Below are 57,834 nucleotides of genomic sequence, written 5' to 3'. Positions count from 1 at the left end.
AATGGCCTCAACTGCGATGGAGACAGGTGTGGTTCAGTGACGAGTCCCGATTTCTGCTCCGACGTCATGATGGAAGATGTCGCGTGTATAGGCGTCGTGGTGAACGTTATGCGGCAAACTGCGTGCAGGAAGTGGACAGATTCGGCGGGGGTAGTGTCATGGTGTGGGCAGCCATCTCACACACTGGCAGAACTGACCTGGTCCACGTGCAGGGCAACCTGAATGCACAGGACTACATTGACCAGATCCTCCGGCCACACATCGTTCCAGTTATGGCCAACGCCAACGCAGTGTTCCAACATGACAACGCCAGGCCTCACACAGCACGTCTCACAACGGCTTTCCTACAGAACAACAACATTAATGTCCTTCCTTGGCCATCGACATCACCGGATTTGAACCCAATTGAGCATCTATGGGACGAGTTGGACCGACGCCTCCGACAGCGACAACCACAGCCCCAGACCCTGTCCGAGCTGGCAGCAGCCTTGCAGGCCGAGTGGGCCACCATCCCCCGGGACGTCATCCGTACTCTGGTTGCTTCAATGGGCAGGCGGTGCCAGGCAGTTGTCAACACACGCGGAGGCCACACCCGGTATTGACTCCAGATGACCTTGACCTTGGTGGTGTGTCCTATCACTTACTCACAATGGACTAGAGTGAATTGTGAACAATCCTGCAACATTTGGTAATTATCGGACTCACCATTCAATAATTAATTCAATTCTCCAAATGTTACGACAATGTGGTTTTGCGTTTCTTCTTTTGAAGAGTATATATTTCCGTATATCCGACATATTTCTGGTCATCCTGGTGTTCATGAAATGACTTTTTCATATTTTTAAAAACGCACGTACGTCTAAGAAGTAACGGCTATGGAGACGAGTTCTATTTCTGTATTTCAAAGTCATAGAATGTCATTCTATTGTAACTTTATCCAAATGTGATACAACTTTGTAGATTAATCAAACTTAGTGTCCATTTTCACGGATTGAAACTAGGATATGCGACTTTAAGGTACTCACAGTATCATCAAAATTTTTTGACGTCTGCCAAACTGACTACAGCACAGTGTCTTGATCTTCTTTAGACATTAGAACAACCAAGGATGTATGAATGAATGAATGAAAGAACAAACGAATGAACGAATGAATGAATGAATTAATGAATGTCTAACGATATCCCAGCACAAAACAATCGGTTATTGGGTGTCAAATAAAGGAACCTGATGATCAACATCAATTTAAAAGTTCAAAATAATTAATAAAAATAGTGTAGACAGCTATGAAAGGACTTTATGAAAGACAAAGTATATAAAAAGACAAAAAATAAACGCTGTGGTCAGACTATGAAAACAGTGGTACACAAACCGATATTGCACCTAATTATCAACATAAAACGAAAAACATATTTGAAAATATTATCACAGATGCTTATAGAACTAAATCTTAACGTTTTTAAGAGATAACGAATATGTGCTGTATTCGCCACTCTCAAGGAAATCCGCGAACATATTGCCACTCCTGCACCACGATGAGGAACAGCAAACGTAGGGGGCAACCAGAAATACAGCAGACGTACAGCAATGAATATTGTAAGCAAAAAAACAACAAACAAAAACAACAACAAAAAAACCCAACAACAAAAAACCCAACAAAAAAAACACCTGTAATTTTTAACCTGAGTTAGCGTATAATGTTTGTAGATGGCCATGCACCTTCAAATGACGGGTCGCAGTTCACTTGTTTCTCGGTGGTGGAGTACATCGATAACAACAGTGATAACTCACAGTTCAAATATCAACAGACGCTTACGGGAATGTTTTACAGTCTTCATCGACAACATCGTACTAGTAGTACGGAAATAACTAAACGGCGGGAAACACCGTCTGGAATGTTTTTTTCTTTCTTTAAAATATTTAAATATGTCTGCCTATTTATGTGTCTGTCTGTCTATCTGCCTATATAAAGTTTAAAGTTTATTATGTTTAATGACGCCATTAGAGAACATGAATTAATTAATCATCGGCTATTGGATGTCAAACATTTGATACAAATTTTTTACACGAAGTCTTGCAACTTATCGGTTATTGGATGTCAAATAGTTGGTAATTTTGACATATAGTCTAAGAGGAAACCCGCTACATTTTTTTTCCATTAGTAGAAAGGGATCTTTCATATGTACCATCACACAGACATGATAGCACATACCACGGCCTTTGATATACCAGTCGTGGTGCATTGGCTGGAACGAGAAATAGCCCAATGGGTGGCTATTCAATGTCAATCATATGGTAATTCTGACAGGTAGCTTTCAGAAGAAACCCGCTACATTTTTTATTAGCAGCATGGAATGTTTTAAATGCACCTTTCCACGGACAGGAGTCAGGACAGCACATATTACGGCCTTTGGTATGGTTGGGACGGGAAAACACCATTTTGGGTCTCGCAAATTGTTTTTCATAACGTTGTTGGGATTCTAACATTTGGCATCAATTCGCCCGCAGTTCCCAGACCACAACGATAACTAGTTTGGCATCAATTCGCCCGCAGTTCCCAGACCACAGCGATAACTAGTTTGGCATCAATTCGCCCGCAGTTCCCAGACCACAACGATAACTAGTTTGGCATCAATTCGCCCGCAGTTCCCAGACCACAACGATAACTAGTTTGACATCAATTCGCCCGCAGTTCCCAGACCACAACGATAACTAGTTTGCCACCAACTTTGACTTTGACTTGGTTTAACATGCTCATATACCACTGAGGTTTCGAGCATATCTGTCCTGGGTCCCGGGACAGAATTTGCCACCGAGATATTCTTGAAAGGTAATGGACAGATTTTCAGCGGTTTAACAGTGCAGGTGTATTTTAAAAGTCGTAGAATATCCTCGTAATTCTCCATTCTTGAAAAATATCGGGCCTCGTCTCCATTAATTTTCAGGAATAGAGAGTTACTCGGCCATTCCCCGTATAGATACGTAATGCAAGTGAGCGCCAGACTCCACACGAACAGTCCATGCAAGGTTGCCATAAAACATATACTTACACATATAATTATTTATTGGTGGTGTTCTCTTTTCTTTTTTCCTTTTAAAAAGAAATTAAAATTAGGCTTAGTTAGTTACGGCTTAGATATACATGGGACCTGTAAACTACGCAGTCACCCCAGTAGTATTCACACATTTTATTTTTTGCCAAAAAATATACATTTTGTAGGCATACATACATATTTATATATAAAATAATATAATGTGCACACTGCGGGGAATGGTATGTAGCATCGGGTTACAATCGATAAAATTCTATAGTAAACGGGTAATGCATGCATAGCAATAATATACAATAATAACATATGTCATGTATCAATCTTGTCTGTTCTATGCGTGGTAGCAGTTTTCAAATATTTACACAATTTAATTAGCTGTTTTGAATTGTCGCTGGACAGTAGTTGCGTTAATTTAAATGTTGATGGTTTATTGTAATAAAAAGGTTTAATGTATTTATCTCTTATGTTACTGAAGAAAGGACACACTAGAACAAAGTGATATTCGTCTTCTACTACATTCATATTGCACAGACGACAAATTCTATTATTCTTGTCAATATTGTGGTATCTACCCGTTTCTATAAAGAGATTATGGGAAGATAATCTATTTTTACTCAAAATATGTTTGTATTTCAAGTCATTCTATGTTTGAATAGTGATATAAATGTATTGCGATTTTCTACATTTTGATTATACCATATGTGACCAAAACCATTAGTGAGAAGCAGGTCTCTTATTTGACTAACCTAGTTAACAGAACGTGGTTTTCTTATGCACTCGTCATATAGGGTGTTATAACACTCTTTCAAAATACAGTTATCTGTATTCAACAAATTTATCCAATATTTAACCATACGGATGTTCCTACTTATGTACAAAGGTGATCTACCTAATTCAAAATAGACCATCATATTAGTAGTGCTCCTTTTCACGCCTAAAATACGTTTACAGAGTTGTAACTGTAGGATCTCGTGACTATTTGCTTTGTTAAAACCCCAAACTTTACAGCCATAATTTAAAATACTACTAACATATGTATCAAACAGTGATAGTAATGTTTCTGCATTTAAGAAATAGTTACTAGTTTTACCAAATAGAGCAGCCATAGCTTTTCTACCTTGGTTGCATATTACCTTCTGAGCGGTATTAAATTTTCCATTATAATGAAGACAGACCCCAAGATAGTTAAAACTGTCAACAATTTCTAAATCGGTTTCGTGGTATGTCCACCTTTCTTCAGGTTTCACATTTCCACCTTTTCTGAATACTACAATTTTACTTTTATTAATATTTACTTTTATAAACCCGGCTATGTGTATATGTATGTACTGATGCATGGATATTGTATGTATGTGTGTATGTGTGCATGTGTGCATGTATGTATGTATGCATGCATGTATGTATGAATATTTATGTATGTCGGGTTTGACTATTACATACACAGATATTAACGCACTGGCGCAGTAGATAATTAAATACTTTCTGGCGTCAAAAATTGCCCCATGCCGCTGCTGGGACTCGAACCTGTGGCACCGAATCCATAAAAGGATGCTCTTTTTAACTCAACCATATGCATGTGGCTTACAAGCTACGCGGTCGATCCCGCTTACGTGCATGAAACCGTGGACAAACCTGGCACTAGCTAGTATGTATTGTTGTATGCCTGTAGCCAAAAAATTAGTCAAATGGAATTTTTATTAGGCATATTGAAAATGCTTTAGCCAAAATTGTTTAACGCAGTACTGTATAGAGTATTTATATATGAATATGAAAATGCATCTTTTTCAGCTAATTGTGTACAAACTGGAATAAATCTGAATAACAGTATTCCCTAATCAAAAGCAAAGACAGCAATGGGGATAGGGGCAATTAATATATTACACATGTACTTTGATTTTTCAGCGCGCGCGTGTGTATTGTGTGTAGGGGGTGGGGGGTGGGTGGTGTGGTGGTGATGCATTATCTTCAGAGTTCGAAGCCAGTACCCCCTGCGTACTATGAATATCTAATAATATTATAGAATGTATGTTAAGGTTGAGTATTACATACATAGACATTAACGAACTGGCGCAGGGGATAATTGAATGCTTTCTGGCCTCACAAATTGTTCTATGCCTTTGTTAGGACTCGAACCTGTGACACCGAATCACCCGCAACTTGTAGATTTGCCATGATATGTTCTGAGCTACCAAGACATCCATAGAAAGGATGCTCTTTAATTCAACATATGCATGGAGCCTACAATCTACGCGATCGATCCCGCTTACGTGCATGACACAGTGCGAAAACCTGGCACTGGCTAGTATGTATTGATGTATGAATATCTACATATGTATGTATGTATGCATGTATGTATGTATATATGTATGTATATATATATATATATATATGTATGTATGTATGTATGTATGTATGTATGTATGCATGTATGTATGTATGCATGTATGCATGCATGTATACATGTGTGTTTATGTGTATATATTCATGAATGTATGTAGGTAGGTACAGATGGACGGGCGAGATATAAAATTAATATAGATATAAATACACATTTAGATACAGACATAGACCGACATAAAGATAAAGATATACATATGCTGTATCTCGTCTGTGCGATGCTAAACGCGTGGCCACCCTGGCGAGGCCTGCCTCATCAGCAGCGGGTCGGTCGGCTGCCCGGTCGTAAGAGTGGCGGGAAATCTGTGTTTACACCTGCCCACAGGCATTTGAACCCGGTGAACGCCGATCGGCCACTGAGTGCTCGGCTCGCTCTATAGGCGCTGCTTTATCTCGCCCTTACAGCTCGCTCGTCTTCATTGTTGTGCGGCCTGCTATTCTTGTGGTTAGAATTACACAGTTCCTTACTGAATGAAGCTCACAGCCGGGACCGCACTATAAAGGGCCACGCTCCGAATGCATACAACCACAAATGTGTTAATCTCCTCTAACAAGCAAGAGCCGGTGGTTGTAGGTTTTTTGTTGTTGTTGTTAAATAGTGTTTGTGTGCGTGGAGAAAATTCTTCACAGAAGACAAGGGGGGATGAATGTCATCGGACTTCTGGACATCTCAGAGTGGACACTCGTGGTCGCGGTCGTCGTGGTCAGCTATGTCACGTGAGTTTGGTCTTGTCGCTGGTCAAGCGTCAGAGATAGTTAATTACCTGTTGAGTTTACCTGGGCGGTTAATTACAAGTGTCCACTTAGATAACATATATTGATTACGAGTACGGGTACATACAGTCATGATGCAGCTGCTAAGAGGATCTCTCTCTCTCTCTCTCTCTCTCTCTCTCTCTCTCTCTCTCTCTCTCTCTCTCTCTCTCTCTCTCTCTCTTTTGCAGTATCTCTCCATGTTTCAACTTATTATTTTTCTCACTTCGTTCAGTGCATTCTATCATTCTAACGCTGCAGAAATATTCTAAAATACATATTCAAAATACGTTATAAAAATCACTAACAACGTTATATACCTGATATTGAAAAGTTTCATGTGAACTATTTGTAACTAATCAAAACTCTAGTCTTTTATCTTGTTCTTATTTCGCTTAATTAACAGTGACCGTTTTTTTATTTAACAGTAATATTTTTTGTTTGATTAATTAATGTCTTAGGGTGTAGTTCGTTTTTTAAAATATTATTTTCAGTGAGCAAAGTTTAAAAGTATCACTCTGAGATATTTACGGCCGCGTATTTGAGTTTTATTTAATAATGTAATGTGAATCTGAAGCTTTGTATGTAAGAAGCACCATAGAAAACTTTAATATCCATTTAATCAGACTCAATATAATATGTATACATGATGTTTGTGTAGTAATATAGTTTTTAATTAAAAATATATGTGCGTAACATTTGTTTTATTAAGTTGTGCTTTGGGAATATTTAAGGAAAAAATATTCAACTAACGAAAGGCAAACACATTTTTTTTTTTAATTTTCACTGATTTCATGTTGAAAACAGTGAAAATACTTACTTTAAATATTGTGAGCTATCTGTTTATTCAATACGTAATTATATTTGACTAATGTGATGTTATTACGTCATACTAATATCACGTTATTATCTAATGTTTGAATCTAACATTACGTAATTAACTGCCAAAACCTATTTTTGTGTTTTTCAACATACCACAACCTTACCTAGCGGGGGTGCAAGGGTGAGACATTTGCACCGCCAGACAAATACGAAGAAGTGTCTTTTTTATCTACCTGGGGATGGCTTCCTATTTTACTGTCTTGACTCCCCTTGTAGTAACACCCATCTTGATTTAAATTAGGTACGCCCTGCATTATTTTGACTACTTAAGGAGTAGCTTATTTTCGTGTTTATTTTATGTGTTTTGATGCTGTATATTATCTGTATGTCTGTCCGCTTTAACGCACGTTATCGCAGTTGTGTTAAAGATATAAAACAAAGAAGCATTGAAACACGTAGTACCATGTCTTGTTTTGAAAAGGCAACTGATTGCAATTTCTGCAAATCTAAATTTAGTGTGTTTCCACTAATAAGTGTTTTTATCAAATAAGCAACCTAGCTTTAACCTTTACAGTTAATTTTATATATACTTTTAAACTTAATCCAAATATTTTGAAACACTGTACTTGTGTGTTCAAAACGTTAATGGTATTAAATTAATGACATATATAGTATACGTATCGACAGTTAATGATATTAAAACTAATTATTTCTATTAAATGATATTAAAACTAATTATTACATACACGTTGCAGTTTAAGTTTTAATAAATAATTTTTAAAAGATTTCGTTCCCAATTAAGGTTCAGGCACGTCTCTCCCACACGCAATCTCTGGCATGGCCAGTGGTCGAGTATGGGACAGAAACATTACTTATTAATGGGTCAATTTTCAATTATTTATAAAAAATGGTTAGGGAAAATTTTGATGCGTCGTTCAAATAACCTATAGTATTTATATAAAAATATTTTCATTTAATTTAGTGTGACGCTTATTTTTGACTGGGCATTTCCAAAAAGGTAAATAAAACAATAACAATTACACAATTTATATGCCCTTAAAAACAAAGGGATTAAAAGTGAGCAATTCCAGGTGCCCCAAAAGATTAATAACCAAAACGATATACATATCTATTAACGTCATTTTGAGAAAAACAAGTCTTTGCAGAGATCTGAGATTTGAAAATGTACGTAACCCATTCATCGGTTACGCAAAAACAAATTCAGGTAACCCGTTTCCTTTTCACGTAACCCGTTATGTCCACATAAATGATGTCCTTATTTCAATGCGCGAACAACAAATAAGTTTTGCAAAGTTAGATTTGCGCCAGAGATCGTTCTCGCAATTTTCAGGGACCTGGGGCCTAATTCACAAAGGTCTCTTAGGCTCTGGTAGATAACAAAGCATCCTCTTTGCAAGTCTTTTAGCATTGCACTACGAGATCGCAAAGTTGTGAGAGTTTAGTGAATTAGGCCCCTGTTTTGCTGCAACACGACGTTACTTATAAAATCCGGAGCACAGTTTTAACATTCTGTTCAATCCCGGGCATAGATCGCGTTTTGACTTGAAACTTGAAATCTTTATTTCGGTACACTCGGACTGTCACACGACAGCATATATGAGGGATTATTGTATAATGGGTATTTGACAGTGACAAGATGACAAGCGGAATTCTTCGTAGAATATATACAGTCATAATTCAAAATAGCTATACACACGTTTTTAAATAAAGACACATTATGACAAAACGATCGAAAATTATTTTGCCGTATTGTTGAGTTATACTAACATCAGAATATATTTACTTAGTGCTAACGCCAACATCTGGCGCATTTCGTTTGGGAAATGTACGCTTACTTAATTGCATGTTTGGGAAATGTACGCTTACTTAATTACATGTATAATAATTTTATCAAATTTCAGTGGCACTGAAATAATCACCGCCATTGGTTTAAAGTTGCTTTACCACAATGAATATATTCTAGTTTTACATTTACTTGATAAACTATTTCAAATTGATCGATCTTACTCTCAAATTGTTTCCAGTACTATTAAACCGCGCAAGCGTGTATCGAAGTGATTTCCCAGGAATTACGTGAAACGCAAGTACGTCACAGTTTGAATGTGATAGAGAAAATAGCGGAAGCTGACGGGGTCAGGGGGTGGGAATGAATGAATGAATGAATGAATGTTTAACGACACCCCAGCACGAAAAATACATCGGCTATTGGGTGTCAAACTATGGTAAATGCAAAAAAAATTGATGATCAACATCAATATAAAAATTCAACAGTTAAATTAAAACACAGTGTAAAGAACTGTGCAAACATACAAATATCACAGACAGATACTGACTTTTACTCAAAATTTCAATTTTGTGCTGTATTGGCCATTCTCAAAGAGAATGTTACACCCCTGCACCACGGTGAGGTTACAGAACGCGCAGGGGAGGGTCAGGGTTAGATATTCCATGTCGAGCTTCAAACAAATTCCACTTTCATTACAAAAATTAACACGTTTGCCGAATCTGTCATTAACCTTCTCGTCTTAGGACTACTATAGACAGTTTTGGCTGGTCGCACTATCGAACTTTACATACATCTTCTTTTTTTTTGTTCTACAATTAATAAATTTGTATAGATGTAATTTTTGTGTAGGTATAATTAAAAAAGCAGATTTTATATACTTTCCTTATTTATACACATACAACCATTTTATATACTATTTATATGTAGTAATAAAAAATGTAGTAAAAAAACCTTTTTGCGGAAATCAACGTCGATAGTTCACCTTTAAGGTCTTTCAACCACAGCTGTCTAAAACGACAAGTTTAAAGACTTTAAATGTGATATTTGTTTTCAAGCAGCCACAGGGATGCGAATGTCGTCTAACTGGGTTAATAGCGCGGCCAGAAACTCTCAGAAACTCTCTTCAAACTGCGTCTCAGTGAAATCTGTGATCATGGATGTTAAGTTTGTTTTGCTTAACGACACCACTAGAGCACACTGATTAATCAATCATCGCTATTGGATGTCAAACATTTGGTAATTCTGACTCGTAGTCATCAGAGGAAACCCGCTACATATTTCCCAATTCATCAAGGGATCTTTTATATGCACTTTCCCACATACAGGAAAGCAGATACCACGGCTTTTGACCAGTTGTGGTGCACAGATTGGAATAAGAAAAAAAACCCAATCATTTGAATGGATCCACCGATGTGGTTTGATCCTGCGACGCATGCACCTCAAGCGAGCACTCAACCGACAGATGTAAATCCCGCTACGTGATCATGGATGTCTACAGAAACTGGGGTGGCAGGGCCGGGCCTACACTAAACAGCTAGGTGGGGGCTGTAAAAAGAATCATGGAACAGTAATATAGGGTCTTCTCCAAACAAAATGGGCATTTTAAACTGAAAAGGGCAACCGCGTCCAAGTTCACATCCCCAAAATGTCATTAGGTGGAGTTTCCGGATCGCAAGGGAATATGCCAAGATCCGATATTGGCTTTAATGTGCTTATTATTATGCGGTTTCTTTTATACTTATTGACAACTTACTTGCTTTACTGTTAACTGAATGTCACGACTGATATATCAAAGACCGCTATATGTGCTGCCCTGTTTGTGGGAAATTACACATAAAAGATCTTTTGCTGATGACGGAAAAACAATTAGCGGGTTTATTCTAAAACTATGTGCCAGAAATATTAAATGCCTGACATCCATTAGTTGATTACCAATGTGCTCTAGTGGTGTCGTTAAACAGACAATTAATTGCACACTCAGCTGGGATGAGATTTAGCTCAGTCGGTAGAGCGCTCACTCGAGGTGCTTTGATCTTAGAATCTAACCCCTTCGGTGGACCCATTCTGGTCGCACGACTGGTATATCAAATGCTGTGGTATGTGCTATCACGTCTGTGGGAAAGTGCATATTCAAGATCCCTTGCTACTAATTGAAAAATGTAGCGAGTTAGCTTTAAGGCTTCTTGTTAGAATAAATGAATGAATGAAAGTTTAACGACACCCCAGCACGAAAATACATCGGCTATTAGGTGTCAAACTATGGTAATGGAAACAAACAAGGTGATGATCAACATCAACAGAAAAATTCAAGATATAAATAAAAACAGTGTAAAGAACTTTGCAAAAATACAAATACAAATATCACAGATAAGATACTGACTTTTACTCTAAACTTCAATTTGTGCTGTATTGGCCATTCTCAAAGAGAATGTTACACCCCTGCACCACGGTGAGGTTACAGCACGCGCAGGGGCCTTGTTAGAATTACCAAATGTTTGATATACAAAAACCCGATGATTAATTAATTAATCAGTGTGCTCTAGTGGTGTCGTTAAACAAAACAAACTAACTATTTTTTCTTCCTGAATTATATTTTTAGGGTTCTTGACTGTGAGTCAGATTTTCATCATCATAATGAAAAAAACACCCCACACAATCTATTCATTGTTTGCATGCAATGTTCGTATTAAATGTAAAAAAAAATTAACAAAGTAATGAATTTTTCATTTGTAAGTCCATTCTTCGCTAAGCGTTTGAAACTGTAAACTATAGCTAACATAAATTGTTGTCCGCCATTACAGGACTTTTAAAGTGCACCCCCTGGCTTGATAGACAACAATAACGTAACTACATGACACATGCGAAATATGATAACACTAGAACCTATTCCGACAGGTGAGGTCGAACCTCACGTCTGAGACCCTCACCTTGCCTCTATCTACAAGGGCAGTACACTTACAGCGAGACCGGGCCGGTTCACGATTTCTGGCGGTAGCGGGTGCTGGACTGTCATTGATTTGATGCCGAATTCATTGCATGCAGGATCGGGATTTAGCTCAGTCGGTTGAGTGCTCGCTTGAGGTGTTTGCGTCGCAGGATCGAACCACCTCGATGGACCCATTCAACTAATTGTTTTTTTTCTCTCGTTCCAACCAGTGCATCACAAAGACCGTGGTACGTGTTTTCCTATCTGTGGGAAAGTGCATATAAAAGATCCCTGCTGCATTAGGAAAATGTAGCGGGTTTCCTCTGATGACTGTCAGAATTGCCAAATGTTTGACATCCAATAGCCGATGATTAATAAATCAATGTGCTCTAGATGTATCGTTTAACAAAACAAACTTCTTCTTCATTGCATGCAATAGGGATGCTAATTAGAACACGTATAACGTTTGGGCGGGAGGTTGGGAGGGGTGGTGTTGGGGTGGTGTGATGTAGTGTGGTGTGGTATGGTGGGGGTGCACCGCAGAACCTACCATCTGGATCCGCTGCTGTCGAAGTACTACATTGTTGCATCAAATAAAGTGTTGAACATTTTATAAGTGACTCCTTTTTTCGTCTGCACCCGCAGGAACACAGCGTTGTGGTAGATCTGTGGTTTTGTAATCTAGCAAACAGATAGGAAATCAACACATCTACCTCAGGACATTAGCGACGCCTCGCGGTCATTGTTAATAATATCTATTGAAATCGAATAAGGAAATATGAGCATAAGCGGAGGCCTGAGATAAAGACGTGTATAAAAAACGGCTTTAAATCGGCGGAGCGTCGACAGATGACACAAAAAGGATTGCGCACACGGGGGGGAATTATCTAACGAGCATGCAAAATAACATATCTCTCAACCGTAAAGGTTCCAATTCTTATCGTAATATGAAACGAATTTTTAAAGAAAAAAAAACAGAAGAAGAAAGGTCAGTAGCCCGGCCTACTTTTACTTGAGCTGGGTCAAAATTTTCACCAGACTATTTCTGCCTGGTCATCGTGTTGCCGAGTGCGACTAGTCAGGTATGTCTATACCAAATAAAATCCCATAGGCGACCATGTTAACGTTTGTGTTTAAAAACACTATATGCAATATATCAACCAAACTATGACCCATAAATATCAGTACTACAACCCCTACCTCAAAGTATTAACTGCAGAAAATAGTACCTTTCATGGCTCATTTTCGCACAAAATTTGAGTACTTTTTTTTACAGGTACCCCACACATGTTCCAAGCACAAGGCTACTTGACATGGTGGTACTACATCAAATAAAATTGCATACATTTTTAGCCCAGATGAAACTATTTTTTTTTACAACCAACACACTCACATTTATAACCAATCACAGGACTTGTGGTGTTAACTTCTCTATCAAAAGTTCGGTGCACCTCGAACTTCGACCCAGCCGGAAATTAATTGGTATAGTGCTACCGTCAGTGCCGCGATGCTCTCATTTCGCTATCCCGTCGTGATTGAATATTTTAATCGTGTGACCCCAACAAGTCTTCAACAACAGCTATGACGTCATCGGTGGAAGTAAACTGTCTTCTCATAGATCCGTTTTCAGTTTATGAAATAGATAAAGTGTCTATGAGTGCAAGGTCGGGCGGATAAGGAGGGTGGGGAAGCAACTTGAAGCCACATTCAGTTGCTGCTGAAACAGAAACTTGAGATGTGCTAGCTGGCGCATTGTCAGGCATCTATGAGAACACAACGTCTCTCTGTAGGTTTCCGCGGTATTTGCTTTTAATAACTGGTCACAATCTTTTCATCTCATCGGCATTGTAAGTCGCGATGGTCGTGGTGTCTTTCTGAAGGTATTAGCTCATCATTATTCCTAAAGTCTTCCACTTAACTGAAGTCATAACCTTTCCCACAGAAGAAACCCTTTCCTTTCGGATTTCTTTGGAGAAGATGAGTCAGAGCGCTTATATTGCATCGCATCTTTTTTTTTCGTTTTTAGATAATACAAATTATGAAGCAAAATTCAGCTTGCGTAACAATTTTACTGAAGGCTCAGATAGATTGGATGAGGCGCGTGCGTGCGGTCCGATAAAAATAATAATTCGACATACATTAATTTCAATAAGAGCGTCTAGACTGGATGCAAGCGATGCGCGCGTCTACAAAACCCATTCGGCCAGCCACAGTGAAATAATCGTATATGCTGTACATGCCCAAAATGCAAGCCGCAAACGTATCGGACCGCACGCACGCGCCGCATCCAGTCTATACGAGCTGTAAAACACTGTCCAGTCAAAAGAGAAGCTGGAATGTCAAGCCTTGTCAAGCCTAATCAACAGTCAACATTCTAAAGACCCACTACGCTGAAGTTTTATTCATTACGAATTTGACCTAGATTTCAGGATCGGATCCAAGATTTTGTAAAAGGGTTAACAAAATGTGTTCGGGACATGTTCGTTAGAAAAATTTGAAATAAAGATGCTCAGAAACGCATTTTTGGGGCAGTTCTGTTGTATATTATTGATGCGGGAACAAAACAAACGTGGATGATTTATTTAGATATTAAATATTTCTTAGATATTAAAATATACTAGAGGGGTTCTTGAGCCTTCCCTGCAAGAAACACAAACACAATTGCAATAAGTGTCCCGGAAAAAAAGACAGACCCAGGAAGCCATGATTTCCGGTTACAACACTAGATAATAAAACACTACATTTAAATACACTTCCAACCAAACACACACTGCATGGATATTCTGACAAAGAAATACACACACACAACAAGCCTGTGGCCCGATACGTGAATCTGTGACACTCACACACAATGCATGCACTGATTCTGTTCACGGTCACGGGTTCGCAACGCTTGTGGTCCTTCTCGGTAAACAATGATCTTCCAAACAGTCGGACTCGACCTGACCGCCACCTTTGTAATATTGAATACATTGATTCGTTTGTGGCGTAACTCAAACAACTGGATATGTCGGTGAAGCTATGATCCAAATGCCAGATAGATAACATAATACTGCTCTGGTGAACTTGGTATCAAGATGACGAAACTCGAATATAGGCTTCACTAATTTAAGCGAGATTTAGCTCAGTCGTTGAGTTGTCGGCTGAGGTGCTTGCGTCGCAAGATCGAAACGTTTTAGGACACACTAACCGACGCACAGATATGCGGATACAAATCTGAACAATAAAACAGCAATCCAATATCAAAATCGTATCTCTGCCCAAGACAGAATCATAAGAACGTTAGGCAAAATCGTTATTGCTTCCATGTTAATTTTTTCCATTTCATTTCAACTTATTTTCGTGCTTATATCCAATTAAGATTCAAGCACCCTGTCCTGGGCACACACACCTCACCTATCTGGGCTGTCTGTCCAGGACAGTGTGTTAGTTGTTAATTGTTAGTGGTTAGTAAGAGAGAAGAGGGTATAGTGGTCTTCCATGATCCACTACTAGGTGCTCGTCTTTAGGAGGACCGCCACTCCCCTAGGAGCTCCGTAACATGTGTTATCACTCCTGCTCCGCTGTAGGACCGCCACTCCCTAGGAGCTCCGTACCTTGTTTTATCCCTCCTGTTCCGCCGTAGGAGGACTGCCACTTCCTAGGAACTCCGTAACATGTGTTATCCCTCTTGCACCGCTGTAGGAGGACCGCCACTCCCCTAGAAACTCCGTAACATGTGTTATCCCTCCTGCTCCGCTGTAGGACCGCCACTCCCTAGGAGCTCCGTACCTTGTTTTATCCCTCCTGCGCCGCTGTAGGAGGACCGCCACTCCCTAAAAACTCCGTAACATGTGTTATCCCTCTTGCACCGCTGTAGGAGGACCGCCACTCCCTAGGAACTCCGTAACATCTATTATCCCTCCTGCACTGCTGTAGGAGGACCGCCACTCCCTAAAAACTCCGTAACATCTATTATCCCTCCTGCACCGCTGTAGGAGGACCGCCACTCCCTAGGAACTCCGTAACATCTATTATCCCTCCTGCACCGCTGTAGGAGGACCGCCACTCCCCTAGAAACTCCGTAACATGTGTTATCCCTCCTGCACTGCTGTAGGAGGACCGCCACTCCCTAAAAACTCCATAACATCTATTATCCCTCCTGCGCCGCTGTAGGAGGACCGCCACTCCCTAAAAACTCCGTAACATCTATTATCCCTCCTGCGCCGCTGTAGGAGGACCGCCACTCCCTAAAAACTCCGTAACATGTGTTATCCCTCTTGCACCGCTGTAGGAGGACCGCCACTCCCTAGGAACTCCGTAACATCTATTATCCCTCCTGCACTGCTGTAGGAGGACCGCCACTCCCTAAAAACTCCGTAACATCTATTATCCCTCCTGCACCGCTGTAGGAGGACCGCCACTCCCTAGGAACTCCGTAACATGTGTTATCCCTTACACCGCTGTAAGAGGACAGCCACTTCAGTCGTTAATAAACTTGATATTCCCATATAAAAATAAAAACTCTTTACTAAATTTTATAGATTTACCAGAAATAAAGTCATGTCTGTTTAACAATACACCGGGAAATTGTATAATCGCTGACATATCTAAAAATGTCTTAAATTACAGGAGTTATTAGTAACCAGTGAAGATAACACACTTTTCATTCTAAATATATTCTCATTATACAGCGCTCAGTCTAAATACACATCATGCCGCGAAACTCTCCAATAATAACAGTGTATGTTTGTTTCTGTTATTATGTTTTTATTACTTTCCATCTACTTAAGCAATTTAATGGAGGTTTTTCAGCATTGGGAAAAATATAAAGATTTTGATACAACATAAATAGGGAAAAGTCGTCAAAGCGATTATCACACCATCTGGTTACCTGTTTTTATTGATATCAACATTTATAAATACTACACGGAAATGTGCCCACTGATTTGTTATCCGTTGTCAACTGAATTTGATACACATTGTATGTACTTCAGAGTTTTCTTTCATAAACGATTATTATACTTGAAAATTACACACTATATCCTGTTACTGCTTCTACTAAAACAGCGGGTAGGTGGGTGTAGGGTTGGTCAATAATTTCTGTTTGAAAATAACAAACATTTTCAATTTTTATGTACAGTTGATAAAATCATTGATCAAGAAGTAACTAAAACAGCAATTCGTATTGAAGAATGTCGTCTGCTCAATGGAGTATGGAGTTGTATGTTTTCAACAGGTTTAGAGGAAGCTGGGACGTTGCATAGTAATAATTAAGGTGTGTACTGTCGTTAACAAACTTTCACAAACTTACAGGTACATGTCATGGACTCACGGAATGTTCCGTGCTCTTGGAATCAAAGGTCCTACCCCACTTCCGGTCCTCGGGAATTCCTTAGTTCAGCTCAGAATGGTAAGAATGTGTATTATGTATAAATAGTATTCAAAATTTATTATGTGGAAAAACTAATTATCTGCTTCAATTAGTTTTTGGTATATACATTTTTTCCCGATTTTTTAATAACTGTAGCTTAATTGAACTAACTACTTTAACCATTACGTGGGTAATTTATATTTATTTTTTACAAAACACTTTATCACACCGTGAATATATTAGTAATTACATACATATCAATCCACATAAAGCAAGAACAGAAAAAAAATATGTCGCTGTATTTGTTCATATGAAGCAGTTGTCAGCAACTCGAAAAGATATATTTGGACAAAGAAATGTGATGGAATCATTTCGATTCCATCCAGAACTTTTATTGCAGTTTTTACGAGATACTGAATTTTATTCTAAATTTTAATTATATCTATCTGTGATATTTGTATTTTTACACAGTCCTTTACACTGTGTTTTTATTTAACTGTTGAATTTTTATATTGATGTTGATCATCACTTTAGTTTTGCATTAACCATAGTTTGACACCCAATAGCCGATGTATTTTTCGTGCTGGGGTGTCGTTAAACATTCATTCATTCATTCATTCATTGTTCATATGTACCGTAGCCGTTATCACATTATAATGTGGATGTTCTGCATACTGTTCTATGCAAGGTCGTACTTAGTATAAAATAACTGGGCCCAGGGAGAGTAAGGGATAGTAAAAAGGGCGCAATAATATAGGATCTTTTACAGCTATACAAACGGGTATTTGTTTTTACTAAAAGAGCACTTTCAGTTAATGTTTTCTTACGAGAACTGCCTCTGCCTCTCTCAACCTGCTAGATTGGTCCTACTATGTTAAAGTATATTTCCTATATTTATATACACAGGGAATACACGGCGCCGATGTTTACCACATGCAACAATACGGCCACGTTTACGGGTGAGTACACGTAGTTAACAACGTCATATATGTGAAAATATTGCGTGCACTGCAAAAGGAAAACACTTTTAAAAGTCATAATTCAGGTACTATTAAATGCATATCAAATAATGTGACTTATAGTTTTACATTATTTTAAACACATTATTTTAACTATTAGTATTAGTTGACATATAACAATGGTACTATTAATCCATTGTTTCCTATGACCGTTAACATTATTTTATATACTGTTAAAAATAAGTAGGGGATATTCCATTTAAAACATCAATAATTATAAAACGAAATGAGATATAAAACTCAAAATAAGTGCACAATGTGCGTTAATGTTAATGTTTGTTACTGGAACACTAAATCATAACCTTGCTGTCACATTCTTTACGACATAGTGTAACTTTTCAACAATGCGACGTCTCCAACGTCAGGAACGTATCAGGGCTGTAGGCATGCTCCAAGTTGGCACTACCCAGCGAATTGTGGCCCGTAGACTTAATGTGTCACAATCAGTCATTAGCCGATTATGGGCCCGATATCGACAAACCAGAAATGTGGATAATCATCCCCTATCAGGACTGCCAAGAGCCACAAATCCGGTTCAGGACTGCTTCATTAGATTTACACGTTGAAGAATCTAGGTCAGTCAGCCAATCAAATTGCAAGAGAACTCCGTGTTGCAACTGGCGTTACAGTCAGACTATTCGTAACAAACTGCATAGAAGTAACCTCCACGCATGTCGACCCTACGTTATCCCACATTTAAATGCGAGACACATTGCTGTCAGACGTCGTATACACATCGTAGACATTGAGTTAACAGACGTTGGGCTCAGGTAATGTTTTCAGACGAGTCCAGATTCAACTAGACTTCCATGATCGACGACATCGTGTCTGGCGATGTCCCAAATGAACGCTACGCCAACGTTCGTCCTCATGACCGATTTGGAGGAAGGTCCGTTATGGTGTGGGGTGGCATCACCATGACTGCCAGAACTTAGCTGCATATTGTTCATGGGAGGGTCACTGGACAGTACTACCGTGATAACATCCTTGCACCGATCGTTGTGCCCTTCACACGTCACGCTGGACGTCATTTTGTTTTTCAGGACGACAACGCCCGTGCTCACCGGAGTCTACTGGTCACTGCGTATCTGCTTAAACAGAATATCACCACACTACCGTGGCCAGCCCTAAGCCAACTTCGCTGAATTAGGCGCCGCTTTCCAGGAGAAATGGGACAGCATTCCCCCAAATGTTATTGGACGTTAAATCAGGAGCATGCCACGTCGGATTCGTGCGTGCTTGACGAATCGCGGGGGCTTTACCCGTTACTAGTGCAAATATTGAAAACATCACCACCCATGTTGCCTATCTGTGTCTCCTCCGGACCTACATCACTATCCTGGTTATAATCTTTAGTACCAATTCCTTGTCATATGAATGCTTGTGTTTTACCATTTATTAATATTGCAATAAAACTTAATACTGTTTTACATCTCTGTTATATTGTGTTATATTTGAATATCTCCTGCTTATTTTGAACATTATACTCACTAGTATATGTCGTATTTTCTTCAGTAAATTCAGTTAACATAAGTGCGTAGCTCGTTATTACAGAGATAATGTTTGAACTGACGTGAATCGTACACTGTATAAAACATTAATACCTCGTTCTGGTTTGAGGGGACGAGACGTAGCCCAGTGGTACAGCGCTCGCTCGATGCGCGGTCGGTGTGGGATCGATCCCCGTCGGTGGGCCCATTGGGCTATTTCTCGTTCCAGCCAGTGCACCACGACTGGTATATCAAAGGCCGTGGTATATACTACCCTGTATGTGGGATGGTGCATATAAAAGATCCCTTGCTGCTAATCAAAAAGAGTAGCCCATGAAGTGGCGACAGCGGGTTTCCTCTCTCAATATCTAAGTGGTCCTTAACTATATGTCTGATGCCATATAACCGTAAATACAATGTGCTGAGTGCGTTATTAAATAAAACATTTCTTTCTTTTTCTCTTTCTTTCGTTCTGGTTTCAGTTCGTTTGAGACGAGGTTCCCTGTCCTCGTGGTGTCTGACGCTGAACTCCTCAAACACATAATGGTCAAAGATTTCAACAACTTTCCAAACAGAAGGGTGAGTTTCTTACTCCACAAATGTATCATGTGACAGTACGTTGTATTTGATCTGATATGCAGGGGCTCGTTTTACGAAGCGATTTTAGCGCTAAGATCACCCAAAGTGCATAAGGTAGCTATGCGTTTAAGGTGAAGTTAGCGTAAAGATCGATTCATGGAAGTGGGTCCCTGCATATCAGATAACATATAATGTACTCTCACATCACATCCGTAGGAACAATATTTGAAGTAGGAGACGCAAAAGCTAATTATGGCATAATCTACTGCAAAAGTTGTATCTTTGGATGACTTCATATGCTATTGACAATTACAATGTTTTTCAGCTAGTAGTAAAGTAAATGTGTGACCCTCAAGTGGAGAGGGTTTGTTATAACATAATCTAATACATCTGTATTACATGACTGTTATTCTTACTTGATCTTTATGAGCAGTCTAATACGATATTTTATCAGTGTATGGTTAACAGCTGTGTTTACCGTAATTACATCAATTTGATGTTTTGTTGTATATGGTTTTAGAAACTGGTCTAATGATATCGTTTTTACCTGTGTGGATGAATGTCTCTGTTGGCAGGACATGGCGGAGGAGCTGGTCGGTTTCCCCATCAGCAAGTCTCTCATTTTCACCAAGGACGACCACTGGCGGTTCATCCGCAACTTCATCACGCCGGCCTTCAGCGGAGCCAAACTCAAACGAGTGAGTACCTATTGTATAATACATTTCACTAACAATATATAAGTATCTATTGCTATAAATAAAACTTCATCACGCCGGCCGTCAGCGAAGCCAAACTCAAACGAGTCAGCACCTATTGTATAATACATTTCACAAACAATATAGAAGTATTTATTAGTGTAATATTAGTGAAACTTAACCACGCCGACTTCATTGGAGCCAAACTCAAACGAGTTAGTACCTACAATATTTAGAACACATTTCAATGGCAATATATACGCTCGTAAGTATCTTCTAGGAAAACTATGTATAATAGTGTATGACAACGAGTTTCATTATAAGTAACACGTTACATGTATGTTATGTTATACCAAACATGATATATGGCTTGATATCGTAAATGTTAAATACACACATAATTTATTTTTCGTACATGGAATTATATATGTGACTGGTGATAGATTTAACGAACAGATTTTATGGAACGTTATATATAATGCGTGTGTGTCCATTTGTCAATAACTGTGCATGTGTCTGTGCACCTATGTCCGTGTTTGTGTGCGTGTCGGTGACGTGTATCCGTGTCTGTGACGTGTATTCGTGCCTGACATTATTTTTCCATTACCACAGTTTGACACCCAATAGCCGAAGTGTTTTTCGTGCTAGGGTGTCGTTAAACATTCATTCATTCATTTGTATCCGTGCCTGTGACGTGTATCCGTGTCTGTGACGTATATATGTGTCTGTGAGTGTCTCAGTACGTGTCCGTGTGTATGTAATATTGTCCTGTTTTTGTTTACAGATGGTGAGCGTACTGAACGGTGCGAATGACGTCTTACTCAGTCAGCTGACGGCCAAGACCAAAGTCAGTGCGGAGATTGATATAAAAAAGTAGGATTTTAACTCATTACCGTAAAACACTCTGTATAGACTAGTCCGAGTACTCTCCCATTCGAGTGTTAGATGGACATTTTGACAGTTATTATCACTCTCTGTCGTCATATACAACTCTATAATGAAAACGTGGGATTTATGCCTACCACCAAGTAGGTAAAGATTCCCGCTTTAATACAACGTTAATCTTATGTTAGACGTTAAATACCATTACATTTCTTAAACTGTCAATTTCAAATGTTTCACATATTAACCAGTACTGCACACACTAAATAAAGAAACCCGACAACATCACTTTTCAACAATGTTTCGGTTAAATATGTAGCTGTTAATCACCAAGCTTTCTGCCAAACATAACATTTATAGGAACATTCTTGATCACTTGTCCGGAAACTCTTCTTTTTATCACCTGGTAAACAGTCATCAATTTTAGTGTCAATGTTTATTTAACATTAACACTTGTATTTATTGTTCCAGGTACTTTGAACATTTCATAATGGACTTCATCTCACAGGCGGCCTTTGGTATGGAGACCCAGTCCCAACTTGTCCCCAATGACCCGTTCGCTGAGCATGCGCGTCAGGTACTCAACTGTATGACACTGGGGTCACCATTTATCATCATTGCCAGTGAGTAATACTTCATAAGAAATATTTTTGTATTTTATGCAGTAACCATACATCAATCTTTCTGTTCGATATTACAAAAATATATCATATTCAATCTTTCTGAAATATCCTCTACATGTTTAAATATAATTATACCAACCTTGTTTTACAGCATTCTTCCCATTTCTGGTTCCATTAATGTCTCGTCTGGGATTTCACCTGTTTGCTGAAAAGAAAACTAAATTTTTTGTGGACGTTACCAAGGAGATTATTGCCCAGCGGAAGAACGACAAACATGTAAGCAAAAAGTATTGTACATAGAAAGAACATTAAACACGAGATTACAAGGGTGTGGTTGGATACATGAGAGTTTTTAGCACTTGATACTGATAATTTGACGAAAATTGCGTTACGTATATTGTGATATATATTGTGTATATTGTCACGCAGGCTCGCGAACGCACCGACTTCATACAAGTGGCCATCAACGCCGAGGAAGAACATCGACACCAGCGTAACGGCATTGCAGACGGCAGCAGCGGCGGCGGCAAGTATAAACTTAGTGATGGTGGCGGGAAACAACAAAATGGACACACTAAAGGTAGCCATGCTATTTTAAACTCTGCATGAGTATATGACGCATGCTTTATGTTTTTAATCATTCGTTCATGCGCTGTGTTAATAACGTACATATCTATGCATTAACTGGAAATAAAACAGTGAATTGCTTCTAGAATACTAATAATGAAAAGCTTAAAGTAAACAAGTCAAATATAGCGTTACTCATAATCATAGTTCTCTAAAACACAGAAGGAAAATAGAACAATATTGGATAACTAAGGTGCACAGAACCTTTATTTCTTCTGTGTGTGTGTGTTTGTGTGTGTGTGTGAGAGAGAGAGAGAGAGAGAGAGAGAGAGAGAGAGAGAGAGAGAGAGAGAGAGAGAGAGAGAGAGAGAGAGAGAGAGAGAGAAAAAATTGGGATGAGAGGACATACACGTGAAACAATTCGAATCTGCATGTATGTATTTGAGTTAGTTGTTATTTACTTAGTATTTTTAACCATCACTGATTTTGCAGGTTTGACTGACGACGAGATCAACGCCCAGGCTCTGCTGTTCTTCCTGGCTGGGTACGACACGAGCTCCACCACCCTCTCGCTGGTCGTCTACAACCTGGCCACTCACCCGGATGTGCAGGACAAGCTCCTGGCCGAGATCGACGAACTACTTCCGGAAGTGCGTATTAATACAAGCTGACTGTATGCGTTTGTGAATTAAAAATAAATAAATTGACATACATTCCGTTTAAACCGCGTTTATCAGTGATGTATTAGAATATAATGGTATGGACTTAATTGTTCAACAGTTGCTTGTTTTGTTAAGCGTAATGATCTTTTAAAAAACGAAATCATAATTCTTTTGTTGATATTGTAGAGTTATTTTAATGCATACAGCTTCAATCATTGTATCTGAACGACAGAGGCCTTACCGTAATCAAAAATCATATCTCTAATAATGCAGACTGAGACTGTTTTGACAAAGTCGTGACTGCTATCTTGATACACTGTGATGTTGTTACTGTAGGTTACAAAAGATACTGAATACTGTAAGCTTCTATTAATGCATCTTTCATCAAAAATAAAGATATAACCTGCAAATGATATATGTGTTTACTTTTGTTAACAAAATATTATATACAAAAACATTTGATTATTTAAGGATCAACCTAACTACGACAATATCAGCAAACTGGAATATCTCGATATGTGCGTGAGTGAGACGCTGAGAATATATCCACCTGGATTAAGGTAAGACATTGACCAACCATATTCCTATATTAACTTATAACTCATCTTTTCTTGTTTTATCAGTTGTCGACTATAAATCTAATTGTGGTGAATAATATATTAAGTATGGTTACACGCGTCATCAAAAGTGCGAGTTCCAAGTTTCTTCCATAATTGGATAAGTATTAATACAAACATATGGGATGGCATTTTACTGGGAGAGGATGATATAGCTTGCCCTGAAAAGTTTGATTGTTTGATTTCCACAAGTAACATATATAGTATAAATAACACAACACGTAGAGAAACCAATACCCTATGTCTGCTTATGAAATTATTCGCTACAAGTGTAGTTAAAACAAACTCATTCACCACAAACGGAAACAACAACGGTGTCGACGATGACGACGACGACGACGACGATGATGATGATACTATTAATATTAAAATCCTCAAAGAATGTAAAGTATTAAACCAAAAGTATAAATATTAAGGCTTAGCCCTGAAGAATGCTAAGTTTTCTAGTTATAGGTATCTCGTGGTAAGATTGGCCGTGGTAAGATTGACCGCGCCTATGTGTATTTACATTGAAACAAGCTGATGACTAGCATATTAGGCTTATACAGGAAATTCGGGAAACTCTGGGGGTTTACCCAAGCCATGCGTGCTTCAACCTTCAGCGAATGAAAGCACGTGTGAGATGGTTTGTCTGATTGTTGTGTTTCAGAGCAGACAGGACTGCGCTGCAAGACACGGAAATCAACGGCGTGAAGATCCCTAAGGGTCTCACTGTGGCTATCCCCATCTACGCCATACACCACGACCCGGAGCGATGGGAAAACCCGGAGGAGTTCGACCCTGAGAGGTAACCACGTCTTGTTTGTGAAAACAAATAACTCGCACCATAAGACATTATGAAATGGTACTGCAAGACGTCACTCGTGATAGTTCAAGTATATTCTGTTTTCTTAAACGATATTTATTTAAGACACTAGTCTATATTAATGCCTCATCATAGCTCATTATATGACTTATAAGTCAAGACACTGGCTCAATTCTAATTCAACTATATCAGGGTTTTTTTACCTAGATAATCTGTCCGTGGCCTATTATGTTGCCGCCCCCCCTCCCCCTCCCCCTCTCTCTCTCTCTCTCTCTCTCTCTCTCTCTCTCAGAAGGACCCCCATGGTTCAAAAGCTGTTAGATAATGCTTCATATAAATATATAGTGTTGAACTCTTCATGTCGGAAGTCTAGGAATTCTCACAGATGATTCATGTTTGTCAATGAAATGCACAGATTTAAAGAATTTTTTATTTTTTTCATTTATGAAAGTTGTGACTGTTTTTATCATTTAATATTTTTAGAAATAACATATACAAAACGTCATTATAATTGATGTATTTCAGATTTAGCCCCGAGAACAAGAGCAAACACGGACCTTTCGATTACCTCCCTTTTGGCAACGGCCCTAGATCGTGTATCGGGATGAGGCTGGCGGTGTTAGCGATAAAAGTGACGTTAGTTCGAGTCTTCCAGAAATACAGGTTCACCGCCTCACAGAACACGCAGGTACCCTTGGAAGTGCCCCCCCCCCCTCCCCCCAATAAAAACAGAGAAATTCCCCTTCTGTCCAGCTGGAGAAGACGCTATTGGGTAACGACAATAACGACAATAGTAACATATTTGGCTAAAACTCCTACCTGCAGCGTATCGCTCCACATATACATCACAGATAAAAAATACTACCGCCCCTCACCCTTAAAGTAAATTGGAAAAAATGGGCGTTAAGCTGCTCATTTCAGAGATAGCGGGTGGCGTCTATAACTAACCTAATCCGCAGAAAATATGAGTACGTTTTTTTTACAGGTACCCCATACAGGTTTCAAGCACAATGGTACTAGATGAAATAATAAAAAAATTTGCTCAGATGAAACCAATTTTTTTTTACAACAAACACTCACATTTATCACTTGTGTTATTAACTGCTCTATCAAAAGTTGGAGTGCACTTCGAACTTTGACCCAGCCGGAAGTTATTTGGTTTAGTACTTCCTATAGAATTATAGCAGCCCTGAGTTCAGTGAATGCGAGCGACACACACTAAAGTTTGGGAACTATTTGACTAGTTCCTGAAAAACGTATTCGGGTTAACGTGAGACCTTTAAAGCGTTTTCTGCAGTCCAGTATGCCCTGATTCCCCCCACCCCACTATTTATTTTGTTATATATATAGTCCTAGTCTATAATCATAGCCCCCCCCCCCCCCCCCACACACACACCTAACCACGTCATTATGTTGTGTTGCACCTTTCTGACAGTGATTATTCATGAGTGCATGCCATCACAACTTTCAGATTTACCATAGCCCTAATAATCTCAGTCATATGATATCATTTTAAATACGAAAGTGAATAAATAGCAGCTAGTCTAATTGTTCTATAAGTTCAGAACATATATCCTAAAAAGCCAGGCATAGTAAGGGGAGATAACTGTAATATTAGCCTCTATCATAGTTAGTTGGTGGTTAACGCCGCCTCTAGTCGTTTGTCTAAAAACAAAAAGTTTGTTTTATTTATCGACACTACTGGAGAACATTGATTAATTAATCATTGGCTATTGGATGTCACATGTTTGGTAATTCTGACACGTAGTCATCAGAGCTATATTTTTCTTAATACAGCAAGAGATCTTCCCACAGACAGAAAAACACATACCATAGCCTTTGTCCAGTTGTGATGCACTGGTTGGAACGAGAAAAAACCCCAGTCAGTTGAATGGATCCACTGAGGTGGTTCGATCCTGTGACACAAACACCTCAAGCGAGCACTCAACCAACTGAGCTAAATCCCGCCATCCCCCATTGTTTCAAAAGTGCATAGGCATATAGTTATAATCTAAATATAACACTAAAATTCACATAAAAACATACTTTTAATTTTTAAACCCAAATCAGATCTGATATCATTTTATACAACAGATTGCAGTGCAAATGAAAAAAGTATAATTATCATCAAATTCATTATTGCATAGGCTAAATCTCATCATCAATCACTGCTGCTGTTAGAACAGCCATTGTATGGCATAATAACAAATAGGCTAAATCTCATCATCAATCACTGCTGCTGATAGAACAGCCATTGTAAGGCATAATAACAAATAGGCTAAATCTCATCATCAATCACTGCTGCTGATAGAACAGCCATTGTAAGGCATAATAACAAATAGGCTAAATCTCATCATCAATCACTGCTGCTGATAGAACAGCCATTGTATGGCATAATAACAAATAGGCTAAATCTCATCATCAATCACTGCTGCTGTTAGAACAGCCATTGTAAGGCATAATAACAAATAGGCTAAATCTCATCATCAATCACTGCTGCTGTTAGAACAGCCATTGTATGGCATAATAACAAATAGGCTAAATCTCATCATCAATCACTGCTGCTGTTAGAACAGCCATTGTATGGCATAATAACAAATAGGCTGAATCTCATCATCAACCACTGCTGCTTGTAGAACAGCCATTGTATGGCATAATAACAAATAGGCTGAATCTCATGATCAATCACTGCTGCTGTTAGAACGCCATTGTAAGGCATAATAACAAATAGGCTGAATGTCATCATCAATCACTGCTGCTGATAGAACAGCCATTGTAAGGCATAATAACAAATAGGCTAAATCTCATCATCAATCACTGCTGCTGATAGAACAGCCATTGTATGGCATAATAACAAATAGGCTAAATCTCATGATCAATCACTGCTGCTGTCAGAACAGCCATTGTAAGACATAATAACAAATAGGCTAAATCTCATCATCAATCACTGCTGCTGATAGAACAGCCATTGTAAGGCATAATAACAAATCAGGTGTAAGTGCTTTCCTTATCATCTCTGTTCCAACATTTTGACTTACCTATGCAAGGGTCGAAATTGTCTTAAATAGGATATTCGGTCCGGCAAGCTATAAATTCTTCCGACCCGAATCAAAGCATGCCGGACCAAACATGACTGACTCCAACTAATACGGGATGACAAGGGAAAAAAAAATTCCCCCGGCCCGTGGTGATGTTGACCGTTATAAACTGGCCAGATGTGCAGTATTTCGACCTCTGCTCTGTATTAAAATGCGATTGAATCTATATGGGTTTTTTGGTAAATTAAATTAATTTGTTTTCAACCTTTTTTAAAATTTGTTTTTTGTTTGTAATTTTTTATGAAAGTTCGTACAGTTTTGAAACTTGATAAAAATTATAAATTATTAATTTTTTTTAAATATTATTAAGAATATTTATACTAAGAATGATTGAAACAATCTCATTGTTTTTGCAGATACCACTGAAATTTTCTTTCGCTGGATTGCTTCGTCCTGATAAAGGGGTGTGGCTACACGCGGAGGAACGCACGTGACCGGCGTTCTAGCCAATCACAAGGTCACAACTACTCTCGATAGAAATGTTACCTCATTAGAAGATTAGACAAACTCGCACGTGTCTGCTGTGGAACAATTTAACTAGGACAGAACATCAAACGTGAATTTACAGCTCACCAACATGATGCGATCTCGGAACAAACCAAACACAGTGTTCACAATTTTGTTGGTCATGAAATCAGTGTTAATAATATTATATCACTTAATATCTGCTAATGCTTATATAACACTGGTCGTGATTTTGGTGATCATGAAAACAACACGGACACAAACTAATTTAATATACACTGTTTTGCATGACTTTTCATATACGTTTATAATACAATGTTGTTGACTGTGTTTTTGACACAAAAAATTAGATATTCGTCATGTATCGGTCTACATCCGAGATTTAATATTATATACACACCTGTTATAACCGTGTTCAGTGGTTAACTAGATATCATATATACAGTCACACTATTGAGTATATTTTTAATATTTACGTAGAGAAGAGATTATCTACTTTCTTTTATTGTTTTCGTGAAGAACCATTCTTAAATTTATGTTGCCTTTTATGTTTAACTTTGACCACATACAATCGCCATATTGACCCTCAACATGGGACGCGTCTGGCGTGTTTTAATATATTATGTATCAAAAATGGCGTTGAAACATCTTATGTTGCAGAAGGATTTGAATATGTCGGTCCATAGATAACTCTATTAAACACAAGTTTGATAAAACTATGTTAAACACTAGTTTGATAAAACACTGTTACACATAAGCTTGATAAACAACTGTTAAACACAAGCTTGATAAAATACTGTTAAACACAAGTTTGATAAAACACTGTTAAACATAAGCTTGATAAAACACAAGTTTTATAAACTATTTTTAAAGATAAGTTTGTTTAAAATACCGTTGTGTTTGTTGTTTACATTAGTTAAAGATATTAAATGTTTTTTGTTGTTGTTTTTTTGTAGTTTTTTTGGGGGTATTGTAGCTTTAATTATATATTGTTATCAGAATCAACCCCACAGACAGACATAATTGTTAAACGCTTCACAAGGCGTTATATTTAGTAACATTATGTCATTGCGAATAGTAATGTTCATCTGTCAAATTTTATTTATCCCATAACCGGCCACTGTAAGATATTCACGTTAATATTGTATTTAAGAAAATTAATAAAAATCACAGTTGTTTATTATTATTATTATGATGATGATTATTATTATTATTATTATTATATTTCACAGCCTCCTTCTCTTTCTCTTCTTTTAATTAGAAGTAATTTTTCCTAGCTCGCAAGTCCACTTATTTGTATAACTTCATTTTATGTCCACTCCACATCCCAGTCCTTGTCTCTCCAGTCACAACATGTGCATGTCCCCTGTGATTATCAATGCCACACACACCTGCCAGTTCCCATCAACGTATACGGTGTTTCGTCTGACCACTTCACTTAGTATATAGTAGTATCTTCGTCTTATAGTCTTCGCGAATGTCAGTACCAAAAGTTGGATCAGTACGTTTACCTTGATTGTTGTTTTTTAAGAGTCATGTGTAACTATGATAAATTAATATTAATTTAAACCCAGGCGCGCATGCAGGAATTTTTGTAGGGGGGGGGGGGGGGGGTCCAGGCTGTGTCGAACGATGTTTATAGGGGGTCCAGTCATGGAAAATAAATTGAGTAAAAGAAAATTTGTTTCAGCAGGTATGAGTTTCGACCTCCCGAAACCCTCCCACCCCTGCATACGCTCATAATTGCTGTCCGTTTCTTAAAGCATCGTGACTGCACTTATTAACTGTAACTATTGTGTTGTAGGAAGAAACAGTATGGCAGACAAAATCACTATGGAATGGAAAAACTCACTCGAATTATTTCTGCTATACAGACAAATTCCATATTTATATCGAGTTTATTACAACAGCTAATTGAAACTGTTAAGCACACCTATAACTGGCAATCACCAAGGTCAAACCTAGCGTGGGTTAAGTTGGCAGTTCAAGGGTAGGTGTTACCAGCAAAATATTGTTAGTTTTAAAATGCTCTTTTTGTCTATATTATTGTGACCTTCTTCTTTTTGACTGCCCCATCTCCAACCACTAGTTATTTTAGGCTAGATTACATTAATTACAGAAAGTGGGGTGGGGGAGGGTGGAGTGGAGGGACCTCAAGTGACGATATTTTATTTTAACGATTATGGTTCTCGAAAAATGAATCCGTCAAACGTTATTCTCATCACCTTGATCGTAAAGAATACTAATTCATTAGTTTGCTGAGTATCCAAAAGATAATATATATATAACGACGTATGGCTGCTATTGTTTCCATATATAAAAACAAAATTAATGTTACTTGGTCCCATAAGCGCACGAGACAGGAGGCGGAAGGATGGTCGTGGGGGGAGGGCGGTAGCAACTGCCCCCTAATGCTGGAGAAAATGATCAAATTCGGGCAAAAATGATAGAGATATTCGGGGAAAATGTGCCAACCTGAAAGCCTTTTTACCATGCATTTCCACCATTCTACCCGCAAAATTAGTTGTAATACATTTGAAAATACGTAGTGATTCGTTTGCAACCCTATATATATATATATATATATCTATATATATAGCTGTTTGGCAATAATGCTAACTTACAAAAAGATTCGGGCATTTTAGTTTAATTCGGGCAAAAACGAGCTGCCCTCTATAAGAATGAGAGCCAGTATGCATATGTCGGGCCAAAGTTTTTTGCTAAACGTTTGCGAGTGCGAATAATTTTAACATGCTCATATACCACTAGAGTTTCGAGCATGTCCGTCCCGGAGTCTGTCTCTGGATAGCCAGTGACTTGCTCCGGGACAGATAAACGTTTGCAAACTATTTGACTGGTTCCCGATGTGGTCATTCAGTTTAATGTGTAGCGTAAAAAAACAGTCTTAACTAGTGTTAGCAACAAACGGTTGTCTGAACTTATCCCAGGTTTATAGTATTAATGGGAGACAACTCTGTTTCTCATATGCTTTAAAGGGGATAATCTATCTCGCTAAACTTAGACGTGTGTTTGTGTGTTTGTTTGTTTTGACAGGGTATTGCCATAAAAGCATAGCTGCTATAATTAATTATTTTTAATATAAAAGAATAATTAATTGATACTTTTTGAGAACAAAAAAGGTTCCTCAAAATTAATTTCAATACATAGATACATTTATCATTCAAAGTAAATATTTAGTGAATAAGATATTTATTTGATTTGATTTAATGGTACACAATACATTGAACCCCATCCCCCCAACCCCCCCCCAAAAAAAAAACCCCACCGAAACAACCCCAACCCCAAACCCACTCCAAAAAACCCACCTCAGTTTTACATTTTTATTAAATATTCTATCTACATCATCGATTGAAATGAACATATTTTGAAATCGACCCATTTATAGAATTATTTTCTACTAATAATGTGAACGAATTATGTACATATTTATACAAAATCTACAGATATATAATTTAAAAGCTCAAAGTTAATAAAGAATTGGAATTGGAACTGGACAATATTTTAACACGTTGATAAACAATACTCACAGGTTAGCTCAACATTCAATCGTAATCATCAGACGTCTTATATATAAATATCAGCGATCTATTTTTGTCCACAGTTCGTTCAACAAACTATACGTCATAAACTTAAAACAAATACGCCAATAAAATTATAGAAAGTGTCTTCTGGTTGATCTGTTTTTTTTCTTCAGGTAATGGCTTACAGTTTATCTTGCTTTGAAAATACCATGCAACTACGAACATAAATGGATAGCTACAATGGCGAATCCAGAAAATCTATTTGGGGGGAGGGGGGAGGAGTAAGGCCACACACGTACTCAAAAGGATTACTCGGATTCTCAAACGTTAAAAATTAAAATATAAAATAAAAATATAACTTTCGCAAACTTTACGCGTGTGTGTGTGTGGGGGGGGGGGGGGGGGGGGAAGAGAGGGCCCCCGGGGGCCCTAATTAGATCCGCCATTGAACTAATACAACTGTATTCTGCATTTGATGACAGTAGGTGAGTTTTTTGCAAGCGGCCTCATTTTGCAGTTATTCTGTACCGATAGATAAAAACTGCATTGATCTAAACTGTTCTTCATGAACAGGTGGTCTTTACCGATAGATACAATTCAGTTCAATTCTTTTATTTCTTTATGCTACAAGCTTGTCAGCATAATATATATTCACACACACAATATGTACATATATGTATATATATGTATATATATGTACACACAAGAGAATTCGATTATCAAATAGATAATCCAGAACAAAAAAAATATATATATGTATAATACAATAACACAATAATTGTAATGCATGCCTATGGGATTCAGTAATCACATTGGTATTTAAGTATTCGGTATAGTCTTTTGTATTTTAGTGGATATCGTCTGCATTATGAGTAGAACATTTTCTAATGCCAAGCAATTGCTTACAAAAATCAGTATGAACCTGTTATATATTGGCACCTCTATGTATGCCCCACACTTCAGAGAAATAGGCTAAGATACTGTTAACTTACATGTCAAATAGGCGAAGTGTTGTTTTATAGTTCAATTAGTAATCCGCTAACTCACGTAACGTCGCAAACTTAACCTCTCTACCTTGTTCCGATAGCTTCTTTTGTGCAACAGTGAATGCGTTATTGTAATTAAAAGTTAACGTTTTTGTTTTGTTTAACGACACTACTACAGCAAATTGATTTATTAATCATTGGTTATTGGATGTCGATATTGTAATTAAATGTAATTACTAAATATATAAAATTATCAACAATATTTAAATATTCTCCATCATACAACCATTGTTCATCATCTTTAAAAACTGCATTAATTTAAGTTGTCCGTTATAGACAGGTTCTTGATAAGCAAGGTGTCTTTTATAGCAAGTTTGACTGTATACACATAAACGTGACTCGTGCAGCTAATGTAATATGCTCCGTGCAGTACTTTCGTTTTGATGTAATATGCTCTGTACAGTACTTTCGTTTTGATGTAATATGCTCTGTACAGTACTTTCATTTTCAATCTGTTCAGTGTTTAATGTATACATATGAACGTGACTCGTGCAGCCAATGTAATATGCTCTGTACAGTACTTTCGTTTTCAATCTGTTCAGTGTTTGATGTAAGCTAAAATGAAATACACTTGTTATAGTTGTGTGAAAAAGAGTTTGTATTTTTATTTGTTAAACATATTGACGTGAATACCACACATCAAGAACCATGGCGACAGAAACTCGGTCAGATGCAGTTCTCATGTATTTTAAAAAATTCATTTAATTAAAAAAAACCCAAAAAACCCCACCATCACCCACCCCCGAAACAAAACAACAACAACAACAAACAAAACAAACCCCGCCTTATACATTTAACACAGAGACAAAGATTGTTATATTTCGAATATTACAAACATGGATGATGATCGATCAGTCAAACATTTGACTCGAGCTTACATCCATTGAAGGTTCAAGCATGACTGTCTTGGGCATATCTTCCGGGATTCCCCGGTAGATGTATCCAAGACAGGGGGATTGGAGGGGTAAAACGGCTATGGAATTTACAATTTGAATTAGAAGAGAAAGAAGAAGAAAAAGAAGGAAAAAAAACCCCAACAATTATTTTTAATGCATTATAATAACTAATTTTACAATTACCCTCAAGCCCTAAATTGCCATTGCAGCAGCAGTTTGTAGAAAGATTGCCCAGGTTAGTTGTAACTTCAAGTTAAACATGGATGGTGATGTGATGAATGGTGAAGCCCCTGTATTTTCTTTCAGTATGGGACTACGTGACAGAACCGTGCTCCACGCTTGCTGTCAGTTGAGCTGTCTCGGTATTCTGGGTAATCATCTCCCATGTGGGGGTCATACACTAGGAAGACACACCTATAATCACACCCGTGAAGTGGGCTTACACATCCTTACTGAGCCTAGTGATGCACTCACTCTGGGATGGAGTGGATTGGAATGGAAACATTCCCCCACTACCTCAGTTGGGACACGAACCCAGGACCTACTAGTCTCAAGTATTTCTTTTAAAATGCGACCTTGAAAATAATTCCATTTATCTTTTACTTTTAATAGAGATGGGGCGATTACTTGACAAAAGTAATCGATTAAGATTACGATTATTTAAGAAAGTAATCGATTACGATTGCGAATACGATTACCCCATCTCTGGCTCTACACATGATTTTGATCTTGTGGTTTTGGGTTTTACTTTAGTTTGGTAGTTCACTCGGGTTCTTGTAGTTTTACAGAAAACAAAATTGAGGAAGGAATACTCTATATCATGGTTGCGTTTGTAAAGTATTACGACAGACATAAACACCGATTAAAGCAATGATAATATTCAGTTTATGCCATGTAACATAACTAAGAGGCGGGACGCAGCATCCACCCATGGGATTAACCCCTCTAGTGGATTCACTGGATTATTTTAAATTATACCAATACTCCGCACCAGGTATATCAAAAACGGTACTACACGTCCCGAAAGACCAAAACCAATTGCCATTGTCGACAATGTTAACATTTTATTTTTAATTAAACTGATGTAAGCAGTGTATCAATACAACCAAACTGTACACATAATTATGTTAAAAGTATTGTTGAAATATCTCATCTTTTTCAAACCTTTTTTTGCCGTTAATATCTAGAAGTTGATTTAAGCAATATTTAGTTTTCTTAAAAAATTAGCGTTCTAGGGATTGGCCAACATGCATTAGCGTATATTAAAACTTAATGAGCCGAATTTACGCAGCCTGTTTTTCTTAAACGCAGGTGATTAAGCATTGTAAATGTATGTAGTTACACGTGTGTAAGACAGGTGATTAAGCATTGTACATGTGTGTAGTTACACGTGTGTAAGACAGGTGATTAAGCATTGTACATGTGTGTAGTTACACGTGTGTAAGACAGGTGATTAAGCATTGTACATGTGTGTAGTTACACGTGTGTAAGACAGGTGATTAAGCATTGTACATGTGTGTAGTTACACGTGTGTAAGACAGGTGATTAAGCATTGTAAATGTGTGTAGTTACACGTGTGTAAGACAGGTGTTTAAGCATTGTAAATGTGTGTAGTTACACGTGTGTAAGACAGGTGATTAAGCATTGTACATGTGTGTAGTTACACGTGTGTAAGACAGGTGTTTAAGCATTGTACATGTGTGTAGTTACACGTGTGTAAGACAGGTGATTAAGCATTGTAAATGTGTGTAGTTACACGTGTGTAAGACAGGCGATTAAGCATTGTAAATGTGTGTAGTTACACGTGTGTAAGACAGGCGATTAAGCATTGCAAATGTATGTAGTTACACGTGTGTAAGACAGGCGTTTAAGCATTGCAAATGTGTGTAGTTACACGTGTGTAAGACAGGTGATTAAGCATTGTACATGTGTGTAGTTACACGTGTGTAAGACAGGTGATTAAGCATTGTAAATGTGTGTAGTTACACGTGTGTAAGATAGGCGATTAAGCATTGTAAATGTGTGTAGTTACACGTGTGTAAGACATGCGATTAAGCATTGTACATGTGTGTAGTTACACGTGTGTAAGACATGCGATTAAGCATTGCAAATGTATGTAGTTACACGTGTGTAAGACAGGTGATTAAGCATTGCAAATGTATTAAGTTAAACGTGTGTAAGACAGGTGATTAAGCATTGGAAATGTATTAAGTTACACGTGTGTAAGACAGGTGATTAAGCATTGCAAATGTATTAAGTTAAATGTGTGTAAGACAGGTGATTAAGCATTGTAACTGTGTGTAGTTACACGTGTGTAAGACAGGCGATTAAGCATTGTGAATGTGTGTAGTTACACGTATGTAAGACAGGTGATTAAGCATTGTAACTGTGTGTAGTTACACGTGTGTAAGACAGGTGATTAAGCATTGTAACTGTGTGTAGTTACACGTGTGTAAGACAGGTGATTAAGCATTGTAACTGTGTGTAGATACACGTGTGTAAGACAGGCGATTAAGCATTGTAAATATGTGTAGTTACACGTGTGTAAGACAGGCGATTAAGCATTGCAAATGTGTGTAGTTACACGTGTGTAAGCCAGGCGATTAAGCATTGCAAATGTGTGAAGTTACACGTGTGTAAGACAGGTGATTAAGCGCTGTAAATGTGTGTAGTTACACGTGTGTAAGACAGGTGATTAAGCGCTGTAAATGTGTGTAGTTACACGTGTGTAAGACAGGTGATTAAGCGCTGTAAATGTGTGTAGTTACACGTGTGTAAGACAGGTGATTAAGCACTGTAAATGTGTGTAGTTACACGTGTGTAAGACAGGTGATTAAGCACTGTAAATATGTGTAGTTACACGTGTGTAAGACAGGTGATTAATCACTGTAACTGTATGTAGTTACACGTGTGTAAGACAGGTGATTAAGCACTGTAAATGGATGTAGTTACACGTGTGTAAGTCAGGTGATTAAGCGTTGTAAATGGATGTAGTTACACGTGTGTAAGACAGGTGATTAAGCATTGTAAATGTGTGTAGTTACACGTGTGTAAGTGTAAAACAGGCTTTGTAAAGTAAGCCCAATAATCTTAATTTTGCTAACAAACAGGGGAAATAGGATGACCTACACTTGCAAAGCACATTAACAATGCAAGTATTGGACCTAACTTCATGACATCATCAGGCCTCGAATTTGGCAAATTAGAGGGTAAGGTCATTTGATGGAGATCTTTTAAGGACTTTACAAGCTAAAAGACATGGGAACAAGACACACTTCAACAAGTGTCTTAATATAACACAACAGCACCCATTCATGTTCTCAAAATAAAACAACTTACAGGAGTTGCCTATGACTAATTACTAACATGCAAAATAATTCACAGCCAGTTTTGCCTTACGACTCTGTTTAATTTTCAGGGTATTGAAACATATGACTAGGACACTGCGGCAATTCACCGCATGACCACTGTTAAATTCGAGCCCTACATCATTATAATATAACTGTGAGATATTACATTTATCGACTGGCTACAAATGACATAGGTGTTTTTTTTACTCAGTATATCTAAATAACACCAAACTTGAGGAATGTCATATCTTCCTCATCTGTTGCAAACACATCTACAGCAACAATTAAAGAGAAACGGCGCCGAGCACGAACTGGAGGCGAACAATCAATAATATTTGGCAAACTGGTTTTCTTGCGTTACACGCTGATCGAAAACCGTGCTTGGACAAAATTATTAGACGCGTCTGTTTGTGTAAAGAGGCGTCACTCTTTAATGGCGGACAACGAGAAACACAGGCTTGGAAATACGACGAATAGAGATCATCAGCTGGTACCAGTTACGGAAATATGTAGAGTGCATGGCATGGTTAATGAAAAAAAAAGTAGTTTTATGACCATATCTAGCAAGATAAAAATACGAAAAAAAAGTCCTTTTTTTTCTAGGTGAAGAAGAACCTTTATCATCCATTAAAAGCGTTTGTAGATGATATCGCTGGCACTATAATTTGCGATATCTCCTGCGATATTCTCCTAGGAGATATCGCTTTTTATAATCTTATAATCTTGATTCCATAGGTTTCAAAGAATTGTTTACAATTTAAACGACAACATCGTAATACGTGATCAAAGTCATATCTCTGCACAATGCAGAATCGAATGGATATTTGTTAAAATAGTGGTTGATTCCATGAATCTCTATCTAGTGTCTTGTTTTGTTTGTAATTCTCAAGCTGTGGAAGATGAAACACATTTTATTTCAGACTGCCCTATTTAGTATGTTGAAAGGCAACAACTATTTGATAAGTTAAACTCCTTTTCCGACTTCTCTACTCTAAATAGCAATTTACAATTATATTTATTATTTCATACAATAATGGTGACACTGAAATTCTTAACTATGTATTGAAGGTCCACAATCATGGCACATTATTAATACACAGTATATAAAACAAATACATAAACATTACAGTATTAAAAATAAAAAAACAATAATACCATCCCAGTTATTAATAAAGTGACTTTTTGTAAAACGATTGGGAAACCCCCCCACTGCTCTGTCGATTTGACCCGCATCAGACTGTGACGTAGCACCAGGCCTTCTGTTAGTAGGTCAACATGCCGACAGCAGAGAATGATTTTTCGAAAAACAGCTGATTCTTAACGGACGCTAGTTTGGACATTTTGGTCTCATAACATTTGTACATATACTCAAATGGTATCTCGATTGGTGAGGAAGTGGTATATAAGCACGTTAACCTAGTTACCTACCTATCTGTGAGGAGGACACAATTTCAGTCCCGACTTTTGAAAGTGGGATATTAACATTTGACTGTAATAAAAATATGTGTTCAGATCAGAACGCATTTAAAACAACAAGCATAATAAATAACATTATTATTTTATTGATTAATATCACATAAAGTAGGGATCTGAATTTATTGTTTTAGACAGATCGGTATAATGCAATGTAGGTATGAACACATACAAATAATAATAGGATTTATCTTGCTACCTACACCTGTTACTACAGGTGTTGTTCATTGTTTATTAAGCTTTCAAAGAGGCGTGATTATTTTATAACACTTTCTGTGGTATCCTAATTTCTGGGGAAAGGCCGTCATTGTTTAAAAAGTGACAACTAGCAGACAGTAGAGGTATGATCGCATATATATATTGACGGCTGTATTTCTAAACGTAAAGTTCTTGTTCCGGCTATTAGTGGGGTAGTAATGTAATTTAATTATTTCCAAGTACTTTGACCATTTTATTTTTATAATATACTTTATTAGTATATAGCAATTTTATTCCTATAAATATAATACAAATTTTGTGTCTCCGTGTTGCCTGTACATTAATATTGTTATTATTATTAATTGTTGTTGTTGTTATTGATGTTGTATGTTTTCTGATTTTTTGTTTGTTTGCTCTTTTTTTTTTATCTGTTTGCTGCCACCAGATTGTTTGGTATTATGCAATAAATTGAATTGAATTGAATTATCTTGTTTATAGAAGGACATCCCGTCCCGAGGAGATCGTTTACTGGAGATGTCGTTCACAAAGAGGACTGCCACTCCCAGACTAGTTTACTAAATCAAACCTAGCACAGGACAGAGCTCAATGGAATTAGTACAGCTGTGATGACACGTACTCATGAATCACTGTCAAATCAGTAATGATATCAGGTGTTCGCAAAAAGTCTACAAGTCTGCCCACGATAGGTTCTGATTAGCTATGAAGTATGAAAGAATGAGTCACTGTTTGATAAATTAATTTGAATGAATGCTAAAACGAAGAATGCGAAAATGAAATACATTTTATTGGTAAAATGCACAGACATGTCTATCACTGGATGCTAGACGAAATTCCACTAAGAAGAAAGAAAAGGAGTGAAAAGAAAATGAATATTTCTTTAAGGACACCTCAACAAATATTACATTACACCACAACTGGTATATCAAAGACCGTGGTATATGCTGTCCTGTCTGTGGGAAAGTACATTTAAAAAATACCTTGCTACTAATGGAAACATATAGCGGGTTTTATCTCTAAGACTATTTCAGAATTACCAAATGTTTAACATCTAGTAGCCAATGATTGCTAATTTAATGTGCTCCAGTGGTACCACGTCCTTTGATCTACCAGTCTAACAAGAGGGGGAAATCGATCCTATAACGTTTTGCACTTCAGACTAGCTCTCACGACTGGTATATCAAAGGCAGTTGTAAGTGTTATCCTGTCTGTGGGATGTGTGTATATAAAAGATCCCTTGATACTAATGGAAAAAAATGTAACGGGTTTCCTTTCTAAGACTATATGTCAAAATAACAAATGTTTGACATACAGTAGCCGATGATTAATAAATAACAAAACAAACTTTAACTTTTTCAGAATAGCTCTCTACCATCGAACTACATCCCGCCCCAGAGGAGAAACGAAACCTTGGCTCTTCGATCAAGTGGACACATTTCTCCTATCAGTTTTAATTTTGTTTTAACCTAATAGAAAATAAACGTGTAAACACTCGACGATCAAAACTGACTTCTATAATCTCTCATGAAGCGACGATCGGAGTTAAAAGATTTAGATAATTAGTTTATAACTATGTAAATTATTGCTCCATTGCTTTCGTGATGCCCGCAAACAAAATCATTTGCTTTCTGGCAAAGCCATGCTGTAAATTAATTCTATCCAAAGATTTATTGCTATATTTTGGTTCGTGATCTACAATGACCCTCCGCGTGCGTTGCGGCCTATCTACACTGCCAGGGTCGGCTGGATGTTTTGGAAGAACCGGGCCGGTGCTGGATCCCCTATCAGAGCCTATGCAAGGCACGGAGATCGCGTCTCAAATCAATATTATTTCATTACTTTCTTCAATGGCAACAAAACGAGGCTTCTAATCTGACAAACTTGTGTGATTTGTCTGAACGTCTCGGCATATTGCCTTGTTTTCACTGGAGTTTACAATCACAGCTAAAGACGTCACACCGAAGTGACTTTCTACCCTCATAGTGCGTCATATAACAGTATCTTTAATATATTATGTACGTGGGTACACGTTGTATTACTTTATAGCTTTGCATATGACAATATATTATATAACAGTAGATGTAATCCATGCTACGCACGGGACAATTTAGATGGGGTGTGATGGCCTTATACGGGGCTCTCCCTCCTCCCTCCAAAAAGAGCAACCTCCCTGTAGATAGGCAGTGGAAGCTATATAAACGGTGGCCGTGTATATAGCTACTCCCCGCCTTTACCGACCACGGTCGGGCTGCTGGTGCTCCATTGCACCTGCCAGTGCAAGCGGTCCACTCCTCTTTCCCATCTCCACCTTTCCTGTCCTGGACGGAGGAGCCGGCCAAGGCCGGCTCATGTGCCCAGGACAGGCGTGCGCTACCACAGCTTACTTTGAATGTGCACGTAAAGCCCTATGGCATGACGTGACATATAGCTATGACATGACAAAGATAGCGACGTCCGCTATGGACGTATTTATGGAATCCATCTTTGTACGCACTATTTAGTATTTATGAGCGTGAATGTCTGAGAGCGTGCATCGCTGCACTGTTTTTTTTTTTTTTACCTAACGTTGGATGAATGTAGTATGGCAGAAGACGATGATACCTGTCAATTTGTTCGCGAGCACTCGGCCTCCTGAACACGCCTCTGGATTTCTCACATGAGCAAGTTCAACTTACATATGCAGGGATGAGAGAAATATTATTCTCACTACACATGCTAGATAATGAAACAGCTCAAAGATTATTAATATAGGCTTCATTATGCTTCCCCAAAACGTTATTTAGTGTTGACTGGAGAAGAAACACGATATATTTTGTGACTATAAAGCATCCCACTAACTACATCTGAGAAGAAACACGATATATTTTTGCAACCATGTAGAATCCCGCTGACTACAGCTGAGGAGAAACACGATATATTTTGTAGTCATGAAGAACGCCGCTAAATAGAGCTGGTCGCATTTGAATGCAGAAGACTGTTTTAGTTCAATCAGAGTTCTCAGACGGCAGTCGGCTTTATGGCTTGTTCATGGTGTTCTATGGGACCCTGGGCGCCCCGGTCGCGCTACTTACACCAACGCGCACTGCCGCAGTCAATTCCAACTGTAAATTAAAGATTTTTTTCCGTGATTATTTGCACCCATTAAATTAAACCTATATTTGTTGTATTCACGAGGGAAGTGCAACAAATGCTGCGTTTAGTTTGTGCAAGAAACAAATGGCTTGGTGATTTAAAAAAAATAAAAAAAATAAAGCAAATTGTAGCAACGGATTCCAGTGGCGAATCAAAAATCGTCTCCAAGGGGGTCCAAACTTTAATAATGTCTCTTTAACGTTTTTTCCTCCCAAAATAAAAACTCTTATAATATATTATAATTAAACGTTTTCAATAATGTGAACCCTTTGTAAATAAATGAAACGGTTGCCTATCGTCCCCTCGGGATCCTTCACGATTTGAAAATACATGAAAAGGTTGCCTATCGTCCCCTCTGGATCCTTCACGATTTGAAAATACATGAAAAGGTTGCCTATCGTCCCCTCTGGATCCTTCACGATTTTAAAATAAATGAAAAGGTTGCCTATCGTCCCCTCTGGATCCTTTACGATTTTTAAATCTAGCAACACGTTCATAGCAGTCGCGCTAAGGCTTATATCTGTCAAGAAAGAAAGAAAGAAACGTTTTATTTAACGACGCACTCAACACATTTTATTTACGGTTATATGGCGTGAGACATATGGTTAAGGACCACACAGATTTTGAGAGGAAACCCGCTGTCGCCACTACATGGGCTACTCTTTCAGATTAGCAGCAAGGGATCTTTTATTTGCGCTTCCCACAGACAGGATACCACAAACCATGGCCTTTGTTGAACCAGTTATGGATCATTAGTCGGTGCAAGTGGTTTACACCTACCCATTGAGCCTTGCGGAGCACTCACTCAGGGTTTGGAGTCGGTATCTGGATTAAAAATGCTTTCTTTATACCCCCCCCCCCCCCCCCCCCCCGCAACCACGGGTTGGGGCTGGTGTGGTTGCGGGGGGGGGGGGGGGGGGTAAAGAAAGCATACGTACAGCAATTCCTTTATTGGTTTCAATCTGAATCTCAGATTGGTTCATTTCACCTCACAGATGTTTTTTTTAAAAATTGGAACAGTATCTTTGACAGATATAGACCGGCCTCGGTGGCGTCGTGGTTAGGCCATCGGTCTACAGGCTGGTAGGTAATGGGTTCGGATCCCAGTCGAGGCATGGGATTTTTACAAAGGGTTCACATTATTGAAAACGTTTAATTATAATATATTATAAGAGTTTTTATTTTGGGAGGAAAAAACGTTAAAGAGACATTATTAAAGTTTGGACCCCCTTGGAGACGATTTTTGATTCGCCACTGGAATCCGTTGCTACAATTTGCTTTTTTTTTTTTTTAAATCACCAAGCCATTTGTTTCTTGCACAAACTAAACGCAGCATTTGTTGCACTTCCCTCGTGAATACAACAATTATAGGTTTAATTTAATGGGTGCAAATAATCACGTAAAACAATTTAAATCGAGGGATACAGGTCAGAACTTCACAGGTCTCGGGTGGACTGTTTCCAACACTTGTCATGTGCCCGTTCATATGTGAAGACAACAGTCGAGCATTTCAAACTTTAAAATACCGGACTCGGTGGCGTCGTGGTTAGGCCATCGGTCAACAGACTGGTAGGTACTGGGTTCGGATCCCAGTTGAGGCATGGGATTTTTAATCCAGATACCGACTCATTTATTGTGAAGTTCTGACCTGTATCCCTCGATTTAAATTTGTCTGAAAAAATCTGTGGGAGAATAATAGCTTACACTGTGCCACAGGTACCATACCATATAGCTAAAACAACTGTGTTCTAACTTCAAGTGAAAAATTGTCAACATTGTGCACCAAATTATATATACACACCGTCGATGCTTTATGTCAATTTTAAGCAAAGCTAAAGTAGCACAGAGCAAGCATTTTTTTTAAACACTTTTTAAAAACTTTTTTTTATGTAAACTGAAGCAAATGGACCTAATTAGAAGAAAAATAAACAAAAAGTTTTAATTTTTCATAGAAAAACCTATTTTTTATAGTCGGAAAAATGACGATTTCACAGGTATTGCAGAGGCTAATTTCGTGGTTTTGGCAAAAACGCGTCTTCACCTTACCACACTAAAATGAAGCAGTATAACAAAAAACAAAAAATATGACAATTTTACTTGTTATCTCACCAAACTATCCTCACAATTTCAATACGTTTAGTCACTCCCTGTATTTTTAGCTGCCTGTCAAACATGTGACCCGTCTGCCAACATTGTGTCTGTGAAATGTCAAAAAGTGAAAACGTCTTATAGTGTTGCTACATATTAATAATCAAATTATATATATTATTTCTACTAAGGATATATACATAATTGGTGATAACATTTACTAATACTCATACAAATTTACTAAACAGTATTTATTGGTATATATGTCTATGGGAAAAACCAAACGTTTATGTATGTATTTATTGAACTGAAAGGCTTTCCAATCACCAACATTTTACATTACATGTATTTGCAATTCAGTTGCACACAGTAATTTATATATAGCTATTCACACACACAGATAAAACATGCATTAAACAACAAAACAGAATATGATAAATGTTTTGAAAGGTCACTAGCCACAGGGCTAGTGGGTTTGCAAAAAACAACTAGCCCACCAAGAGAAAGCACTAGCCCAAATTCCTGATCAATTATAACTGGAATTTGTATATAATTTGTAACATTACAAATTACAAATATAACAGTAAAATGAAACAATTAAATCATGTTGTAACTTTCATTTTAGGCCAGACAAGCAAGAGCATAAAACACACAATAATATAAACCATGTCATTAAATTTGTCCAAAGGTCAAGAATTATTAATCAAGTTCCACCACCTCTTCCACATGGCCACCACAGGAATTCACAGTAGGAAGACTGTGTTCATTTACATGGTGTGTACCTTTTGCACACTCAATCTAGTGTTGAATACTTTCTTCTGGATCAAAACTTTCTATTTCAGGGCCAAGGTGCATAATGCACAGTACAGACGGAAGAGTTTCTTGTGACATTCTATTTCTTTGCAGTGTTTTTAGCTGGTTCAGTTTGCTGAAAGACCGTTTACAAGCAGCAGTTGATTTTGAAAGCATCTTGTTACAAGATTATGAATCGAGTTTTGATATCAAATTATTTGAAGTCCAAGTTATTATGACTTAAGACAACATTACTGGATGAACAAACAAAAATGGTTTCAAAGTTTGTTTTGGTTAACGACACCACTAGAGCACACTGATTTATTAATGTGGTAATTTTGTAATATAGTCTTAGAGAGGAAACCCGCTACATGTTTCCATAAGCAGCAAGGGATCTTTTATATGCACTTTCCAACAGACAGGATAGCACATACACAACCTTTAATATACAAGTCGTGGTGCACTGGCTGGAACGAGGAAATAGTTTCAATACCTAAATAAAACAAGCATGTTTTTAGTAATAAACACAAATGAAACAAAAAACATTATTGGTGTTGTTAAAATGCAGATGTCAGTTGGAATCACAGTTTTGTTAGTATTGGCTAACATTATGTTTGAACAATTGGTTTTGATTGGTCATTTTAAATAATATATATGAAACTTTTGTCTTGAACGTACCATTAAATATCATGATTATATTCCTGATGTTCGTAACTTAGTTTGTTTGAAAAGCACCAATTTGTATTTTGCTCAATACATACAAGTGCGGGTACAACAATGACGTCAACAAAATAATACACGGTAATCTTGAATATAGAAATATTTTGTTTAATTATTAGTTGCTTGAGAAATTTGCAGTGAATCCCTCATGATCAATATCAAAATGTTCATATCAGTCTGTTACAACCACAACTCATACGAGTATCTCACGATAAATGAGTACGGTATGATAAAAGACATACATTTGGTCATGTTGGTGTATTACATATCAATTTCTGAAAAACTACATGTTTTTGCCACACAGAAAGAAAGAAAGAAATGTTTTATTTAACGACGCACTCAACACATTTTATTTATGGTTATATGGCGTCAGACATATGGTTAAAGACCACACAGATTTTGAGAGGAAACCCGCTGTCGCCACTACATGGGCTACTCTTCCGATTAGCAGCAAGGGATCTTTTATTTGCGCTTCCCACAGGCAGGATAGCACAAACCATGGCCTTTGATGAACCAGTTATGGATCACTGGTCGGTGCAAGTGGTTTACACCTACCCATTGAGCCTTGCGGAGCACTCACTCAGGGTTTGGAGTCGGTATCTGGATTAAAAATCCCATGCCTCGACTGGGATCCGAACCCAGTACCTACCAGCCTGTAGACCGATGGCCTGCCACGACGCCACCGAGGCCAGTTTGCCACACAGTGACTGTCACTCAATAATTTGTCAGTGTATACAAATGCAACAAAAATGACTAACACTGAAATTTTTGGCTAATTACTATATTTTTTATGTAAAGAAATCTACAGTTTCTTTTATTCACACTCAGTGATTAAATATGTTCCAAAGAACCACCTCCTCCCCGCCCCCCGAAAAAAAAATAAAAATAAATAAAAATAAAAATAAAGGAGTAAACTTTGAACTAGAAGTGTGCAATTGTGTTCTACAACTGTATCACTAAAAACGTTTGGCTAATGGCTGTATATATATATATATATATATATATATATATATATATATATATATATATATATATATATATATGTTGTTTTTTTGTTTGTTTTTTTGTTTTTTTTGAACACTACAAAAACATTTTAGTCCTCAGTGACTCAATACTTTTTCAATGTGATTTATTCTTCAAAAACAAACTAATTTGGTATTAATTAAACCTATAAAAGCTTTATTGAACGTCTACCACGTTATTTTTATATCATTTACGGAAGTATGCGCGATATTATCAAGAAACACAACTACCATTAGTGACGTGCACGTCCAGATAAGTTATGTCCCTTGCAAGGTATTTCAGAGAAGTTACGTCCCTTGCAAGATATTTTTCCGGTCACCATAACTACTCGGTACCAACGTTTCATAAATAAATAAACTATGAATACGGTTGTTTTAAAATATGTCACTGGTGAATATCACGAGTTAAAAGTATTTCCCATCATATTATAAACATATGAAGTTGCGTCTGGATGTTTAAATGCCTTTAAAGTGTTTATCAATGTTTGTAAAAAAATATCTACTTCGCGCTAAAATGGCAGTCACGTGATTTAATGCATTCATCACCCTAGTTTACATATTCGGCACAATTTCCATTATTACCCCAGTCGTTAATGTACGTAAGGCTATTGAAAAATGCATGTAATCTGAGACGCGATTTTGTCAAAATGGAAAAATGCGTTTAGAGTAGCGGCCCTTTTCTTGCTCGTCGCTAGCTAAAGGGTTCTAAGTTACCTCATGTACCATATTGTCAACCTTAAAGTTGTCCTTGAATCTTGTCATACATGTAATAAGAACCAAATGTTTTCGTACCTCTTGTGTCAAATTGGCAACCCAAAAGTTGTCCTTGAATCTTGTCATTGGTCCAACCCAAACCGTGTGACACGTGCTTGAACTACGTATACCACAACCAAAATGGCGGACATAGCGCGCTTTACTACATGACGGTAAGTAAATGTTTTCTTACACCTGCATGCTGAATGACTTTCTGATTAAAATAATATTGCAGTAAGGCTCTGGGATGGATACTCTATCCATATATTTACTTCATTCCCAATTTCGTTCAATCCCAAAAAGCCAAACTGTTTACACCAAATAGTTAGTGTATAAAACTTCGAGATTGTTTATGAAAACGGACTGCTAGTAAATATAAACAGGACAAATTCTAGACTGCTTTGACCTTGCCACTAATTAGTCTTAACATTACAAACACTCGTTCGATGAAAAGAACATTACTGTAGAGTAAATCTTGCACTGGGAGAAATGTAATTGTAGTTTTATGACGCTTGTGGTCGTAACGAATGACGAACTGCCAGACACGATCAGGGTGGAATGATTTCCCATGATGTCAACCATCACACGAAACGACGACATCACAAATAGCATATTTTTTATAGAGTCTCCCAACATTAAATCTCGGCAAGCAAAGGTCACAAATTGTACAGCTTCTGACTTTAATCAACGATAAAGGTTTTTATTTGTTCTTTCTTGTAAAGATTTCTGAAATGAATATTTTCTCAAACACATACATGTAATTCATTCTTCGTTTCTTCCTTCCTTCGTTCCTTCCTATCTCCCTTCCTTCCTTCCATGCATCCATATCCATCTATCCATCCAGACATCCAAATCCCACCCACTCAAATACCACCCACCCAAAACACACCCACCCACACAAAACCCTCCCAAAATCCATCCATCCATCCATCCATCCAACCAACCAACCAACCAACCAACCAACCAACCAACCAACCAACCAACCAACCAACCATCCATCCATCCATCCATCCATCCATCCGTCCATCAGTGCATCCATCCATCCATGCATATATTCATTTATCCAACCAACCAACCAACCAACCAAGCAACCATCTATCCATCCATCCATCCATCCATCCAACAAACCATCCATCCATCCAACCACCCACCCACCTAACCAACCAACCAACCATCCATCCAACAAACCATCCTTTCATCCATCCATCCAACCATCCATCCATACAATCATCCATCCATCCATCCATCCATCCATCCATCCATCCATCCATCCATCCAGCCATCCATCCATCCATCCAACAAACCATCCATTCATAGATCGATCCAACCACCCACCCACCTAACCAACCAACCAATCAACCAACCAACCAACCAACCAAGCAACCATCTATCCATCCATCCATCCATCCAACAAACCATCTATCCATCCAACCACCCACCCACCTAACCAACCAACCAACCATCCATCCAACAAACCATCCTTTCATCCATCCATCCAACCATCCATCCATACAATCATCCATCCATCCATCCATCCATCCATCCATCCATCCAACAAACCATCCATTCATAGATCGATCCAACCACCCACCCACCTAACCAACCAACCAATCAACCAACCAACCAACCAACCAACCAACCATCAATCCAACCATCCATCTAACCAACCAACCAACCAACCAACCAACCAACCAACCAACCATCCATCCATCCATCCATCCATCCATCCATCCATCCATTCATCCATCCAACCATCCATCCATCCATCCATCCATCCATCCACTACTGCAAAATGTAATGCAATAAATCTTCGTACATTTAGTGTACAGTTTTAGTGATAAATGATCAGACGACACACGCATACTCAGTTTATAGAACTTTAAAAAAAAAAAAAAAAAGGTTTTATTTAACGACGCACTCAACACATTTTATTTACGGTTATATGGCGTCAGACATATGGTTATGGACCACACAGATTGAGAGAGGAAACCCGCTGTTGCCACTTCATGGGCTACTCTTTTCGATTAGCAGCAAGGGATCTTTTATATGCACCATCCCACAGACAGGGTAGTACATACCACGGCCTTTGATATACCAGTCGTGGTGGAACTTTTTAAAGGAAGTTAAAATGATTACGTGAATTGTATTATACACTGTTCGTATGTTTCTTTTTAGCTCACTAACCCTCGCTAATATAAAGTGTTTTACGTTCTAAAATGCTAGCGTTAACTAAAGATGAACACAATTATTTTCTTTTGATTTAAAGCTACGTAGCCATAAATCAATTACAATGGACATATTAAACTATCGATAACAAATTGAATAGTTCTGCTATGTAGTTGGCTGTATATACTTAAAAGCTATATTTCATTGGGTCATTGTGGTACGTCGACTTCCGTACCATGTGTTTAAGGTGCATCTTGAAATTAAAGGGTGTATACTACCAAGTCAAATCAAACAGACGACAATAGTAACATATGTGACTAAAACTCATACCTGCAGCGTAATGCTCGACATGAACGCCACGAATATAAATACTACAATCCCTAACCCTTAAAGTGAATCAGAAAAAATTGGGGGTCAAGCTGCTTATTTCTGAGATAGGGTAGCGTCTATGACTACCCTAGTTCCGCACAAAATTCGAGTACTTTTATTTTTACAGGTACCCCATATATGTTTAAAGCACAAGGCTACTTGACACAGTGGTACCAGATGAAATACAATTGCATACATTGTTTGCCCAGATGAAACTATTTTTTTTTACAACCAACACACTCACATTTATCACCAATCACACCACTTGTGGTGTTCACTTCTCTATCAAAAGTTCGGTGCACCCAGCCGGAAGTTATTTGGTTTAGTACTACCTAGAGGGTATGTGCTTTCTGCGAGCAGAGGAAACAAAACATATTCCAGAGATGACCTTTCTGTTTAGGGTAATCTTTGAGCGTTCTCTCTGTTTCTCTGTGCATACCTACATGTAAGATTAGTGGTTCAGGGCGGACAATTAGACAATTGGTAATTGTTATAAAAATTGGCTACAAAATTTAGCATTTAGTTGAGTCCTGGTGGTTATTTCTCAGTTAGGTGTAATTTCGGGGGTGGGGTGGAGTGGTGTGGTGTGGGGGTAGGTGGTGTGTGTGTGTGTTTGTGTTTGTTTGTGTGTGTGTGTGTGTGTGTGTGCGTGCGTGCTTGGTGACGTTAGACCTTGAAATGTAACAAATTCACAGGATCCTAATTATTTTAGACGGTTCGTTCGAACCCCTCGAAACCTCACCCCCAACCCTATGGGTGTGAATGCTACCCTGCCTTTAAACTCAAGATTCAAGTACGCCTGTCCTACGTTCGGTCTAACTTCGCCAGGGCAACACGCATGCTCGTTGCACGTTCTCTATTTATACCGCCCCTCTGATTTGAAGTATGTTTGTGCTGTCAGCGAATCAATGGCGCGGTGATTAAACTCGAACAAAATACAGCCGACTTGAAGCAACACGCAACTGAGCAATCCGAATATCTTTAACGCGATGAAATTCATTTTCACAATTGACACGGCCACTCGGCTTGTAAAAGCTTTTAATAAGCAATTTTATTACGTCCGTTTACCCCGACAGCTCTCGACTACGCGTCTCGAGGACTTGACGTCGGGCTGAGTGGGGGGAGTGGAGGGAGCCGCGCTGAGAGCCGGCCGCTTGTTTACACCGTGTTGCAGCGGTCGATATCCGATACTACACGACTGGAACACGAGTTTTACAACTACTAGCGTCCGTTGTGGGGGGTCTGGCTCAGTCGGTAGAGCTCTCGCTTGAGGTGCTTACGTAGTAGGATCGAACCATCTCAGTGGGCCTATCCTCTTTGGGTTTCTTTTCCCAGTCCCACCAGTGCACCACGACTGGTATATCAAGGGTAGGGTGGGGAAGGAATCTTTCTAACATGACATGAGTAGAATGTGTCAGCTCCTTTTTGGCTTTAGGTCTCTGACCTAACTTCTAAATTGTTTATTCCAAATTCCGCCCACCTCAAACTCATATCCCAGACTTAGTCACTGGCGATGTCAGAGGTTAAGCCCAGGATGGGCGTGCTCTAAACCTTCGTGGTATATGAGCATGTTAAATAAAGTAAAGTTTGTTTTATTTAACGACGCCACTAGAGCACATTGATTTTTTTATCTTATCATCGGCTATTGGACGTCAAACATATGGTCATTCTGACATTGTTTTTGTTTTTAGAGGAAACCCGCTGTCGCCACATAGACTACTCTTTTACGACAGGCAGCAAGAGATCTTTTATTTGCGCTTCCCACAGGCAGGATAACACAAACCATGGCTTTTGTTGAACCAGTTATGGATCACTGGTCGGTGCAAGTGGTTTACACCTACCCATTGAGCCTTGCGGAGCACTCACTCAGGGTTTGGAGTCGGTATCTGGATTACAAATCCCATGCCTCGACTGGGATCTGAACCCAGTACCTACCAGCTTGTAGACCGATGGCCTAACCACGACGCCACCGAGGCCGGTAAGCATATTAAATAAGTTTTAAGTTCAGTTAAGCTCTGTTCAGGAATTTGAGTCAGTCGGTAAAGCGCTCGTCTGAGGTCGTAGGTTCGAACCACCTCATTGGACCCATTCTCTGCCCCCCTCCCTCAGTCCCACCAGTGCACCATGAACTGGCACATCAAAAGCCGTGGTATCGGGTGTTCTGTCTGTGGGAAAGTGTATATAAAAAGAGTCCTTGCTGCTAATGGAAAAATGTAACGGTTTTTCTATAAGACTAGGTACCAGTGAATAATTATCGGATTTTTGACATCTAATAGCCGATGATTAATAAATCAATGTTCTTTATGGTGTCTGTCACGGGGATCCTATAATACCCGTAACTGAATAAAACACGATTATCCAAATCTCTCTCCTAACTGTATATCTATTAGATCTCTCTGTAACAGGCAGTTATACCCGCTGGCTCGTCTAGGTATGATCAGAGATATGATCTTATATAAGGTATATATTATTATAGCACGTTTAGTTCACTAGAAAGAAAGAAGTGTTTTATTTAATGAAAGAAATAGAAAGAAAGAAATGTTTTATTTAACGACGCACTCAACACATTGTATTTACGGTTATATGGCGTCAGACATATGGTTAAGGACCACACATATTTTTTTAGAGGAAACCCGCTGTCGCCACATTCTTTTACGACAGGCAGCAAGGGATCTTTTATTTGCGTTTCCCACAGGCAGGATAGCACAAACCATGGCCTTTGTTGAACCAGTTATGGATCACTGGTCGGTGCAAGTGGTTTACACCTACCCATTGAGCCTTGCGGAGCACTCACTCAGGGTTTGGAGTCGGTATCTGGATTAAACATTCCATGCCTCGACTGGGACCCGAACCCAGTACCTACCAGCCTGTAGACCGATGGCCTGCCACGACGCCACCGAGGCCGGTCCAGTTCACTAGAAAACACAACAAAAACACAATACACTTTGGAATCTGTATTAACCTACGCTGACAAATGTACTGCCGCAGTAGTTAATTAACAACAAATAATAATAACAACCCAGAACTGATCACTTAATTAGTTAATCTCAAGGTGTCTAGTTTACACAATATTGTAATCACGTCACCGTGACACAACACCCACACGTGTGATAATTGAGAAACGCTTCCAGGAGAACTTAATTAATAAAGGAATTACAACTCTATTCCTAACCGGTTAATTTTTAATTAACGCTTAACTACTCATTCAGTAACGTGTGATAATTGAGAAACGCTGCCAGGAGAACTTAATTAATAAAGAAATTACAACTCTATTCCTAACTGGTTAATTTTTAATTAACCCTTAACTACTCATTCAGTAACCTTGTAACACAGAATTAATACTGGTACCTATCACAATAAAGACAATAACCTACAGTTTACCTAGGTCCTCTAGGATGACTGGCTAAGCCTTAATAATTATTTAGAACAGTGAGCCTACAGTATACTGCGTCAGATGACCGGCAGCACCGTCTAAATAATATTGGTATAATACAGTATTAAAATATTTAAAGTCACATCAATCACATCAAGGTTATACAACAGAGCAGAAATGATATTTACCAAGTCCAAACGGACTAACGTTCCCTGGAAGCCTTCCAATATGTTTCTCCCCGATATCTCTAAAACCCTAGCTATTTATCATAAAAGCCGAATATTGCCTGGGGGTACAACGCGGTCCTCCCCCTATCAAGTGGTATTTCCACAGGAGACCACGCCGGCATATTTTTCTTAGATCGCCAGACTTACTGACGCCTAGTCGCCAAAATCACGGTCGTCAAAACCGCACTCGCAGAGATATTACGTAACTACTGGCCACATGGCCTCAACACCTGGACTAAGTGCATATTGGGATGCACACGGCCCTCTAACACAATTAATATCGCCACAGGCGAAAACAAAATTAAGAGCATGTTCCGTCACAGTGTCGTTAAACAAAACAAACTTTTAGCGTCCGGAGAGCTACGTCGTTGTGTACTGTGAACATGCTAGATGGCAGTAAATATTCTTTTTGTTTTACTGAACGTAGTCATGTTAAGTTAGAGTGCTTTTAAAACGCTTATATTTTGTGTAATTTGCTAAACTCGGTGACTGGAAGAATGGTTTCCATACGTCAATAAATGTAACATTGGGTTTTTTTAAATTGTAGGTTAGAATGGTATATATATATATATATATAATTATATATATATATATAATTATCTTATAAATATGTCAACGAATTACCTCGCAGTAATTTATCACGACTTGTCTCTCTGACTCTATCTTATATACAGATACGACTTTGAACATACAAATGGTACCATTGTTCAGACTAAAAGTAAAATACATAGTTGTATAGAATGACGGAGACATTTCCAAAGAAAATAATATATACAGAACAGACTATTAGCCATAATAATACGTTGATTTTCTTTTTTGTTTACTTTCTATTTTTACAAATAATTTTTTGGGAAGCCACTGTTTACACTGAGTGACAACACATTACAAACTTGATATTCCCAAGTTAATTGTGTGAAGATTAAGTTTGTTCTAGGTTTACTTGTAGTTATTACAAATAAATGTAAAAATAGCAAAACATGACACTTGCAACTATGATAATGAACCTTTAAATCCACACCGAATTTCCATTTAAACATTCATATTTAATTAAACGCATTATGTCGTTAAAAGCCAGCCATTGTGTTCAAAACAGCTTGAATCTGATCTCTGGATTTTTTTTGCTAACACCATCTTTCCATATTTTAATCAACAAACTGCTCACAAATGAACTGTACTCTATTCTAGCGAGAAATAAAAAAAACCCCAGTCAACCACGGCTGTGATTAGCTGAGATTTATTTATATTTTAGCCAAATCGGTTTATTCACCATCGCATCACGACGGCTAAGTACAGAATAATCCGCGATCGGCGGGAACCACTTGCAGGGAGAGAGACAGTGAGAGCCAAACTCCCGAGATGTGAGATATTATTGGTTTAATCTATAGCCGCGAACAGGTCGCCCGATCAGCGGGTATAAGAATGGTTCCTGATTATCGAGAATCGCAGAGTGCTATTCCGACTGCGTCCAGCCTGTTGCTGAAAGAAGGGGAACACTAGTTGGCAGAGTAACAAAGTAGCGAAGTGAAGACGGATTTCGCTATAGCATGTTCTAAGATGACGATGGTATGGTGCGGTCGTGGAACGTGGGGTGCTTGTTATCAGTGCTAAGGACGTAGACGTATCCAGTGGCTATGACTCTTGGATTGTAATACCACACACAGCAAGCAGACGACGACGTCAAGAAATGGACTGGTTTCCCAGAGTTTTTCTTCTTATCACACACACAGCGGCTTCGACCGGAATCAGTGAGTATTCTTTACTCACTTCTTCATCTTTCGTGTTTAACGTTTTCATTTTAGTTAGTCTAGTTGGAGAAGACCCTACTAATATAGTACCCTGATTATTTTTCTACTTATGTTAGGCTAACGCAGTTCCGAAATCATATCAAGAAGTGCGGTATCGTCCTTATCATCAAAAAGAAATGTTTCATTTAACGACGCACTCAACACATTTTATTTACGGTTATATGGCGTCGGACATATGGTTAAGGACCACACAGATATTGAGAGAGGAAACCCGCTGTCGCCACTTCATGGGCTACTCTTTTCGATTAGCAGCAAATGATCTTTTATATGCACCATCCCACAGACAGGATAGTACATACCACGGCCTTTGATATACCAATCGTGGTGCACTGGCTGGGACGATAAATAGTCCAATGGGCCCACCGACGGGAATCCATCCAGACCAACCGCGCATCGAGCGAGCGCTTTACCACTGGGCTACGCCCCGCCCCTCCTTATCATCAATGCCATAGCTAGTCTAATAATATTTCAACTATGAAACCTACGTTAAAATTAAAAAACATATTACTTTATAGGTACTTATTGCTAAATGTAAAGTTAAATTTAAAAGTTTGTTTTGTTTATCGACACCACTAGAGGACATTGCTTAATTAATCATCGGCTGTTGGATGTGAAACATTTGATAATTTTTACTCGAAGACTTCAGAGGAAACCCGCTACATTTGTCCATTAGCAGCTAGAAATCTTTTTTATGCCCTTTCTCACGGGCAGGACAGCACATAACACGGCCTTTGATATAACTTTCGTAGGGAACTGGTTCGGACGAAACATATTTATAAAAATCAGAGGAGGTTTAATCCTCACCCAGGTCACCCAGGCAAGCGCTCTACCGACTGAGCTAAACACTATATGCGTTTGTCAACAACAAAAATTATCTCATGGTTCTTCAGTAGAAGTCGAAATGTCCCTACATATAATTTTTTTGTTTTTTTACCACAATAACACAAAATACAATGAATTTTTAAAGAGATAGTCAAAATAAACATAATTACTTTATGTCAAGGGAATAAGGTACAGTATTACATTGACTTCAAACGCCAATGTGCTGTACTGGTCCATCAGACACGGATACTGGGATCTGTGAAACATCCAGAAAGATAGAGAGAGAGAGATAAGAAGAGACAGACAGAGGGAGAGAGACAGAGAGAGAGAGAGAGAGAGAGAGAGAGAGAGAGAGAGAAGGGGAGAGACAGAGACAGAGAGAGAGAGAGAGCGAAGCGACAGTGACAGAAGAGTGAGAGTGACAGAGAATGAGCGAGAGTGACAGAGTGAGAGAAAAAAGAGTGAGAAGAGAATGTAAGAGAGTGAATGACAGAATGAGATGAATAAATAGAGAGAGAGAGAGAGAGAAAAAGAGAGCATGAGAGAGAGAGAGAGAGGAGAGATAGAGTTTAACTAGCAGATAGAGAGATAGAGAGAGAGTCGTGACTCGAGAGAGAGAGAGAGAGTCCAGAGAGAGAGAGAGTTTTCACTGCAATAAGAGTAACTCGAGTCGTGACTCGTTAAGACTGCAGTTCATGACTCAACAAATGACAAACCAATTATGAATAAAGTTACGTAACTAGTATTATAAAAATCAATTCATTACACTGGTAGCAATTCATTAGTCTGGTATCAAGTGTTTGGACAGTTACAGACAGTATCATCGATATACCAGAATGGCCTTTGGTGATTTCAGTTGCTGGTTTACTGACCAGATACGGTTCATTGTGGATAATCTAATTTACCGATACTAGAGTCTTTACCATAAGGCGACCAAAGTAAGACACTGGTTTACTGACGATCTCTATGGCTTTTTGGTAATAAAGACGCTGATTTTGTGACAAGGCGACCTTTGGTAATTAAGGTCACCACATATATCTTCTCTATTGTCAATGGTAAAGTGGAAAGTAACAAAACAGTACCACAATATAATGATAATAATTTAATGATATCAATGATATTTATGAGCATTTTAAAAATGACAGTAGTTCTTAGTTCCTAGAGCTATCCTCTTCGTGCCATTATTGGTTTGCAAATAAGAAAACCAGTCTTTGTCAAGATTCTCGTCTGAGCAGCTTTGGTCGTACGATTGACTTCCCTTGCTGGACCCATTCTCTGATTGTCTTTTCCCCGTCCCATCCAGTGTCCGACGACTGGTATCTCAAAGTCTATGGTGTGTGTTATCCTGTATGTGGTAAAGTGCATATAAAAGAATCCTAGTTGCCAACTGCCTTCATTAATGAATGATCTCTAATGAGTAAACCAGCTGCCTTG

The 57,834-nt window shown here is 38.3% G+C and overlaps 1 protein-coding gene across 1 annotated transcript; it reads left to right on the top strand.

Moving 5' to 3' along the window:
- Window positions 1-5,716: 5,716 nt before the first annotated feature.
- Window positions 5,717-33,788, top strand: LOC121376062 (cytochrome P450 3A8-like). Its single transcript, XM_041503841.1, has 14 exons — window positions 5,717-6,162; window positions 17,049-17,145; window positions 18,013-18,065; window positions 20,098-20,194; window positions 20,770-20,892; window positions 21,674-21,762; window positions 22,243-22,394; window positions 22,546-22,670; window positions 22,824-22,974; window positions 23,454-23,611; window positions 24,095-24,183; window positions 24,890-25,027; window positions 25,571-25,733; window positions 28,500-33,788. Exons 1-14 carry the CDS (start codon window positions 6,089-6,091, stop codon window positions 28,575-28,577), a joined length of 1,587 nt encoding a protein of 528 aa, XP_041359775.1. The 5' UTR covers window positions 5,717-6,088; the 3' UTR covers window positions 28,578-33,788.
- Window positions 33,789-57,834: the final 24,046 nt, after the last annotated feature.

Source organism: Gigantopelta aegis, chromosome 6 (genome assembly GCF_016097555.1).
Source record: "Gigantopelta aegis isolate Gae_Host chromosome 6, Gae_host_genome, whole genome shotgun sequence".
NCBI classification, from domain to species: domain Eukaryota; kingdom Metazoa; phylum Mollusca; class Gastropoda; order Neomphalida; family Peltospiridae; genus Gigantopelta; species Gigantopelta aegis.
Note: the sequence above shows the minus strand (reverse complement) of the source record. Positions and strands in the feature narration are given on the sequence as shown.

What these genes read in the sequence shown, in the direction of transcription:
- LOC121376062 (XM_041503841.1), top strand. Translation starts at nt 6,089, where the DNA reads ATGAATGTCATCGGACTTCTGGACATCTCAGAGTGGACACTCGTGGTC. An exon ending in ACCATTTATCATCATTGCCA is followed by an intron (nt 22,395 to 22,545) that starts GTGAGTAATACT and finishes CTTGTTTTACAG; the next exon opens with CATTCTTCCCATTTCTGGTT. An exon ending in TCGACGAACTACTTCCGGAA is followed by an intron (nt 23,612 to 24,094) that starts GTGCGTATTAAT and finishes TGATTATTTAAG; the next exon opens with GATCAACCTAACTACGACAA.